Consider the following 60,343-nt stretch of genomic DNA (forward strand, 5'->3'; position numbering starts at 1 on the left):
TTTTTAAACAAAAAGTGGGACCCATTATTGATGTATTCAAGGATGCTTTGGTAATTTTCCTATGATGAATTCGTTTTGTTTGTTGTTTATTTTTTAAAAAATAATTGTATAAAATATTATAAATCACAATAATTATTTACTTAAATATTCAAAAGACATAAAAATATGTAAAAAATCTGATTAACTCTTCAAATTTTATCGGTGACACATAAATTGGACAAATGAAATAATATATATTATTTGAAAATTACTTAGAAAGTACAATAATTTACAGTAATTAACAATAGAATATTTTAAAGACAAAAAAAAATTGATTGAATCTCAAAATTTTATTAGTACCACATAAATTGAGAAAGAAGAAACAACCTTTATTATTTCAAAATTGAGTAAAAGATATTACCAATCATACAACAATAATTAGCAATTTAGAATGTTAAAAGACATAAAAAAATTTTTACCATAGTTAATAATAATTAAAAATTTAAACTATTTTAAATTATATTAAAGTTTGATTAACTCTTTAATTTTGTCTTTGTCACATAAATTGAAACAAAAAAAATGATACGTATTGGACCCGTGCTAGCACGGGCTCCGATGTCTAGTTTCTATTATATAGAAATGTGATGAGGAGGACGACCAAGGGCAAAACGGTAATTTTAGCTTGAAAAAAATTTAAAAAATGCACTCTCTCCGTAATTCTAGAACCATCCAACGCATGATATTTTAACCCAGACGAAATCACCGGTATACAGTCTTTCTTCCCTTCTCTTTCCAACTAAAGCTAAACATATGGATTCTTCACAACTCTTCCAGGTATATTTTCTTTTAGATTTTAGACTTTGCTACAAAATTCTTTCAATTTTTACAGGTTTGAATTTACGACTTGATTTTCGGGCTGATGTCTTCATGATTCTGTCTAATTGTCTTTCCAAATTTTATGGCTGAAATTCATGGGTGATGTGAAGGTTTATACTAGAAAATGACTGATTACTGGCTGGTAACTTCTAAAGATTATCCAACATTATAGTCTCTGTACTATTGCTCTTCCTTCTCTTTGTGTCACTCCTCTGTATTTATGATATCTAAATTCTCTCCGGGAGGTTTATACTGATTTGACCTTTCAACATAGATTGAAATCGAATTGAGGGCTCCTCTTCTACTCGCTCTGTGGAGATATAATGCGCTAAAACCTAACAACAATGAACAAAAGAAGGGAGGATAGAGTGTACCGGATCTTACCTCTAAATTGTTAGATAGAGAGATTGTTTCTGATAAACCCTCAACTTAATGAAAGCAAAATCACAACATTAAGCTCACGCACTAAAATCTAGCTAAAAAAAAAAAATACTGATGTGAACTCACAAATTTATTTTTGATATTCTCCTTTACAGTAAGAAAATTATTGTGGTTAGTTCTCTTCATTACTTTTTGCTATTAATTGCTTAAAACAAGAATGTTAAAGTTGAAATTTACATTCATTTACAATTTTACATTAAGTAACAATACTGATGATCAAATTTTCCATTTTTGTATCATTTGACATTGGCAGATAGTGATAAATTGTTGATAGCATAACATTCCAAGTCAACATTTTGTCAGACTTTTCTTTAAGAGAACAGTGTTACTGAGTACATTGCCCTTTTTTCTCTGTCAAATAACCCCAACTCTTAATCATTAAGGGAGTTTGATAGTGCGGGAACTGATATACTCTCTTAATAATAGGATTTAGTTATTTGTAATTTCAACGCTTAATATCCAAAAATCAGTGTATGTATTTAGTTAAATCAGTGTTTGTATTTAGTTGTATTTTCTGCAATTGAATTTATATTGGATGCAACAAAGATGTTTCATCAGCTGCTTAAAAAGTTCTGAATACTTTTTTTCCTTTTTTCTTGTAGGTCTTTAACATCAACATAATCATCTACCATTGGATAATAACAAAGGACCACTGTCATTTGTCAACAGAGAGCAAGTTGCAGTTGCGGTGAAAACGATGGAAAGGTGACAAAAGCAGTGGAAAATGTGGACAAGGGCACAAGGCATTCTATTCTTCTCTTCGTTCTTCACTCGCTCAAACTGGCTCAGTTCTGGTAATTTTTTATTTCACTTCGTTATTGGTAACTAGAATTTGAGTATTTGACAATCTTAACTGTTACAAACTTTCTCCATTTTTATTCTATTCGAGTATTTGTGTCTGGTGTGAGCCTTTTATTTTGACAAGTTATTTGGTGTAATCTTTATTTTTTTCATTGCACTCTTTGTTGGCGATCGATCGCCTCTCTAACTGCTGAAAAAGTGTATTTTATCATGTACAACTTATATTTTGGGATTGAATTTGGTTAAGTTCATCAACTTAAGTCAATTTTGTCATGTTTTTATGGAGCATGTACCCAATTTTATTTTCCCTTTGGTAAGTTACCTCAATAATCATGATTAATGAAACCGCACAATAGAGATACCTAGAATATTTTTCGTTTTGATTAGTACCACGAAGATGCCTAGGCGTTTTTTGTTCTGATAACTACGTTCAATAGAACAAGTGTAAGATCATCAATGTTATGTTGAAGTGACCATCAATATTGTATGTGAGTGAATATTTTGGCCATTGAAGTCCAACACATATACAAGATCTGAGTGTCAAGAAATGCAAATGCAAATGCAAAGATGGACGTGTGGTCATGAAAGATTAGACAAATAAAGAATGACGACATTCAGCAATAGGTGTAATTACCTCATGATAGAAGGTTGCTTGAGATAGTTTGGTCATATATTCCATTGACGTCTGGATGCACCAATTTATTGGTGTGAGACCATGGTGAGTGAAGATGTCAAAAGAGGACGAGGTATACTTAAAATTACATCAAAAAAATTGTCCTGAAAGACTTTCAATTTCTTGGAATCCATGCGAACTTACGAAAGATAGGGCACACGGGGAAGAAAAAGATCTCTATAAGTGATACAAATTAGTTTGGTATATGTTTTGATTGTGTTAGTACATTTATTTCAGGTGTTATGCTTTCTAGGGAATCTTGTAGCCCTATGTCAGATTTTTAGACTATGAAAAAATATGGATACTTTTACTTCATCAAAAATATAAAATAAAAATAAAAATAAAAATAAAAATATGGAGATTTTGCAGTGCTTTTTCTGTGTGTATAATGTTGGCCTGAAATAAATTTAAACAAAAAAAACATGATCAATGATGATTCATATAATATAAGTTGACACAACTTGTTTGGGACTGAGGTGTAGTAGTTGTTGATCAATACCACAAAGATGCCTAAAATGGTTTTTCTTGTACGGATAGTTACTACTATGTTAAAAAATTGAATGGTATGGTTTGATTGGCATAACATTGATTGAGAGACCTTTTTATTTCTTTTGGGACAAAATGTTTAGAAGGTGGTCTCATACGTCTTTCCAATTTTATACTACAGAATCATTAAACAGTAATTTATAAATGACAAAAATAGTTAAATCCTTTTCGGGACAATGGCTGATGCTTTTTAGGGACATCACACAAAGTATAACCAGGACAATGCAGTTAGGATAAACAACCATTTTTCTATCTCTCACTCCCAGAGAGAGAGAGAGAGAGGAGAAAGTTATGTACTTGTCATACTCGGATTAGCCAATTAAGCATCCTTAATACATCGAACACTTATTTTCCTTCCAAGCCTGAAATGAGACTGATCTGGATGAGATGAGTGATGAGTTCAATATGTTCTGTTGAAGCCTTCTGATATTTGATGTGATGAGAGAGTAGCAAACACATAATGATGAAGTATTAGCCATGAAACAACTTTTGGATTTTGTTGGTTTTGTTTTTTATGGTTACTTTTATTGATCGTTTTATTTTTTTAAGTATGCAGAGGAGGAATAAGTTCCCATGTGAATTCTCTTCATAAGAAAGCCAAAATGCACTTGGGTACTTGAGTACAAGATTGGAGAGACCGTATTTCTGATATAATAACAACATTTGTGCGTCCAACATTCTGGTATTCAACTCTATACCATCCTACAACAAAGTGACAATTGCTTCATATCTACATATCTATCCAAATAGAGGTGTCACAACAAGTGGTGTGGTAGTTAGAATCCCTTAGAAGTAATTTCATATTTATAGTAGATTGAAGCGACAACTCTGCTACCAACAATAGCATAGCAAAATAATCTAGATTTGCAATATATATGGTCAGATCTAGAAATAGACCTGCACCAAGGGGTAGAGAAATTAACGTAACCATGAAGATAGAGGGAGAAAAACTAAGATTCCAATAGATTAAAAGTAAATGGAACCGCTAAAGGATGACATTGTCATTCTTTGATTGTGCTGGTTGGGAAACATCGATGAAAGTTGTGAATAGGTTTTGAACTCTTGCATATAAACTAATACTAACCTAAGCGACATAATTACTATTTGAAATGTGTGATTGAACATATGTTGGTCCTCTACATATTGCCAAAATTTGATGATGATAAAATGAAGTTGTAGCAAGGATTAACTTTTCTACTTAGATATTGCTATCTTCTTCTAACTTATGTGCACATTATTAATTAGGAATTGCATTTGTATTTGAACTGCAGTTAGCTTCGAAGCTCAATAAGAACTTCATTAAGCTAAGTACCAGGGCAGCAAAGTCAGGATTTCTAGGTTGGCATTAAGCCAAAGGGAGAGTTGTGATTATGCATCGATCATTCTAAAATATGTACGTGTCACCTCAAAAAAACATATCTTGACACTGGAGAGAAGAGTACTATAAGAGGGAATTGATGGAGAGCTAGATAACCAAGACCATTAGTAAGTTTTGATTCAATTAGTAGGTTAATGAGTTGGATATTGGATCTTTTCACGTTAATGCATTCACCACGTTCAAGGTTTGCTTCAACTACCTTTTTTCTTATGTTTTGGTGTTCGATTCTTCTACTTTGATAATTACATGATCTATCTTTCACATTATGACATTGAGTTTCGAAGAATGAAAAAGTAACAAAAATTGTGTTAATCGGATGGCAGTTGGACTGGTTATTATTGCCCTTTTAGTTGTTTGTTTGCAATCTTACTCTTACCTCATGCTCAACTACCGAAGCACTCTTAATAAGTTGCAAAAACCCAAGAAAATTTATCTTGATAGTGTATCCTTATATTGTACGTGTGACGGTAAGACCCAAAATTTTCAAATTATATCATATACATTAGAATTATTCTCTTAGTAAGTTGCAAACACCTGAGAAACGTTATCTTGATACTGAATCTTGATATTGGCAATTTGTGGTATAGCTAAATATTCAATGCCACTATCCTGATAGCTAATTTATGTCCTTTTTCCTCATATTGCTTGCCTTGGGACTTTCTGATGCGTTCAAAGATCAAAAAATGATTAAAATTCACATTGTGGTCCCCGTCTAAATCTAAATAGTTTGCAAGAGTTGCAACACCAAAAGAAACCTACATATCGTGTTGTTGTGGTTAAAGAGCTATGACTTGTGATTTTACCTGTTGAAAATTGTATCTTGATTAATGTGTGTTTTACATTATTAATATCCTGTTTGTTCAAGAGGTTGTGATATATTTAGACGAAAAGTTTCGAATTTTTTTCAGCTCTCAAAAGGAGGCCTCTGTCATTCTTTAATGTGGAGAAACGGAAGTTGTCTGAAAGCTAAACCACGTAAAAGAGTTACCAAGATGGAATTAGGCTCTCAGGACATGAGAAGCTTCAATAACTTGCTATGAAGCGGTAGCTTAAATTCAAGTTTCACATATATTGCTTAATATAAATAAAATGTATAGTTTAGATCCAAAGTATATGTGAATTTAAACATCTATTTTTTTTTCTTTTCTATTATATAGAAATGTGTATGCATTAATATATTTGTCGTATCAGCAATAAAGTTGCCCAAGTTGTAGTGAAAAAAATTAGGGGGTTGTCTGGTAATCTGCAAAATCACTTGATGTATGGTGTTTTTGGGCGACTTTAATCAAGTTGAGGTGCAAAATGCTTTTCATCTTTATAGTTGAATTGGATCTTGTTGGATTAAATTAGTTTGATTTCCTTTTGGTAAATAACATAAATATGTTATATTAAAAAAATATTTACCATCTATGACAATATAATTTTTCTAACTAAATACTTCGCAGCTATTACCACAATTGTGTAAGTGTAAGTTGCAGTGTTGTGTTGGGCCCGTGCTAAGCACAGGCATATGACTAGCTAGTATATATATATATACCAATATGGATCCCGGAGACCTAGACTTGGTTTAATTCTCTCGAAAGTGGGCCGGTTTTGCTAAGCTGTCATGGGCCCAAGTATCAAACGCTTGTTGTTGGGCCATAACTATTATGTTATAAGTAGGAAAAACTAGAGAATATGGCAAACATCAATATATATTTAAAATAAATAGCTATAGTTTATTTTTTTTATGTTATATGGATATAACTACACAATAAATAGCAAAGTTAATTATATACAAATAATATGAAAGTTATTAAATATTAGATAGGAAAATTATTATTACAAGGATAATTAATTATGTCTAGGCACATTTTATGTGATCAGATTTTCATTTTTATCCTCATTAATATATACTTTCTCTTTCATCAATATTATTATATCACATATTCTCAAATTTTCCTACCATATTAATTTCTTCTAATTTATGATCTTTTTGATGATTCTAGGAACAATTTTTGTGATTTGAATTCATCAAGTATCTTTGAATTGATTTTGCTTTCTCTTTTTATGAAGATTATATTTGTATCCATCTATATTATCATCTATTTTTATAGGGGTTCGATTGAAGAATTATTTTGTTTTCTTCATTGCAATGGTTATAGTTATAAAAAAAAAGTAGTGAAGGAAGAACATGAGCAAAAAGAGATTGAGTTTTGTGTGATTGTGATTTGAATTCATCAAGTATCTTTTACGTAATTGATTTTTTCTCTTTTTTATGAAGATTATATTTGTATCCATCTACATTTTCATCTATTTTTATAGGGGTTCGGTTGAAAAATTGTTTTGTTTTCTCCATTACAATGGTTATAGTTATACAAAAAAAAAGTAGTAAAGGAAGAACATGAGCAAAAAGAGATTGAGGTTTGTGTGATTGTCAAATTTGTATATAGTAGAATACTTATATATATAGATACTTGTATTGTAATATTAACACAAGTTGAAATGGTGATTTGTGCATACAAGTATATATGGATACATAAGTAATCTATCCAATTTAAAAGATTGATTAGGCAATACAAGTATAATTGAATACAGTAATACTATATTTTTATAAACAAATACATGAGTTAACACCAAACCTCAAATATTACAGAAAAAACTTGACCAAAAAGAGATTGACGTTTGTTGTATTTATCAATTTTTATACAAGCGAATACTTACACACTTTTAGATACCTACACATTCTATTATTTTCCATTTTTCTTGTTTCTATGTTGTCCAATGTATCCATCTTTTGTTTAACAACAATGTATTCATATATATATATATATATATATATATATATATATATATATATATATATATATATATATTGTATTCATTTTTTGAATAACAACAATGTATTCATTTTTCAAATTATCGTGTTCATATGTTAATTGTCATACTTTACCTTGTTTGATATATTAATACATTACGTTTTTATAAATACTTGTATTCTTGATATATATTAATACTTTAAGTCTTATAAATAGATATATCAATTTGAATTCAATGTATTCATATGCTACACAATTAATACATGTTCCTTATTTAGTTCATTGTAATTAAAATTGTATTAGTGTATAAATAGAAAAATAAAAACATATAAAGAAATACATCTAGAAAAAAGATATAAATTGTAGTTATTTTTTATAAATAACATACTTATAGCTATTGAACTTCAATAACCCTATAAATATAGTCATTTTTGTAAGTTGCTCTTATAAGTATGATTATATTGGTAGACGAGTCAAAAGATTATTAAATTTGTATGTATATCAAAATATACAAATAAGTATACTATTTGTTGAATTGAATACTAAATTTATTATGATATGTATGGGGACAAATATACAACCAGGTTAACTGATTTGAACTTTTTTATTTTTTTAACTGATTTGAACTTATATATTGTATAAGTATAATTTTGTTGGTTGACTTTTGTACTTATATATTTTGTATAAGTATAATTTTGTTGATCGACTTTTGTACTTATATATTTGTATAAGTATAACTTTATTGGTAGACTTTTGTATTTATATATTTTGTATAAATAAAATATAAAATTATACAATTACGGATTTATACAAATATGTGTGCAATTGCAAATCTAAAATTGGATCTACTTTTTGGAGTAATACAAAATTTGAAATTATATAAATATGATAAAACTCAAAAATTTGTTAGAATCTATACAAACACAAACATCTGAACTTTGAAAAGCTATACAAATTGCTTTATACAAAAGTCATACAAATTGTATCTTACGATAAAACTGAAAATCCACAAGAAATCACAATCATATACAAATACAAATCAAAACAATAAAAATGAAACTGTCAAAATAAAAAATAAATTAAGTAATTGAAACCGCATAAGATTTACCCTGAAAATCTGGGAGCACGATTTGAGAGGAAAGGAATGAAAATTTCAAATTTCAAATTTTGAAATCAATTTGTGTTGAGTGATTTAAGGAGAAAATAAGGTAAAAGGATTATAGAGAGAAAGAAAGTAACATTTGTATAAAGGCTGCAACCGAAAACTACACACAAACTATAACATGGGACTCATAATTATAACTAGAAGTAAGTTGTGAATGATAGTTAATGCAAATTATAGCTATGTTAATTAATTAACTAATATATATTTGTTTATCCGCGTAATTTCTCCTTATATATATAAAGATGGATCCTAGACTTGGTTTAATTCTCTCGAAAGTGGGCCGGTTCAGCTGACCTTTCATGGGCCTAGTATCAAAAGCTTGTTGATGGGCCACTCCTCTGATTAATTAGGTTGTCTAGACTGGGTTTTGATCCACTCGAAGGTGGCATGACTGAACCTAGTTTACAAAAGTAGCCAAACTGATTAGGGTGATTACCTTTGCAAACATAACCATCAAATGTATACTCGCTGAACTATGTTTGCACAAATAACCAAATAGATTAGATTTGCTAACACAAGTACACAATCATTTGTCCTTCGGACTAGTGTTAAAGGAGTTAAAAATATTAAGATTAAACACATGAAGTCTATTAAAGATGTCAAAGAATTCAAACATATACTATATATTCATAAAAATAATTTTAAACTTATATATAAAAAATATAATTTTCTGTCGAAAGGTCTCATACATCCACTTGATTCCGCCTTTGATTACTAGTGGTAAAACATTTTCTTCTACTACTAAGTTAACTTTTTTCTTTATTTAAATTGTTTCGATTAACATGTAGACATTATATTATCATCAACTTTTCCTATCAAAATTCTTACTTAATCACAAGTCATGCACCATCCTCGCACCCATCGATCGTTAGTAAAAGCTGTCTATCCATGAATACTGTTTACATCCCTACTCTATTCAAATAGGGCGAAACGTCGCGGTGACTCTAAAAATAATCAATTGATTCAATTTTAAAAGAATTTAAAGAAAATAAGAATTTTAAAAAAAGTCGCCACCTAATTTTAGGAAAACTAGGAAACCATTAAGTGATCTACGAAACCATTAGATTCCAAGTAAGGGGTTCAAGTTATTTCAAAGGGAAGGTATTAAGCATCCTTCGAAATCCACAAATGTGGTTCCCGACTGAATTCAATTTTTCAAATTTGAGGAGGATATAAAAACAAATATAAAAATATAATAAACAAATAAAATAATAATAAGAAAAAAGCTAGATTTGCTTAACGTCAATAATATGCACAATAATAAATCAAAAATATTGTTCGAACTTTGTTATAATAGTTTCAATAGAAAGCAACTCCGAGTACCTGTAAAGACACTTAGTAAAAGTGTTAGTGGTAGATAAATACTTATAAAAATAAATGAATTAAATAATAAATTCAAAATAAAAAATCCGTCTTATTGACATGAGAGGCCTTGGAAATCGACGGTAATTTCTTTATCGGCCAATTTTGACATATAAAAAATATAAACATTAACTAAATTTCCGTCTTTAAAAATGGAAAGGCCTCTAAAACCGACGGAGGAATTTTTTCATTGGCTATTTTAACTTATAACCACAAAATTAACATAAAACTCACAAAAGATAATATTAAAGTAATATGTAATAACTTGCAAAACAGTGACCAAATAATAAAATTTTAACAAAACCATAATAACAATCAAGTAATATAAACTTAACAAAATAATCACAATAACCAAATGAGTGATCCCGTAGCAACTATATTCACATGTGAAAAATACCTAATATAAGCTTGTAAAATTTAAACAACTTAAATTATATCTCATTAAATTTTCAAATAAATATAAACATAGAAAGCAACTAAAATATAAAGCTAAACGGTAGTAACCAAAATTTATTACCCATTAATGAAACCTTATGAGTTGTACACAATATATTTAACAAAATAAAATAAAATAAAAATCACATGCCTAACAATAGAAAGCTGAAAATAAAAACACAAACACCAAACAATATTATATACTAACTATTTGACAGTCAAAACGTTGATAACAAAATGGATAAAATTAAGACTTTAGGCAGAAACAAATAAAAGCAAATTCAAGGCAAAATAGCCCAAACAAAATTAGAGAATATGAAGATATGAAACTATGAAACACCAACAGATAGTTCGACAGCAACATTGAAAACAGAGGAAGGGAACATAAAATGAAAATAATAGTGGTCGGAGTTTGAAACCCTTCGGCCAGATTTATACGAGTAACATGTAAAATCAAACAAAAATCCAGTTCAGCGGAGATGAACAAAACAAAATAGATGGAGGAAAATCTAGTGAAACGGAAAAGGAGGAGGGGTTCTTTGTTTACTACCTGAGCTCGCGTGGGGTCTGGAGTTGGACTCGAAGTTCGTCGGAGATAGGTCGCGTCTGGTTCAGAGTTACGCCGGAGCTTGGAGTTCATTTGAATAGCAGCAGGTTACCTGTAAAATAAGAGAAAAAATCGTGAAAGGGGAGAGGGGAAGGGACTGGTTCGTTTAGCTCCGGTTCATCGGAGCTTTGAGCTCCTCACCGGAGCTGCTGTCCGGAAAATGAGAAAAAACGAAGGGGGGTTTTGGAGGTAGTTATTTGATGGTCGTTTTCGTCGATAATGGAATGTTGTTGGACTGTTTTCAGGCGGTGGTTGTTGGTTGTGTTTGGAGTTGAATCTTGGAGAAGAAGAGTGTGGTGGCTGCTCTATTTTGAGGTGGTTGTTCCGAGCTAATTTCACCGGAAAAGAGGAGGAAAAATGAGGAGGGTTTTGGTGGCGGCTGTATAGAGAGTCAGAGTAAAAAAAATTCTTAGGGTTTTTACCCTATTTTGAAAAATATTTCCACCACCCCCTATTTTTTAACCTAACCAAAACCTATATAGGGAATAATTATTAAATGGGCTCAATTTTTGGGTTTCTGATTGTGGCTCAAAATTATCGATTAAGTAAAATATCTGTGTATGAAATATTATTTGTATTTGAATAAATTTCTAGGTTGTGCAAAATATCAAAATGAATATTAACGAATGTAACAAATAAAATGAATATATTTAAAAAATATAATGAACGTAACTAATGACATGTAAAAAATGCAATTTTAAAATTAATTGATAAAAAATCTTAAATTTTGATAAATAAGGATAGTTATCAATAAACTTATTTAAAATTATAAAAAATCTTAAAAGTTACGAATTTTGAAAATACAAGGCCAAAATTGGGTGTCAACAAATACCTAATCAAACACCGAAAAATAATGATCCCAAAATATCTACATATACAGAAAATATTGTATTTCACAACAAATTAAACACTTCTTTAAAAAAAATATGCATTATAAAAAACAAACAATAATAAGAGTTTAAGTTTTGTATACTAAATATTTTACACAAATTTATCTTCTATGTTAATTTAATTGACCTTAAAGTACGTACGGGCAAAATATCTTACCAACTTTGGTCATATTGTGTGTGCAGACTCCAAGCAAATATACAAAATTGGTGACGCTATACCTATGGACTAGAAATTTTCATATCTTTTTAATTTAATGTGACATATATATCCAAAGTATGGTTGTTATAGTGGAGCAGGAAAATAAGTTTGTAACTTATAACTAACGTCACTCACCACCTCATTCTTTTAACCACTCCTACATATTTGATGTATTAATATGTGATAAATTTGGAGAAACATACTTTGATCTCAAATATACCTTTCTATTTTTGTCTAAGTACCTGATGACATATATATATATATATATATATATATTTATTTATACGAGTTATATATGCAAGTTGTTTGAAATGTAATCAGATATATACTTATTTTTGGGTATAAACATTACAACAGAAAAGGCAGCAATAGTTTTTTTTAGCGATAATATTTATTGCCACAAAAACATTTAGTGGTAATTTAGTAAATGTCATTACATTCAAAGTTGCTAAAGCCTTTAATGACATTTATATGGAGTATTAGTAATAAATAAATATTTATTATCGTCAAAAAGTATAATTTATATGAAGACAATTATATTATTATCGCTATTTATTTTTTTGTCATTGTGAAATAGGACGTGATCAGTACGCTAAAGGAAATCGCACAACTTATCCAGATGTTCGGAACTCTATGAAATTTTTTGCTATAAAATATGATGATAGTTGAAATTATTTGTATGATTAATTTAGATTTATATATATCATATAGCTCTTTAAAATTGAGGAGGCGCTCTCAATTAGAAATAAATAATTATTTTCATAATTCGAACCTAGGTGGATTGAATCCTCCAACTATATTATCAATTTCTAATTAAGAAACTGGATTATTATGGTTTGTCATAAAAAAAAGTGTGTTATATGCATGTATACATACACCATTATTTTATTATTAAAGACATAACCCGGGATTCCTTCATGGAAAAGGTGCACGGGGGGAGTTTTTTTATTTTTTATTTTTATAAAGGAAAACAATAAGAAGAAGATATTTCATGGAGTAAGTAAAAAATATGATGCAATAATTTCCTCAACTTGCCAACTTGAGAATGTGAAATTAAAGCCTCTCAAACTAAACTATCAATAAAAAGTGTGATTAGTAACTAAAGGAAAAAGATAAATATATGCAATATAACATATTAAAATATAATGTGATGTAACTTATTTATATCATTGACATGTGTAAATTCTTGCATCGAAATGATTAAAAAAATTCACAAGGCATGCATAAGTTTAGTGACACAAAGCCCCAGTGCATAAGTTCAGTGATAGTGGTTATGATATAGCAAGGAATAAGTTTAGTAACACAAATTATGTCATGGGATATAAATTCAGCAAAGTTATATCACATGATATAAAATTAGTTGCATAAATTATGTCACAGACCATAAGTTCAGTGACAGAAATTATGGCAAAGACTAAAATTTCTAAAAAGTTTGATCTTGCAAATAAGCTAAGATACTACAGAAGTTATGTCCCAAGACAAACATTCTCTAAAAAATTATCTTGTGAAATTAATTTTTCCTAGCAAAATTAGGTCATAATCAAGGGGATTTTAATCCACAAACTTTTTCATTAAATGAACTATAGAAGTAAAAGTTAAAGACCATGAATTTGAGAGATAAAAATTAACAATTACATTATAGTACAAGTGAATGATCCTTAAGTCGAGCCATTTTAAGAGATGAATAATCTTTTTATATGATTTGGACAATTCTTATCATTCAAATTAGCTTTTGATGCTGAGTTAGTTTCGATATGCATTTTATGTGTGAAAACAAATTGCACCTTATAGTGTCTTGCATACGTTTCATTTTTCTTTTTTCCATTCAACTTAATTTCCAAACTACCAATTAGCTTTTACATATATTTTCACACCATAAAGTATACAAGTATTTCTATTTGATTTAACCAATTAAAGTCAAGTCGGCATAATTGAAGTGCCATTTATTCCAAATTCTTTATTACAAAAAAAAAATAACACCTTTTTTTGCATGAAGACAAGTACGTTAGTTGACAAATCAAGCAGCAAAATTAATCCCACAAAAAAATAATTAGAACAAAAACACCCTATTTAGTAGAGTGGTTGGAGCAGTTACACAAAGAATGTCCTTACCTCATTGTGGATAATAATCAATAAATTTAAATTAAAAAAATAAACCTCAATTATTTAACCCTAATTAATTAATTAAATTACCTTTATCTAATCCACATATCCCTTCTTATATTTCCCATCAACTTCTCCATCTTTTTTTCATCAAACCAAATCATGACTAAAGACTCAAAATCTTGGAGACCTTTTACAGCTAACTGTTGTTCAGCTGATGATCAAACAATATTTGGTAATTTTAGTAGGTGCAAAACCTCGAAATCCGATTTTTCGAAGAATATAGGTCCATTACCATCATTTCGTAGGTTGTCATTTTCGGATTTGAGCAGATCCTCGTCAACTCGGATTAACGAGGATCTTGCTCAAACATTTGGACCTGACTTGTTTGATTTCCAGGTGAGTGAATTACGCGCGATAACGCAGAATTTTTCGACAAATTATTTGCTTGGAGAAGGTGGATTTGGGACAGTACATAAAGGGTACGTTGATGAGAATTTGAGGAGTAGTTTGAAATCTCAAGCTGTTGCTGTTAAGCTTCTTAATATCGAAGGACTTCAAGGGCATAGGGAATGGCTGGTAATTATTATTAACATCTATTATATTTCCTTTTAGTAACTTTTGTTGTTATCCGGAGCACGATAAAATTTGTTCATAAAAATATAATTTGTTTAAGTTCGAGTGAGTTAATGACTCCCTCTATTTTGACTTGCCAAGTTAAATTAATCTAAGAATTGAGCTGATATATTATCCATATTGATACTTGAGAAATCTAATTATCAAATTATGTTTAAGAAGATTTTTTTTGCCGGATATATTATATATTATTATAATTAAAAAAAAAAAATTTGTTAGGTAATTAAAACATTATAAAAGAACAAAGAAAGAAACTAAATTTTAGTAAAAGAATGAGTAGATTATTTAAGATATGACCCGCTTTTAGCCTAGTCCATTTCGGTCTAACTAATTTTTGGGCCAAATTATCATATTAACCTATTTTGACCCGCTTATTTTGACATCTCTAGTTATGAGCATCAAGGGATATGACTGTGAAAAATGAGATTCCTTCCCTATAACCAAAAGTTTTGGGTCGAGCGGGTTCAAGAGCCCTAAAAGTGGAAGAATTATTGGTAGGAAGTGTATACTCTTTCATAAATCTTACGGGACGTGAATTTGAATTGGTTAATTCCATGGGTATGAGATGTTATATGATTATAGTTGATGAAATTCCTTTACAAATTATATTTTTAAATTTTGTTTTTCTATACAAGGAAAACTCTGTTTTATTGATGTCAATTGTATTTTTTGAGCTATGAAGAGACAGGATATCAATTGTTTTATGAGCTATATGAAGAGACAAGAGCTCCTTCAAAAATAAATAAATAACTTAAATCCTTGACTTACAGAGCATAAGCTTGGACTTGAAAAAATAAAATAATAAAATAGGACTTGGCAGTTCTATTGTGGCCCCACGTTATTTTAATTTTTTTGGTGTTTTTTTGTTTTTTCCCCTTTTTGTGTTTAAATATTTTTTCTTCATGAAGATTTTCATAATTGTTGGGTCCCAAAACTTAATATGGCTGAATAACAATATAGAAATCTCGTTAATCATCAACAAGTTAAAGCTAAAAAGTCAAAGCCCAATATACAAAGAAATCTTTTGTTTATTTCGTGTTTTTTTATGTCTGCCTTTATTTGTCCAGTATTATTCATTCTTGATGAGTGAGATGATCTTAATTAAGTGAAACATGGACGGAGTGAGTAATATGTATATTTTGAATTATTTAACAAGTTATTTTTGGTTGATATATAGGCGGAAGTAATATTTCTAGGGCAGCTAAGGCACAAAAATTTGGTAAGATTGATTGGTTATTGTTGCGAGGATGAAGAGCGCCTTCTTGTTTATGAATTCATGCCCAAAGGCAGCCTTGAGAATCATCTCTTTAAAAGTAAGTCTGTTTTTATAAGATTAAAGTAATTGAAGTATGTGTAATTTTCTCGAAAGATACAAATGAACGGAAGGTCAAATTTAAACGAATTACAAAAAAAATTGAAATAAAATAACTTGCATAAAAAATTCAGGGTTATCGATGTCATTGCCATGGGGTACAAGATTGAAGATAGCAATAGGAGCAGCCAAAGGCCTTGCTTTCTTGCATGGTGCTGAAAAACCTGTTATTTATCGTGATTTCAAAACCTCCAACATATTGCTTGATTCTGTATGTATTCTTAAATATTATTTATTTTTATAATTTTTTTTCTATTTCAAATTTTTAGTCAATATAATTAATGTATAATATATGTGTATAATAGATATATGTTTTTATTTTCAGGACTTTACTGCAAAATTGTCAGATTTTGGGCTTGCACATATGGGCCCAGAAGGATCAAACACTCATGTTACTACTAGAGTAATGGGCACTTATGGATATGCAGCCCCTGAATATGTTAGCACAGGTATAATAGAAATAGTCTTTGACACTTATGCCCTTATTTTGCGTTGGTCTTTAGCTTATTCCCCTCATAACGACGTTGGTCTTTAACTTATACCCCTCATAACAAAAAAACAATCGCATGTGACACAAGTTTTCAAATTAAAATATCCCTAAGTTATGACCTATGCCCTATATGAATTTCAGTTTTTAAAGAACTTGTGTCCCACTAGACAGTACTTTAGCTGCTAAAGGTGGGAAAATGCAATACACTAAATATGAGGGGGGAAAGTTAAAAATGAAGCTCATATTGTCTCCTATGGAGATGGATTGATATGGGACTTTTTACTTCTTACCTATTCACTTCTACTTGAACCGTTCAACGAGCGTTGTAACGATCCAAAGGAAAATCTCCATTATAAGGGAAAGTCATACAAATTATATATTCTAGTCGAAACCAACTTCTACATAGGTCTAAATTTATTTTCTATGTTATTGGTCTTCAACATTAGAGAAAAATACTAGTCATCGCTGAAGTTTACACTTCACACCAAACCAAAAAAAATTGTCCACGTCTAAGAGTTGCTACAAATTAATGTCAGATTGCATTGGTCCTTATCTCAACCATAATTAAGTAATTAACATAGTTTATACATTGCATTTATTTGTTTGGTGTAAACACGAAGCGCGAACAATTTGTTCATGTTCCACTTGTGATGTAGGACATCTTACTACAAGAAGTGACATATATAGCTTTGGAGTAGTTTTACTAGAACTACTAACAGGAAGAAGAGCAATGGACAAAACAAGGCCCAAAAATGAGCAAAACTTAGTGGATTGGACCAGGCCTTACTTGTCAAGTAGTAGAAGATTGCGTTGTATAATGGACCCAAGATTTGGTGGACAATATTCAGTAAAAGGTTCAAAAGAAATAGCCCATTTAGCTTCACTATGCACAAGTTTGAACCCAAAAGATAGGCCCAAAATGCCAGCCATTATTGAAACATTAGAAGCAATTCAACCACTAAGGGACATGGCTGTGGCTTGTGGACAATGGCCACCTTCACCAAAATCAAGCAATAAGTATGTTGTTTATGCACCAAAAGGAAACAAGGATAGCAAAATTGTGGTGATTAAGAATTCAAGAATGGGTGTTAATAGTAAGAGCAAGTAAATGTATGTATGTATGATGGAAGATTGTGCTTGAAATAATTATATAATGTCTATATCTATATATATGAATATTGTATTTAAAGTATGGAGTTGAGGTGAGATCTAACTGTTTGTAAATAAATGAAAGTTACCACCATAAGGTTTTATAAAACATTATAACTTCCTTTTAGCAATGTGATAGTTTTGGAGGCATTTTGATTCACTCATTTCTATTTTTGACATGAATTTAACATTATGTTACAATGTTTACATCTTAGGATAATAATTTATCCTGATTCAGTAGTAAAAATACATATTATGCATGTATTCATCGACACATGGAGACTAAATTAAAATAGTAAATTTCTCTTCATAGAAACATAGAAAGTGGCCTAGAAGATTATTCAATTGTGTTATATACTACAAATTTCTTGTCTAGATCTTCCTAACATAAGTTTTTCAAGTCTGATATGAAAAAATCTTTGAAAGAGAGTATTTCCCCCGAATGGAGCTCTACGCAGTGCAAATCCATAATAGTTGGGCTGATCGAAAACCCAAAAATAAATAAATTCATGCCTATGTAGACCATTTTGCTTTTAAAGCTCATGTGGACCAAACCAAGATTAAGGACATCCCAATATTAAAGGTTCAACAAAGACATGTGTCAACATATATAGCTCCATTATTTCCTCTTCTTTCTTTTTTTACTTTGCGTAAAAAGTTAAAATTTTCAATTTATATTAAATATATTCATATCATCAAACTATATTAGGACCAAGTCTAATTAGACTTTTTGAAAACTTGCGCTAATTTTAGGCTGCTTATAGCTTAAATTGACCAATATATACAAAAATATTTTAAAGCATTAGAAAAATAATGTTTGTGTATTTGGTTTATTTTAGCATAATAATGATTTCAATAAAAAAAAACTTTTACCAGTTTGTTTTGGTATAAAGTATAAAAGAACAAATAAAGAATAATTTTTTAGTTAGAATTATGATCCGTTATTAGTCCAAGTAATTCTGTCCATTTGATTCAGGCTAAAATCATGCTAGCTATAACAAAATTAATTTATCGATTTAATTCATTTTAATCTGCTCAAATATAATTGAACAACTTTCACATATAGCAAACATAAAAATTGTATTTGTATGTTATAGCTATAGTTTGCATAATTGCGCTCCATAACAAATTTTATGTTTTCTATGGAGCTTTTGATTGTATAGCAAATTTTATGTTTGCTATGGAGCTTTTGATTTGTATAATTCTCTAGATACATCCAATTTTATACAAATTGTCAGTTTTGTATAAATTCATTTATACATTGTAATTTGTATAATAAGATATGTATTTGTATTTGTATTTGTATATACATTTTTCTCTCGTTTTATACAAACACAAACACATTTTATACTGAAATGTATAAAATGACTAATTGTATACCGAATCAGATGGCAAAAAAAGGGAATGTTTGCTGCGAATTACAAATATTAAAATAAACTATGACTATATTATTGAATTTGAATTAATAGTTTGTAATTTCATACAATTTTCCCATAATTTTCATCCACCTATATAACACCTTTTATCCCTTAAATATATATTATCTCTCTTATTTGTGCTTCTACTCAATACATTTCGTCCAATAAAAGATAAAGCTATTTTTTCGACCACGTAATTAATATATTACTGAAAATTTAAGCATGAAAATGGTGCTTATAAAAGTAGCAAAGGCATTCTATTGCTTAATGCTTAATTAGAGATCAAGAAATAAAAGCCATCAATTAAACTTAAAAGAAGAAAGTCAACCAAAAAAAATAAAAATTGTCTTAAAAACTATACATGTAAATGTATTTCAACAAAATACGTACATCACAAAATACTTTCTACAAGATAGACTCTAAATTAAAAACGTCAAAATTCAATGTCCAAATGCGTCTAATTTGCAAGTTTGCTTAAGTTGAATGGTTGACTTTTATAAATAAAAAAAACTTATACATCACTCTCTCTTTATGTTAGATATTTCCACAAAGTAAAGCATTTTATAAAGCAATATCCTTTCAATTTGAAAGCATTTGTGCCTTTAGTAAGTCAAATTAGTTAGGAACTACATATATGAATTACATTTGTGGAATGATTTCCCATTATTAGTACTGCCAAAAATGATTATTATAATTTTTTTTAAAAATAATTCATGCTACATATTTTTCTTATCATTATTAAAAAAAAACAAATTCTTTTATCGAACAGTGTGCCTACATTTAAACGAACTTTATAATCCCCTTCTATAAGTAATAATAATAGAAATATAAATTAAATGGAGGGAGTACGATATGCAAGTTAAGTGTAGATTAATTAGCTTAAGTACAAAATGCTTACTAAAAAGAATCTCGCAGCTCACATGTGCCAAGAAAGCAACAACATCGTTACTCTTGGTCATTTCACAAATGTTTAATTACGTAAACAAATATTTATTTAACCATTCAGATTAAATAAAGAAAAGTTTATTCTCTTTAATAGCTTAAGTTTTAGACAAGATGATCACACAATTTAACATGATATCCAAGCAAGCCGAGGGTCTTGAGTCTTAGGATTGTAGAATCAAATTTCAATTTGTTTGCTTACTTTATGACATTTTTGCACGATTAAATTAATGTTGAAATATATAATTATTTTATCTAAACATATTTTTATTTTTTAATCTCATCACTCCCCTCACATGCGATTCTGTTTTTTTTTTTTCTCATGGGCATCACATGAAAAGTCTTTTTGATTATTAGGGTGACGGCCACCTAAAATTCATTCATCAGTTAGAATAATTTTAGGCCCTTTCACATTAAACTTCACTTATATATTATGACCCAACTTTTTAATTTTCTTGCATTATGCGTGAGGAACGCACTAAAAAGCAAGCAAAAGGCCAACTCAACAATCCAATGCGCTTTTGCTTAAGTGCGTGCATATGTGCCAAACTTTCCCACTTTCCTTAGCATATCAACTTTGAAAAAGTCCCCTTTATTATACAAATTAAAGTTATATCTATATTTCTATACACCCCCTTTTATTTTTTCAAACCTCAAACATAATGGCATTCAACAAGCCTAAAAAGCCTCTTTTTTCTCTTAATTCTAGCCTTTGTACCACCCTCTTTTTCATTGTTCTTTTCACCATTCCAATTCTTCTACTCCTCCATACCCCTACTAACTCCATTTGCACCACCACTTCTTCCAAAATCAAGTCATGGTCCGGCGATCTACGCGATGCTGAGTTTTCATGGAATCGTTTGAAGTTCAACGATAAAAAATCCCCATTGAAAACTCTAAAAATCGCGGTCTTTTCAAGGAAATGGCCTATGAGTGCTACCCCCGGTGGCATGGAACGTCATGCCTATACATTGCATATGGCTATGGCAAGTCGTGGTCATCAAGTACATGTCTTTACTTCACCTCCTATGGAACATGTTACTCCTACTACATCACATATGATCGATGATTCTTCACAAAGTTCACCAATTATTCATTGGCATGAAGGCGAGGCAGGGAGATGGCGTTACAATAAGGCATGGGAACAATATCAAGAGGAAAATGAGAGAGAGCCTTTCGATGTAATTCACTCAGAAAGTGTGGCATTGCCTCATCATGTAGCTCTTAGCCTTCCGAATCTCGTGGTATCATGGCATGGAATAGCTCTAGAGAGTGTACAATCAAGCATATTCCAAGATTTAGCTAGAAACCCTAACGAGCCTATGTCCTCGAGTTTCAACCAAGGACTACAAGGCATGATACCTAAGGTGCTAAATGAAATTAGATTTTTTCATAACTATGCACATCATGTAGCTATAAGTGATAGTTGTGGAGAAATGCTTAGAGATGTGTACCAAATTCCAAGAAAAAGAGTCCATGTAATTGTCAATGGTGTAGATGAAAAAGATTTTTGTGAAGATTCAAGATTAGGTCATGATTTTGGGTCCAAAATAGGTTTACCACAAAATGCAACCATAGTACTTGGTGTAGCTGGAAGATTAGTAAAAGATAAAGGACACCCTTTACTTCATGAAGCATTTTCACAACTCAAAGAAAAATACCCTAATGTTTATTTAATAGTAGCTGGCTCTGGACCTTGGTTACAAAGGTACAAAGATTTAGGACCTCAAGTTATAGTATTAGGTTCAATGAATCCATCTGAATTAAAAGCATTTTATAACTCAATAGACATATTTGTAAATCCAACACTTAGACCACAAGGACTTGATCTTACATTAATGGAAGCAATGATGAGTGGGAAACCAATTATGGCTTCAAGGTTTCCAAGTATAAAAGGAACAATTGTTGTGAATGATGAATATGGATTTATGTTTACACCAAATGTAGAGTCCTTGGTTGAAGCACTTGAAAGAGTAGTTGAAGAAGGAAGAGAGAAATTAGCAAGAAGAGGAAAGGCTTGTAGGGAATATGCATCTTCTATGTTCACTGCAAAGAAAATGGCTTTGGCTTATGAAAGATTGTTTCTTTGCATTAAGAATGAAACATTTTGTACCTACCATTAATATATTAGTAGTATTATTTTGTGTGGAAATATTTGATGTTATTTGTTAGTACTTTGGGGAGATTAGATTCTTGATAGGTATATATGAAAAGTGTTCAAGCTGTATGTACTGATGTTATTGAAATCTACACAATCATGATACTTGTGAGGTTATTAGTGGTAAATCTTTTGATTATTAGTCTAGTAAAAAATAGTTGGTTGGTCGGTCAAAATTATTGCACTACCAAGTCAAATATACAAAAGATATATACACTATTTTGAATTTAAAATGTATATAATATGTAATTAAACAATAATATATATATATAAAAAAATTATCGGCTATCATTTTGATGGGCAGCTATTCAATGTATTTTTTCCAAATAAGTATACTAACTTTGTCACGATCCAATTTAGGACAATGACCAACTTAGGAGCTAGTGCTCCAAGAACACCTTTTCAATTTGAATGAGTTGTGAACTTTTTGATGGATTGTGACTTTTTCAAAGGGTTGTAACTATTCTAACAAGGCGTACTAAGCACTTCTTCATACTATACTTAGTTGGCTAGAAATAGAGGAGTTTCCTCTCTATTTTTCAACTACGAATTTTCTAAGTTTTCTACTCTTTTTGATCTTCTTAAAAACTTAAGTGTCATTTGCCGTCATTGAGTGAGTACAAAATTCAGCTAAATTTGAGGCACCCCACTATTTTGCTAAAGTAAATCATTCTATCATAGAAGGATATATTCCAGAACCTCATATATTTGAGGAAAATAACTTTCTTAAGGACATGCTGTAAATTCACTAAGCTCGATTTATCATTCCTACATCTAGAATAGTGTTACTATTCTATATATTTCATTGAATACAAAATTTAGCAGATAACAAACTTCAAGATGATCATTCCAACAAACTTAGCTTATCCTACGATTTTGCTCGAATCGCTCATAAGCAGGTCGAGTTCTTAAGAACAACAACACACTTGAAACAAGTCCTAATATGGCAAGACAACCCCACCAAATAAAAGTTGAAAAGTAACATTTTCTCCCCATACAAACTACTGAATCATTAACCATCTGTATTGAAAAAGTAGCAAAACCAGCAGCAGCATTATTGTCATAAATAAGAGCAGCAAGGAAACCATAGACAAGTGATCCAATTGGGATATTTGTGATGAGAATGTTGTGGTTCACTCCAACACTATTTGGTCCAAAGAGTTCTGATGTTATTGACACTGCTGCAGCAAAGATGAATCCTGAACTCAAGCCAATTAGAGCTGTTCCTGCTTGAAGTGCTGCCTCATTTCCACTTGCTGCTACTAAGAAGAATGCTATTGGTGTTGGAACTAATGCTATTGCTAGCCATCCTGTTCTTGCAAAATAAAACTTCCTGCCAAAGAAATTCCTTCATTTTCAATTGCAACTCTAATTATAACGAATTCATGATCTAGAGTCAGTTGGTTCAGAATGTGCGTGATTTTATTACATGTATACATTTTTTAATTTGTTTTTTTTCACAAATGTATATATAGACCTTGTCCTAAATCCACCTTTGCGCCTAATGCAACAACTAAAGTCAGTATACAGAGTGTCATGATCCATTTCCTCAATGGGGGAAGTCAGGAATATCGCCTAAGTTTTAATATTTTAAAGTAATTTCTGGCCTATATATACAGTATAATATTGGTAAAACTTTGAAAATACACATCTAGACACATTAATTCATCCTCATTGTGTCTCGCGGACAACTAACACATAAATTTTGGAGGTATCTAGATGCTCATCTTGAAAGTTGGAAGTTCCGTTATCATTTGAAGCCAAGTTAAGTTTAACGGGCAACCTTTCACTCTATCTATGTGACTACACCACTGCATTCCCTCCTTCCCAACCCTTTGATACAAAATATGAAAACAGAGTAAAAGTGAGGTTTTAATTACTTACAATCTGATGAAATCTGGAGCTGCAGAGAGCAAACGACCAAAGAAGGAGAAGGACGAGTACAAGGTAATAAGAGTAGAAGTCATTGAAGTATGTCCAAGTGATTGTGCAATTTGTCCAAGATTGTTACTATACACAAGCCCAATTGTTCCTCCACAAAAGTAAGCAAAATAATATAACCAAAAATCCACTCTTTTAACCAACATTTCCGCCTTATGTTCTTCTCCAAGCATAAACAATTGATCCTCCCCAATCATTTTCCCACAACATGATCCTTCATCACCATCTCCACTACTCCCAATAAACCTCGTTAGGCTTAATGTAAGAGTCGGTCCATCGCCATTTACACCATAAGACGTTACACTAATCTGGCTATTCTCGCGACTAAGAAACTCTCTATGAAATTCAAGATCATCATCATCCACTAGAAGGAAGCCGGAACCTTGAAGAGTAAAACTAGAGAACACCTTACGTTGAAACCAATCGCGTGCATAAATAATCCCAGGAATGCCTAATGGAAGGACTAGTAATAAAATGGCACCACCAAAAATGACACGAGCAGTTGATAAATCATTTGAATGTACAAAGAGAAGATAGAAGCCAGTAATAATAGCAAGGAAATTTAGCAGGACGAAAATGAGTTGTTCGTGTTTGATGGAATCAGAAGGCAGGGGATCGACAGGGGGTTGTCGAAGAATTGGGATAAGTGATACAATTGAAGTTAATAGAGGAATGAAAGCATTAAGAAGAAGGTAAATGTGAGTTGAAGAAGGATTTAATGAAATTGCAGCAAGGTTGTATAAGGCTGCACTAACTCCATTAAAACTTACAGTAAGTGCAAGTGCTAATGGTCTGTTAGAAGGGAAATTTTTTATGCAGAGAACAAAACAAACTGTGTTGAACCATGTGATGCTGCTTCCAGCTAACAAGCATAAGAAAAATACCTGCAATGATTAGTCAATAGTCGTGAATTCAGAATTCAGAGTTCATCTAATATTATAAACATTGTTTTGACATATGTAATATATAATTCCAGTCAAAAACATTAGGTTTGTTTGAACTCACAAATATCGCGCTAATTAGTCCAGGGAGATGAATGATTTACAAGAAGTAAAGAAATAATACAGGATAAAACCAAGAATTAGTATACTTCTTTTTTTTCATTAATTTAAATGATTTATTTAATTTTTCCTTGAGGAAAAATGATTTTGGTTATTAGTATTTTTAAATGCTAACGGTTTGAAATGGACATATAACTGATGTAACATATGGAAAATTCTGGAGTTCATGGAGCCAGAATTTTCATTAAAAAGTTCAAATATAGATTAGTAACCATATCAAGAAGTCGGAATTCAACATTTAATATACGTACATAAATTTTTTTTAACTACAATACTCTTTTTGTTCCACTTTATGTGAGTTACTTTTCTTTTTAATCGGTCTAAAATAAATGATACATTTCTATATTCAATAACAATTTTAACTTTAAAATACTTATTTTACTCTTAATCTAATGATTTTTAACTATATAAATATCTATCACTTATTTTTTATCATAATTTATTTATTTTTAAAAAACTATTTAAATTTTATATTGAGCCAAACTAACTCATATAAAATTAAACGAAAAGAGTATATTTTTTGTCGAGAGGAACTCGTACACACAAGATATAACCCATGTAGTAAAAGGACAAGTGTCTCTTTTCTCCTGTCACTAACAAAACGTTGGGATTTTTTTTTAACGTAGAACAGTAGTTTGGACAACTGTGAATGAAGTGTCTGGTGTATAATATACCAGACTTATTCAGAGACACTACACCACGGCCACTGATATTTATGTGGTCTTAAATATCTGTAATTTATGATTTATAACACATAATTTTTACTTTTTGATAGACAGCTTAAAGTGAATTCAAACGACTAAAAATAAGCTTACTAGTATATAACCTTTGTTTTGTCATGATAAGTAAAGGGATAGAGAATAATTAATGCTTTAACACTAGTAGTAAAAAAAAGGATAAAAGAAAAAAGAGGCAGCCATAAAGATATACTAGCATGTAATTCTATATACTTCTGGTATTTATTTATTTATTTATTTTAAAAAGGGTTTGGCTATTCAATGATTTATATTTCGACCTTTTACGGACTAAAATAAATATCTAATTGATGAAGTTGACACTACATTAACTATTTATTTAAATAAAATAATAAGCCCAACACAACGAATTCATTTGAAAACAATTACTACTAACATTAGTATAGATAATTATATTATGAATTAGAAATAAAACGTGATTAGTTAGACAGCTAATTAAAGCCTAAAAATATCATTATAAAAAACAATCTCACTACTACTGCAAAATGAAAAAGAAAAAAATAATCTTAATTTTACACAAGTACACACTAATACTATATTTAATATATAGGCATCATATATATACGCCCTTTTTTAACTTGGTTAAACAAGTAAATCATGAGTAATATATGACATAACACACGTAGGACTCAAATTGTCATGTACTTCATTCATCTCATTTTATGTAAGGTAGTTTGATTCGGCACACAATTTAAGAAAGAAAGGAAAACTCTTAAAATTTGTGGTCTAAAATGAATGAGAGAAATTTGTGTGACTATAAACCATTTCATTAAGGATAAAATTGACATTTAAAAGTTAAATTGTTACTTAATATAGAAATGTATCATTTTTTTGGGACTTACTAAAAAAGAAAGTAAGTCACATAAATTGGACAGAGGGAGTAGAATGTTATATAGGATGCATGTATTTATTGGTTCAATTTTGTACCAGTTTAAATGTCTACTTGAGCTTACACCCAAAATTAAAGAATATAAATGCCTAATTGAAACCCGTAGCAAAAAAGATGGAAAGAATAATACTAACCACAAAATAAGGCAATGAAACGAAGTCAAGAATGATAAGCCATTGAATTCCATAACCAAACAACCCCATAAAAGCAGCTACAAACATGACGGACCACAACGGCATATACATCAGCGCTAATCCCGATGACCATCCCAACGCTTTTCCGAGATCGGACGCCGTCGCCAGGTAGTTCAACTGAACCTGTGAAATTCCCAAAACAGCCTTCAACTCCGACGAGTAAGCTGAGAAGTCGAAATTCGTTCCGGTGAATGCTTGAATCCAGATAGTCGCTACCAAAATCATCCATTTTCGCGATTCATATTCTGTCATATTAATCACAAATGCCTACCTAGCTCGATAAATCTAAGTTTTTTAGCAAAATAACTTAATTCAAATTTGTGTTCTGTCCGGAGTTTACGTGGCCTAATTTATATGCGCTTGCTAAAACTATTTAAAATAGAGAAATACAATAAGTAGTCCCCTATGGCTTTTTTTGACCGTGATAGAAAATGAAAGACATGCGACCTTGGTTATTTGTGTTTTTTTATTGATATTCATGAGTCATGAAATACAATTCTAGAATTAATCCTGGTTGACGTTATGGTGATGTAATTAGAGAGTAACACCCCTAATTATTTGTAGAGTTGTTTAATCTGGGATTTCGGGTTCGAGTTTTTTGAAATAGAAAATAGTTGTATTAAATGACAGTGTAAAAGCGCGTATAATATAAGGTTAATATAGCATGTATAAAATATAAGTGTTTAAATTGTAAAATGTTGTATATCGTATATATTTTTAGCTAAACTATCACTTCGATGATTAGTGAAATACGAAACGTACGGTCTAAAAAGGCTGTCTACAAAATAAATAAAAATAAGGAATTCAAGTCTAATTAGAATTAGCTAAAGTCAAGTTCAAAGTTAGTTGATTAATTTTACATATTGTTTACACGAGGAGTAGGGTAAGTTTTAGCTGTGTGCCTCCTTGTGTTTAGGGGTGTACATGGTCGGGTTGGTTCGGGTTTTTTAATTATCAAATCAAATTATTTGTGTCGGATTTTTAAATCTATAAATCAAACCAAATTAATAAAACTCGGGTTTTTCAACCTCGGGGTTTTTCGGATTTTTTCGGGTTTTTGAGTTTTTTCAGGTTTTTCCGCTAAAGTATTCATACAAACATATAATTTACTTGTACTTCAAATATTCTTTCAGTCCTACCAAAATACAACTATCTAAGGTGTTTCTTAAGAATACAACACAAACAATGATATGATTAATGACACTAAAATATCCAATAATAATAATAATAATAATAATAAAATCATGTAAAATAATTATTGCAAATTAACAAGTCATAATGAAAATGATCATAATTTAAAACGTATTAAATCATGCTAAAATAAGTTTAATAAGTATTAGTTACATGACTAAATATTAAGTGTCTGTTTGGACGGACACCCTGGTAATTGGATTTGGTGTAATTGGTGTAATTACATTGTTTTGTCCTGTTTGGAAGGACAGGTAATTACTTGGTCAGTAGGTAATTGGTGTAATTGGCAGGGGGTAATTACACTCTACAATTCACAGACAGAGGTTGTGAATTGCTGGTAATTACATGGTGTAATTACCACCTGATTACTTTTTCATTTTTTTTTAATTTCTATTTTTATTTTTTTTGTTTTAATTTTTTTTACTTCTATTATTTTAATTTATTTTTATTTTTATTTTTATTTTTATTATTCCAAAAATTTGTAAAAGTCTATTTTATATTTTATATTATTATATTTCATTTTATTCTTGTTCTCAACCTTACTTTACGTGATTCTATGTAGTTTTCTCGTATTATCTATTTCTTTATGCCATGTTTATTTTTTCATTAGCATAATTTTATTAGTATTCTAATTTTTAAATTAAAATAGAATTTATTGTTAAGTAAGGTTATAGACTTACGTTTTCTTTATTATGAAGAAATAAAATAAATCATATTTATTGCTATGTTGAAATTTGTTATAAGAGTATTATGTTAAATTTTTTGTTTTGAATTTATTACTTATGTTATATTTTCAGTTTCATTTGTTTTAGTAATATTGAATTTACATTGCACGCCATTTTTTAATTAGACTTGATAGATTATATTTTTGTCAAACATTTAATAATTTATGATATTTTATTTATATATTACTATTCTTTTTTATCAAACATGCATTTCACAATGTCCGTAGAAACTTCATACTTTTAGTTGTTACGATCAATTCAATTGAAATATATTAATTTGAAAAAATATAAATCAATTACTTTTTCATAATATTAGTTACAGTAAATATGTTTATTAATTAATATATTTCAAAAAAGAATATATATCTTAAATATTTAATTTAATGTCATTTATACAAAAAATTATTTGTCTAGTATAAATTTAAAATGATTAATTTTTATTTTTAAAATTTATTATAATTTTATGTTTGCAATTGTGCATCCAAACAGAATATGTGTAATTACACTGTGACATCCAAACAGGACATGTGTAATTACACTGTGGCAACCAAACAGGTCAGTGTAAATACTAGACTATGTAATTACTAGGCTGATAATTACTACCCTAGTAATTACACCAATTCCAATTACCTGGTGGCTTTCCAAACAGACCCTAAAGGAAATTAAAATTAGATTATGTACTTTAATTGTCTAAACCAATGTAAAACCAAAGAACAAATATTCAATATTATTGTCATTCTTAGTGTTAAATTGATTTTCTTTTTGCATTAGTATTAATTTGATTTTGATTTAAATTTTATTATAATTACCAACATCTATGAACTATAATTTTTATGGAACCATTCAAAATTCTAAGTTTCAACCTTGAAATAATATATTAAAAGATAAAAACTATGAAAAAGTATAAGAAATATTTAAAAATTATAGCAAAGTAAATAATTTTATGTATAAAATAAAAAATTAAAATTATATATATAATGTCGGGTTGGTTTTTTGTAGTTAAAACCAAAACAACCCAAATATAGTTGGGTTTTTTTTCAACACCAAACCAAGTCAAACTAACCACTAGTCGGGTTTTTTTTTTCCGATTCGACTCGGTTTGCGGTTTGGTTCGATTTTCGGTTCGATTTTGTACACCCCTACTTGTGTTGTTTATGGTGATTGCATCACCGTTGTTGTATTTGAGGTTTGGTTTTATGTCAATGGGTTTGGGTTCTTGTTTTAATTTTTAATTAAATGACATGGTTTTAAATTGGTGACATGTAATGGTTTTTGGAAATTTGGAAATGGGTCCGTTAATGAAAAAAAGTGATATGAATGGACCTTTCTATAACGGTAATGGCATAAATGAGTTAAACTTTTAACGGACGACATAAATGAACCTTTTCTAATAATTTAATGGCATATTTGAGTCTTTCCCCTAGATAAAATGTGTAGCGATCTTTTATTAAAATTAAAAATTATCAATAGGAATAAATATAAATTAGACCAGTGAAGCAATAGCTTTGGACCCCCATTTCCTCTCAAAGATGTATATAAATGTAAATATATTGTTAAAAAATCTCATGTATTGATGAATTTGAAAAGAATTTTTTGGATACAAAATAGAATATTTTTTCACCTCATTTAATATAAAGATCATTGTAATATGAGAAATGAATTTAGTTAATTTTAGTATCCTTTCTTATGTGACTATTTATGTTGTTGCTCATTTATATTCTAACGATTATCACGAATCAATATTATTATTCTTATATTTACTTTTTTAATTCCCCTTTCATTATTGTATTTCTAAAGTCTCTCAAAGTTCAAACCTTCTACATTATGCAAAATCTATTGTTGTATTTATAAAAAGATCAAATTTTTTTTTGTCTTCTTCAAATTTCAAGCAGTAAAACTAATCAAACTATTTTAATATCATTATATCAACTTATCAAATTCAGCGCAACACTATTTTGATATTATTTTAGAGAAAAAGGACAAATATACCTACAGACTATCGTAAATGGTATGCAGATATCCTCAATCATACTTTTGGGACATTGGTGCCCCCGTCGCCCAAAAACTAGACCATATGTACACTTTATACTAACAGATATACACATGTCATAATCTTATCCACTGACCCTACATTTATTAAATATCGGATCGGCGGATAAGATTGTGTCACGTGTCCCTATTTAGTCTTCTGTTAGAGTGAAGGGTATATATATGCTCTAGTTTTTGGACGGCAGAGGCACCGATGTCCCAAAAGTATGACAGAGGTATCTACACAGCATTTACAATAGTTCGGGGGGTATATTTGTCCCTTTTTTCCATTATTTTATAAACTTTTCAATTTTTTGAGTCAGATTTTATTATTCTAACTTGATAATATCTATTTTTCATTGAAAATTTACATTATTTGTATTCTTACTTCATAATATCCGTGTATATCCTACCTCTCTAGACCTCATTTGTAGAATTACATTGAACATGTTATAATTATTCAATTTATATATGTCAACTAAGAAAATAAGACCTCTTTATGAAGTTTAACTTTAGGCCGCCAAACTTATTAAAACGATCAAGTGATGAAGTTCAAACTATTTAAAACTCGCATGTTCTAAAGCAATTACTTTGAAGTAGAGCCGTCAATATGGGCTAGGCCCGTTGGGCCGGCCTGGCCTAACCCGTGATTTAATAGGGTTGGACTATGATTTTTGGATCCCATTTAAGAAAGGGAAAATTGTATATAATAGCAAACTATTAATTCAAATTAAATGCTATAAATATAGTTTGATTTAATTGTACCTCATAACAAATTGTTGTTATTTCACCTCTCTCCTGGTGAATCTCGCTCGCCACTCTCGTTCTCTCCCTCACCTCTCTCGTTTTTTATACAAACGCAAGTGTATAAAGTGTGTTTGTGTTTGTATAAAGAGAGAGAAAATTGTATATATACATATATTTTCGTTCCCCTCTCTCCCCTCTTCCAGATCTCGCTCGCCACTCTCTCAGATCTCGCTCTCTCACTTTATATAAAAATGCAAATGTATAAAATGCGTGAAAATTGTATATATACATATATTTTCGTTCCCCTCTCTCTCCTCTCCCAGATCTCGCTCGCTCACTCGCCTCTCTCACTTTATACAATTGATCTTTTTGTATATGTATACCAAAGCAAATTATACAACTGCTTTCTTTTATATATGTATAGCGAAATATACATATTTATGTTTGCTATGGAGCGCAATTATGCAAACTTTGTTATAGCATACAAATATGAATTTTGTGTTTGCTATATGTGAAAGTTGCTTTAAGAAAAAGGCTTTTTTGCCCGGCCTGAATAAGCATGCCTATCTGTGGGGCTTGAGAAATATGGATAGAGCCGGCCCGTGGGCCAAATAAAATAGAGTATTAAAAATAACAAGAGTCTAAACTCCAAATCAGTTTAAAGTTTGAAATATTACAATTTAAATACAAATTATGTTTATAAAATATGTATTACATAAAATAAAAATTCCCTAAAATTTCTAGGAATCACTACATAGGCCGTCGCCTATGGAATATTGTCATAATTTTTGTGTTTTATAATGATCATTGGAAAATAATTAGGCTAATATTTTTATTTAGCTATTTATGCTTTTACTTGAAATCAAACTTAATAAATATTAGGGATAAGGGTCTGAAAATTATCCCAACTTTGGTCGGATTTGTTGTTGCAATACTAAACTTTCATGAGGACCTATTACCTCCCTAGACTATTTAATACCATATTTTTTACCCCCTGAACTATTTAATACCGTATTTTTTACCCCCTGATTTATTTAATAGTGTATTTTTAATGTATATATGTGTCCACGTGGACACATTACTATTTATAAATTTTGCATTATTTTTTATGTCCACGTGGGCAAATATATATGTTTAAAATACGGTATTAAATATTCTAGGGAGCTAAACGGTCCTCATGAAAGTTTGGTATCTTAACAGCAAATCCGACCAAAGTTGGGGTATTTTTCAGACCCTTATCCCTAAATATTATAAAGATAATTTTATTTGTGGATTTGATCAATAAGTAGTAACACTAACATCATATAATATTATCTTGTCGATATTTATGATAATATTTTTAATTATAATTTAATTTAAAAAAATTATAAAAATATACTTTAACGAAAAGAGGGCTGACCCGGCAAGCCCGTAGCCCACGTACTTGTGGGCTGGGCCGACCATTTTTTGGGTCACACAAAAAATGGGCTAGCTCGGCCTGATCCGTCAAATTTCAAAGTCTGTATGGATTATCCCGGATGGGGTGGGCCGGCCCATATTGACAGCTCTACTTTGAAGATTGTTTACATATTATGTTAAAACAAAGAGTAACTTTCACATATAGCAAACAAAAAAATCATATTTGTATGCTATAACAAAGTTTGCATAATTGCGCTCCATAGCAAACATATATATGTATAATTCGCTATACATATACAATTGAAAGCTATGTCTATTTCGCTATACATATATACAAAAAGAAGCAATTGTATAATTCGTTGGCTCCTCTTCAGATTTGTATAATTTCGCTGGCAAGCCATTTGTATAAATTGTTGTTAGTCTCTCGTTTGTATAAATCGTTGACAAAAATATTTGTATATCAAAAATCGCTCTCTCTTTCACTTTATACAAACACAAATTATACATTATACAAACATAAAACTGGGCAGGGGTATATTTTTATTGTATAATTATAAGTGTATAGGACGAATATATATGTATTTGCATGTGTATATACAATTTTCTCGCGCTTTATACAAACAGAAACGCAATTTATCAATTATGTTGTATAAAATGAGAAAGAGAAAGACAAAAGAGAATTGGGCAGGGGAATATTTTTATTTGTATAAAGCTTTAATTTATGTATATAATCTTTTATATAAGTGTATATTGGGAATATGTATATAAATGAAAAATAGAATTCGATGTAGTTTATATAGTGTTATTGTGAGTTGTATAAGTATATGAAATTGTTGACTATTTTTTCAAATTTGTATATTTATATAGAGCAAGTTCGTCCTTGTATTTTGTATATAATAGGTATATGTATATGTCTATTATTTTAGGTTTGTCAATTGTATATTTGTATAAAGCTTTAATTTGTATACAAGTATATATTAGGAATATGTATACCAATATTGATTCACAACGACATGGGTGTTAGAGTGTATATCTAATCCGATTTTGATAAAAAAGATCGCGACTTTTTCCTTCAGAAATGAACCGGCAAGCTATATTTCCAGAAATCTCCGCGAGAATCATAGCGGCAGCTCCGCAATACCGAAGGGCTTGAAATCAGAGAAGAAGCAATTTAGCTAGTAGAGACTTGTACTGAGATCGGGTGAAGGAGAAAAACCTATTAATAGCAAACTGACCGAGAGATTTGCTCCTCAATGGAAATAAATGAAACTTTAGCTATTTTTTTATTTTAAATTAATAGTTTGCCATTATGTACAATTTCCCTAAAACAAAACCGACAGCTCATTCCCTTTTTCTAATTTTTAAAAAAAAAATATTTTGTGCCTATTTTATTTTAAGATATTTCTCGTCATTTTTTGTATTTGTCTTTTCGTTCCTTCTATTTTCATGGACAGTGACATTATAGTGAATATACATGGAAAGAAATTCAAAACACCCAAAATTTGAAAATTTGGCATTTAAAGTTTTAAACTAAATTTGTGAAATTTCTATTATCCCATATTATTTTCGTCCAAAACGCAAAATATAACTTTAATAATAAAAATCTAATTTGTAAAGATATGAGTTTGTTCATTTTATTGGAAAAAAAAATGTTGTGTATTACATCTCCCTCGTAATTGTATTCACCTTTTGAATTTTAATTTACAACCTTGGGTTCAGGAAAAAAAAAATAAACAAAAAGAATTAAGTTTGTGAATGTTCTATTATTCCGTATTATAGGAAGAGGTCTATTTTCGTCCAAAAGAGCAAAATATAACTTAAGCAATAAAGATCAAATTCGTAAAAAAAAAAAAAAAAGTTAGGTATTATATTCCCCTCCTAAATATACTCACTTTTTGGATATTAATTTACGACGTTTGGATCCAGGAAAAAAAACCAAGTTTGTGAATGTTCTAGTACTCCATATTACAAGGAGCCAACGAGGTCTATTTTCGTCCAAAAAAAGTAAAACATAATTTTAGCAAGAAATATCCAATTTGTAAAGATATGAGTTTGTCCATATTTATTAAAAATAAAATAAAAATTAGTTTAGGTTTGGTATTATATTCCCTCCTAAATATATTCACCTTTTGCATTTTAATTTACAACATAAGGATCCAGGAAAAAAAAACCAAGTTTGTGAATGTCCTAGTTACGTTTCATTAAGGAACTTAAAGAAAAATCAGAAGGTTTGTGTCTATTATTTAAAAAATTAAGAAATTTGACTCTTCATTAATAGCATAAGTTTCTTACTATTAATTTCTTTTTCAAGATTCTTATTTATCTATTTTTATATTTATCTTAGTGAATTTTTAATTTAATTTTATAACAATATTTTCAATTGAAAATTTTGTTTTAACTTAAATAAATTTATAGTAAAAACTACATAAATGGGCCATAAAACTCAAAATAATAAGGGTAAATTACATAAATCACATAGTTTTAATATGAAATTACAATCTATCCCTAATAAGTTTCTAATTACATTAATCCCTTAAAAATTAAATATTGTCTCGGATACATTAATATGTAGCTTGGATACATTAAAAACTAGCTCGGATACATAATATGTTAGCTCGGATACATTAATATGTAGCTCGGATACATTAAAAACTAACTCGGATACATAATATGTAGCTCGGATACATTAATATGCAGCTCGGATACATTAAAGAAATAAGGGATTTTAGAGATTTTTAAAAGTAATAGGGGATAATGGAAATAAGTGAAACAAAAGATGTGTATTTCTGTAATTTGTCCAAATAATTACATGTTCATAACTCCAATCCAAAGTAATTCAAGAAACACCTATTCTCTCAAAAAAAATTTTACAGCCCATACCCTCCATTCATGAAGGCTGATAATTTTCGTATAACTGATAATATCATATACTGTATTGGGATCATTAAGACTGATAATTTCGATTAAACTGATACTAAATCAATACATGCCAAGTAGGTAAAAAAAAATTCATTCTTTTTCAAACGAACTAAAAAGAAAAGTAGGTCAAACAAATTAAAAGGATCAGTATTATTTTTGCATATATGCTTATGATAATCTTTTGTTGATCCAAGGGTCTATTAAAGATAATAACTTTTCTACACCACAAAAAAGGAGTAAGGTCTTCTGTCTTCAAAAAGGCTCAGTGTTATTATACAATTTCCTATTTTTGGAATAGAATAAACTTTGTGTCCTAACCAAATGTCGTAAGATAATAAGGGAATAGGCATACATATATCTTATCCTTCTCATACCCCATTTATGGAATAGAATAAAGAGCAACTTTCACATATAACAAAAATAAAAATCATATTTGTATGTTATAGCTATAGTTTGTATAATTGACTTTATTGCTATGGAGTATCAGATTGTATAACTCACTAGCAGGAGCTTCAGATTTGTATAATTTCGCTGGCAGACCATTTGTATAAATTGTTGGCAGCCTCTCATTTGTATAAATCGTTGGCAACCTCTCAATTCAATTTTATATGTTTGTATATCTGTATAAAATTTGAATTTGTATACAATTGAATCGAAATAAAACATTTGTATATCAAATCTCTCTCTCTCGCTTTATACAACACAAATTATACATTGCAATTTGTATAATCTGTGTTTGTATAAAGTGAGAAAGAGAGAAAGGCAAAAGAGAACTAGGCAGGGAAAAATCTGTATTTGTATAATTATAAGTGTATAGGACGAAAATATATGTATTCGTATTTGTATATACAATTTTCTCTCGCTTTATACAAACACAAATACATTTTATACATTTGTGTTTGTATAAAAGCGAGAGAGGCGAGGGAGAGACTGGCGAGAGTGGCGAGTGAGAAACCTAGGGAGAGAGGCGAATGACAACTATTTGCTACAGGTTACAATTAAATCAAACTATGGTTATAACATTTAATTTGAATTAATAATTTGGTATTTTATACAATTTTCCTTAGAATAAAATGTGTATCCTAACCAAATATCGTAAAATAATAAGGGAATAGGAATACATATATCTTATCCTTCTCCTACCCCATTTATAAAATTTCGTTATCTTTCTTGTGTCATATTTTGTGTGTAATAAAATTACTCCATGTTATATATTGAATTGGACAAATGTGCCCCTCATAATTACGAAGCTCTTCCTCCTCTTGGAAACGTCCAAAGAATTTATGTAAGCAAATGACATTTTTCAAACTTTAGGAAGCTTCACATTTTAAAGTTTTTCAACAGCACAACCACTCCAAGTCTTTTAATTTCCTTTTTCTTTTACTTGAGAAAACTTTGAAAGCTTTAAATATTTAAAATTCTCATGCAATATTTTGAGAACCCGTGATATACTCATTACTCACCATAATTTATCATGTTTGTACTAAAAAAAATATTGACAAGAAAGAAAAAAAATTGTGAAGTTATTTGGATCGAATTTAATTTCGCCAAATATAATATAGGGGAACTTACATAATCCCATCAGTTTAGTAGCTATTTACTCAGATATATTTTAATTTGTAATATTACTTATCTTATAAGATTTTGTTGCCTCCAGATAAGTATACATGTATCCGGATACATAATTGGTTAATTTTAGGTGTAATTTGTTCTAGATATATTGTATCCAAGTGGATTCACATGCATCTGGGATACATATTAGCAATTCTTGCTCGCCTCCCTCGTCTTTCTCCGATCTCATGCGCCACTCTTCCATGTATCTGATATCCCAGATACATGCGAATCACTTCAGATACATACATATACATGTATCTAGTGTGTATCTAGTGCGATTCACTGATATGTGGGATACATACAAATAAGAAACAAAATGCACGGAGGTAATTTTTTCCTTAGACGCTACATTATCTGTTGATATTCATTACATAAATTTCTCCTTTAAGTTTTGGTCTTTCCTTATTTTTAGGGATGACAATGGAGTGGGCGAGACTGATTTTGCTCTATGCAAAGCGAATGCGGGTTCAAGGTTATGTGCGATGGAGAAGGACGGGTTGAATTAATTAATTCAAAAACTAATACGGAACGGGGAAGGTTGTGGCCTGTGGGTCTATGGAGATTTAAACAAAACAAAAGCTAAAAAAAATATGACTAATTATATAATGGTATAATCTTCCAAATATTATATTCATCAAAGTACAATATAATATAATAAAATTTGATATGATACGTTATGAAATATAACAACCATCTCAACAGAGTATTAAAATACATCTTTATGTATTATAATAGGGAAAATTACGCGGTTAAACAAACTTATACTACTTAATTACTAATCATAGCTATAGTTTGCTATAATTACTACTCGCAACTAATATTATACATTAATTATGTGGGCTGACTTTGAGTTTGTATAATTAGCCACATTTGTATATGTATAATTCGCCAGAATATACAAATACATATGTATAATTTACAATTATCCAACCGATATACATATATAATTCACCTCTCTCCCACTCTCTACCCTCTCTCGCTCGCCTCTCTCCTCCCTCTCCCAATCTCGCTCGCCTCTCTCCTCCCTCTCCCAATCTTGCTCGTCTCTGTCCTCTCTCTCCCAATCTCGCTTGCCATAAATACAAATACATATGTATAATATACAATTATCTAACCAATATACATATACATTTCACCTCTCTCCCACTCTCTCCCAATCTTGCTCGCCTCTCTCCCAATCTCGCTCGCCTCCCTCTCCCAATCTCGCTCGCCTCTTTCCTCCCTCTCCCAATCTCACTTGCCATATATACAAATACATATGTATAGTATACAATTATCTAACCGATATACACATACAATTCAACTCTCTCCACTATTTACCCTCTCTCGCTCGCCTCTCTCCTCTCTGTCTCCCAGCCTCGCTCGCCTCTCTCCTCTCTCTCTCCCAGCCTCGCTCGCCTCTCTCCTCCCTATAACATGTAGCTACGAATTGTAATTATCAAACTATAGCTATGGAGAGTAATTAGGCTATTTTTGAGTGGCTATATGTGAAGGTTCCTCATTATAATATATGGTCTTAAATATTTATGTGATGTCATTTTTCCAATATTTTTGGACTGCAATAATATACACAAATAGCAGCCCATCAAGCCCATTTATAAAAGAAAAAAAGGCACATTCATTGTAAACTATCCAAAATGCACATCTAGGTTCATATTTTGAGAAAATTACAGTAATGCTTTTTGGGCATTTAATTTTACAAAATATGTATATATTGTATAGGTAGAATATACATTTTATAGTAATATACATATATTCAGGTGATCCATAAAGTTAACAAAGTAAGAAACTCATAGATTGGGATCATGGTCCAACCATTGTTGAAAATGTAATTAATCTAAAGAAAAAGGAATATATCACATAACTGCAGAAACTTAAAAGACACATTACAAATATTTATTGTTTTCTTAAATTTACCCATAGCATATTTTTTTAAAATGAGATTTTCTACTCTTTTACCATATATATAATTTATTTTTACTTTTTTGTAAAAGACTAGAAAACAATTTCAATTAAAAGAGAAATTGGCATTTATAAATCAAAATTAGTGAAAGATTGGCATATAATAGACTAATTTTGCCTTATTGGTACATTCAACCTAATATGTCTTCAAATTTCAGCTTAAGCAAATCAACCAAACTCCAGAGGCATTGTAACCATGGCTGTGAAATCTGGAACTTAAAAATGTGAATGTAACATTGAATAAATTGTGTGAGGTTGAGAAGGACATGAAATTTTTTCAATATGCGTAATTGTGATTTATCTTGATTGGATTTTATCATAAACACCTTAAGGAGCTTGAATATAAATTTTGAAGTTGTTTTTTAGGCGGATTTGAGTTGATTTTCATATTAGAAAGGTTGAAAATGACGTTGTCCGTGTATATTCGTGTATATGTCACCTTGTATCTCCTAATATATCATGTATATCGGTTAATTAAATATCCATGAAACTGTGTCAGATATACAATGATATACATACATGATATACATTGTTGAGGTGATAATGTCTTGTTCAGTTTTAGATATGAAATTTAACTCTAAACTAGTCGAAATCACCTCCAACATCCCTTCAATTTTGTGTATAGTTTTGTCTAGGTGTTTCCAGTGAATCTCAACCACATCAACTAAAAAGACTATTAAAAAGTTCATGGTCAAAATTTAGTTTTACGATTTCAAGATTGAGATTTTGATAGCAACATTTTTTCATATATTGATAAATTGAGAGAATTTCGTGCTAGTAGTGAAAAAATATCAACGATTTCATAGGTTCACATGTCATGTCATAATCTTTTGTAATATATGGTGGATCCTTATTTCAGTGTGACGTCTATATACCGAGCCAAAGAGATGGATTACGTGGTTTTGGGACTATGTCATAAATGGATTTTTCACTCAAATTTATTTTTAAAAAATTAAAATGGGAATAGAGAAAAACATCAATACAAAAGCAAATTCTTCCATAATAACCAAAAATTTGAAGTACAATTTTGGTATATTATACACATCTTTAATTTAATAACACAAGTTCTTTATGATTTTACTACATTGTTTCTTAAGGTCAAGGTAGTTATAATTAATCTATGGTATCGACATTATGCCTATATATTTCCTCTAAACTTTCATGTTATCGATAAGAATTTCATTCCCGACTTATAAGGGTAATACATTTTCCATTATAAAATTAAACATAGACTTTTTACATATACGCGACTTCACAATAATTTTTTTTTTGTGGAGAAGTTGATGTAATTCACAATATATCATTTCACAGAAAAATCGTTGAAATATGTATTGTTTTCTCTTAAAGTAAAAGTAAATATAGCACATGTCATGTAGCAGTAATTCTGTAATTCACACATGTAATATTCTTTAAAATGTACATTTAGTTATGTTCACATGTCATGTCAATGTAATTTATGGATATGTCAATAAAAAAAAACCAATTATTAATCTAAACTAGGTGCAATTTTAGAATGTCAATTATGAAGAGAGGCTCATGAAAAAAATAATTCCATTTTTGTAGAATATAGTAGATATATAGGTTATGGACTTATAGTTGTGCATTATGTAACACCTTTAATGGATTTTTTTCTTTTTATAAGACATGTTATTACTACTAATTAAAAACACACGAGAATTAGCTACGAACTTCATCGTTGGTCCATCACTATTTTACTCGTAGCTAACAAAAAAATCTGTCGCTAATTCGTTGCTAAATAAGAATTTTTCTGTTTGGCTATACAATTTGTCCGTCATTAATTAAATCTGATTTTTTTAAAGTAGTGATCTGCTCTTTAAGAGAGGGATAGACTAGGTGATAGACCCATGTAACCTGTAGGAGTAGATAAAAAGAAGTCATTATTATTTTAGTTTAATATAAACATTATAAGGATATTTGCTTATAAAAAGAGAGATGAACTACTCAATATAGTCTCATACCACTTCTTAAGTCTAATCATAAGCATTTTCTATAAAGTACTCTCCTTTCATTCTCAACACTTTAAAGAAGAACAAGTTCTTGCTCATAACATGTACTAAAACTTCAAAACCTAACTGTTTTTTTTTTTTTTGTTATTTATAATAACATACTAGTTATTGTTTCTCTTCTTCTCGTTTTAAATTTACACTTGTTTTTGTTTGTTGTAGGACGAAAATATTTCTGTTGGTTTTGCTAGCAGTAGTTTGTACAAGTCATGTTCTTGGCGCTGAAGATGATTTGTACGTTAATATAACAATTCTTGAAAGCGCAACTGCCCAAGGCGGGGGTACGTTAATACATAAATATACTCTTAATTAATTCCTTAAAAGAAAATCAGATACTCATTTGTTTTGTGTACAGTATGCCTTAATGAAAGTCCACCAGCATATCATCTTCACAGAGGACATGGTACCGGACTTCGCAGCTGGATTATCCATTTGGATGTTAGTTACTTACTGCTTAATTAAATTTGTTTACTTCCTTTTAATGAATTTTCAAACATCAAATTAACTCCAGAGAAATATATAATTCATATTTATAGGGAGGTGGTTGGTGCAACAGTATCTCAGATTGCCTGAATCGTTCAGCCACGTTCTTAGGTTCCACCAAAATGATGTATCAACAAGGCTTTTTCGCCGGGATTCTTCATAATACTTCTAAACACAATCCAGGTAATACACACTATTTTATTTATATGAACATATCTTGCTATGTTCTTTTTTTTGTGTGTGCATATCTATATATATTTAAATTTTTAACTCCTTAATTCTAACATCAAGCAAACATTGGTAGAGTTTCACAATTGGAACAGGGTGAGGGTGAAGTATTGTGATGGTTCATCCTTCATTGGTGATGTTGAACAAGTTCATCCTGTAAGAAATATACTAATACTATATGTATATGTGTGTGTGTGTTATTTTTTAATTTTGTAATATTTTTCTGATTAAATTTGCCAAATAATGTACATTAGGAGAACAAGTTATATTTTAGAGGGGCTAGAATATTTACGGCTATTATGGAAGATTTACGGAGCAAAGGAATGAAAAATGCTGAAAATGTAAGAATATTATCTTATTCAATGAATTCACTCTCTACGTTATTTTTATTATTTTTTCAAAAAGCTAATCTAGATTATCAAAACATTTTCAGGCAATTCTAACAGGAATATCCGCAGGAGGGTTGGCAACAATTTTGAACTGCAACAAGTTCAAATGCTAGAGTTAAGTGTGTTGCAGATGCTGGTTTCTTCATCAATGGGTCAGTTCTTTGTTATGTGATCTTAAGAAAACGATACTCTACATTTTCTATTAGCGATTTATAAACGTTTCAACATTTATGCAGGAAAACAATTTATGGTACTTCAGATATTCAAGAGATGTATCGGAAAATTGTTAACCTACATGTGAGTCACATCTTCTTCTTTTCTTTTAGAAATATGGTTAAGAAGTAGATGCAAGTCAATTTTTTCCTCTTTCATTCTTAGGGATCGGCTAAGAATTTACCATCAGCTTGCACATCTGCAATGGAACCAAGTTTGGTAATTATATATTTTAAGCTTTCAAAATAAAAAACAATTTCTTTAATTATATGTAGTAGTAACTTTAATTTTATATGGTGCAGTGTTTTTTCCCTCAGAATGTAGTTCCGTATGTGCAAACTCCACTTTTCATAATCAACTCAGTTTATGATTACTGGCAGGTTAACAAGACAAATGCTAATTTCCCTCAATTTTAAGAATTTGATTTGTTTCTTCTTTAGCTTTTATATATAATTCTAATTATTTAACACTCTTAACTCTAGATTAATAACACTGTGGTTCCTGCATACCTTGATCCTCAACACGTCTGGAAGGATTGTGTCAAGAGCATAAATAACTGCACATATAGTCAGCGTATAATTATTCAAGGTTAACATTTCTCTAATGATTAACTAATGTATAATTAATGATTTCTTCTCCTTTAATTCTTTTTATTATGTTTTATTTTAATTTAGCTTTTGGAGTGAAGTTCTTGAAGACATTCAAGGGACTACCCTCTTGTTCTACAAGGGGTTATTTCCTCACGTCTTGCTATTCTCATGGTGGAATTCTTTCATCGAAATACTGGTACAGTGCTACCTCTCCGAGGTTACTTAATAAGGTAATGTTTGTTTATTTTTCGATTTTATCATATGCATGTCATAAATAGTTTTGTTGAGTTCATAACAATTTTTAATTTCTCTGTGTAGACAATTGCGGAAGCTATTGCGGATTGGTACTTTGAGAGAACAAGATTTCAATATATAGACCCTTACCCTTGTGCTAAATATTGCAAGTCATTAAATGCTGAATAGAATTGCAGATATTGTACCTGTTGCATATTTGGTGGTACGTAGTTGTTAAGGAGTAGCTAACTTGTAGTTAAAGAAAGTTTTTATTATGTGTTACATCAGATTTTAGTATCTAAGTTTCTAATTGTTCAGAGTAATTACCTGAGTTAACTTCAATTAGTCCATTATTCGAGTAAGTTAGAGATTATGGAACACAATGAACTGACTTCTTTAATTATTCGTGTAAGTTAGAGTCCATTATTACATTTTTTATTTAAATGAAAACTTATGACTAGAATTTCTTTCTTTCTTAAAAAACTATGTTTATGATATGAATTTGTCTCATCTCTTATGTATATGTTACGAGTAATATTATTTGTTTGCTTGACATATTATGAGCAATAATTCAAATATTTCGTCTGAAATCTTAAAATATTGGATATAATATTATGTTTATGTACGACAACAAAATGGAGTACCATGTTATATGGAACATACAAGCAGTAGTGAATTCTATTTTTCCAGATTACAAATTTTCAAGCAATTGGCCTTCTACCTGCTGGGAGATTGAAAGATTAAAACCAAAGGTGAATATTCAGCTTGTAACTTGGAACAAACCAGATGTTGGAAAATTTAAAATCAATATTGATGGAAGCTATAGAGATGATGGAATGGCTGGCATAGGTGGAATAATTAGAGATAGTCATGGTGACTTTATCATGGCATTTTCTTGGAAGATTAATTGTACTAGTAGTAACCAAGCAGAAGCAATTGCTGCAAAATTTGGTGCTCAACTGTGCAAAGATAATGGCTTGGACAACTATGACATGGAGATGGACTCTTTGTGGCAAACATGCTTATCAATGTTGGGTTTTAGCAAGGTGTGAATGAGAAATAAGAAGAGAAAATGAAAAAAGTGAGGGAACCAATTTGGAGGGAAAATGAAAAGTCATTTCAAATGAAAAGTCTTTGAAGATGAAAAGTCATTTCTCCCATATTGGTAGAAGAAAGAAAATTGTTGTCCTTATATTAGGAAACACTTCCTTTAGTTCTTAAAGGGTTAAGAAGAAGGTGTCCCTCGTGCCGTCGTCGCTCGGCTTCAGCTTCGGCAAATGATTGATTGATAATATTTTTGAACAAAATTTATTTAGTCAGCTGCAAGTGGCTATAAATAGAGAGTACCTTTTTCCATTTTTCAATTCCTCTCTGCATACATTTTCTTACAAAAATAAAATTATCGATCGACTGAGGAATTAATCTGTAACCTCGGGTACTTGAGGGGATTAAATTTCTTAAGGAAACACAGTGGGTTCTGTGGACTCGAATTTTTATTTTCTGTTCGTTTCATCTTTTTTATGTTTTTGTTTTTTCCTAACCTGAATGTAGGAGTTACCTCAGTTGTGGAAGGACTTCAAAAACTACTTGAAACATAAACGCAAGGAGATGAATGTTGAAGATCTCATGGTAAGGTTGAGAATCGAAGAGGATAACAAGGCCGCAGAAAAGAGGTCAAGTGATAATTCAGTAATATCTGGAGTAAATATTATTGAAGAAGACCCCTCAAAATCAAAGAAAAGAAAGAAAACATCTGGTCCAAAGAGCAATCTTCCTAAGAAGAAATTCAATGAAAACTGCTTCAATTGTGGCAAATGTGGCTATAGGGCTACTGAATGTCGGGGTCCTAAGAAGGACAAAAAAAAAGATCAAGCAAATTTGGCTGAATCCAAAGAAGAGATGGACGATCTTTGTGCAATGCTTTCAGAATGCAACTTGGTTGGAAATCCAAGAGAATGGAGGATAGATTTTGGTGCCTCATGCCATGTTTGTGCCAACAAAGAATTATTTGCATCATATACTTTAGCACCAGCAGACGAGAAGTTATTTATGGCGAACTCCGCTGCTGCAAGGTTGAAGGAACTGGCAAGGTCCACTTAAAGATGACCTCGGGCAAGGTGGTGACTTTGAACATGGTCTTGTATGTTCCGAAATTGCGAAAGAACTTAGTTTCTATACCAGTTCTTACCAAGAATGGATTCAAATGTGTATTTATTTCTGATAAAGTTGTAGTAAGTAAGAATGAGATGTATGTAGGAAAAGGTTACCTCACTGAGGGCCTCTTCAAACTCAATGTAATTGCAGTTGATATGAATAAAGATATTTTGCTTCTTCGTACTTGTTTGAGTCTAAATGTTTATGGCATGAACGTTTGGGACACATCAATAACAAAACCTTGCGAAAACTGATTAACTTAAATGTTTTGCCTAAATTTGAGTGCAATAAATTTAAATGTCAAGTTTGCGTTGAATCAAACTACGCTAAGCATCCTTATAAATCTGTTGAAAGGAATTCATACCCCTTAGAGTTGATTCACACTGACATTTGTGACATGAAGTCAACACCATCACGTGGTGGAAAAAAGTATTTCATAACTTTTATTGACGATTACACTAGATACTGTTATGTCTATTTGCTAAATGGTAAGGATGAAGTAATAGATGCATTTAAGCAATATAAAACTGAAGTTGAAAATCAGTTGGATAAAAAGATCAGAAGTGATAGAGGTGATGTTATGCCGTAATTTTACTATCTTTAGAAAAATCACTTTTTGAAATGTTCTAGGTATAAAATAATTTGAAAAAATACTTAGAAAAGAGTCGTCACTTAACTTTTTAAAGAAATTAAGAAAACTTATAATTTAAAAAGAGTCTAACAGATTAAGTCTTTAAAAATTTAGAGAAAATGGGTAAGAAGTTCTTATTTACGCTTCAAGAAGGTTTTTAAGGTATTTGAAGTGTCCGCTTACATGCGGTTATCCTACGACTTAGATTAAATATTTGACTATTTTTTAGAAAAATAATTTAACATAAAAAATAATAATTTACAATATTTGATTAACTTTGAGAAATAGTTAAATAAATGACACATTTTATTTTATTTTTTAGAGAAAAGGACCTAAAATGAAACATTAAAATGCAAGTGAATAGAATTTTAACAAAACTAGATTAATTGGAATTTTTTCTGAATCATATTATTAAAAAATATAATTTTAACCAATTTGGTCAATTAAAATATGAAAACTATTTAAAATTAATTGAAGAATAAGTAAAAAGTTTTGACTAAATATATTCAATAAGAGTATAAGAGTTGATAAAAAATGAATTATATTAAAATAACCTAACATAAAGAATATGGTTCGTGTTTTGGAGAATTAAGTTAATTAAAATATTTCAAGTTGGAGCAAAATAAAATTAGTCAAAACATAATCAAAACAAATAGTAGAGCAAAAGAGATAACGAAATTGGGCCCCTTCTTGGTCCAATTTCGCTGCAAATTTTGGGCTTTAACCCAATTCCCATTTTTGTATACATCAACTATATATCGGTGTATATCAGCATGTATATCAGCTCTTTCCATGTATTTCTTGCTTCCGAACACCTGTATTTCACCTCCGTTTCCAAATAAGGTTGGGGCTGACTCGCTAGAGATGTTGGGTTTCAACCCAACAAAATGCAAAGAGGGTGACGATGAAAGTCCAAATTGAACTCCGCCAATTTCACATGTAAAGAGAGTAAGGGGACAAAATTAGCATAAGGGAAAGATGTATTTTTGACAAGCAATATATTAATACCCATAATTATAACAATTCAAATGTAAGCTTATCAACTCTTATTTTTTACAGAAATAGTAGCAACATATGAATAGGGATGTTAATTGAACTATTCAATATTACTACAATAAGGCATCAAAAATTGAGTACTTTAGTAGGAAAAGTTAAAAACACTACAAATTAAATAACATGTTAAAACAAGTATTCATCTCCGTGTATTAGACCTCAAGAAACACCCCAATTATTTTTCAAAGCATTTTTAGCTTGCGGAGCAAATACAAGGTAACTATTAGATTCAAAATAAAATAAAATTTAGTCAATAAGCAGAGACGCACATGAATGATTAAAGCAGGAACTAAACACTTAAAACAAATCATTTGTTGTTGTCAACTGAAAGGGAATTAAACAAAAAAAAATAACATGTTACCAATCTCTAATGTATTATACACAAACCAATCATATCATTGTATGTTCTAAGGGGGAGTTGAACAATCTCTAATGTAATTTTTTTTTTTACCCATTCCAATAAATTCTCTAAGCATAAATATGTTACAAAAAAATATAAATTCAATAGAGTATAATAGACTAACAAGTATGTGTATATATATATATATATATATTCACAACAGTCAACAAGATGCATAAAGGAAAAGAAAACCAACTTAACACACATTTGCTATTTGCTAGGCCTTAAATATCTAAACTACATATCACTTATAAGGATAACTTGTAGGGATTCATTCAGACAAATATTTAGGCAAGACTTCATCTTCAAAGGAACTCATAATAAATATGACAATCAACATATAACTTGAGTAAAAAAAATCTAGGCAAATGACTCATACTAAAGATGCACAAGAAACAAATTATCATTTCAGCAACAAAATTCCTGCTTTGGTCATATCTGGAGAAAACAACAATCACATAGAACTAGCATGGATTTTAATCAAACAAAAATGAAATCTTTAGACGCCATAAGCAAAATATTGAATTAATTTTAAACTATGCATTATACACAAACCAAGCAAACATAAAGGTCCAATTACAATATACAAATACTCTAAGCCTCACTTGATCATATAAATAACATAAGAAATTAGAGAAGCGGAATATTACCTTTTTCTGGGCAGCGAGACTAAGATGACGGGTTCAAAGCGATTCCACCACCACCAATGAATTCCGATGGTTTCAAAAGGAAAACTTATAACTCAAAAATCAAAACTTCTTTGACTATATAGTAACCAATTTTATGAAGCTATGTTTATGTCTTTTTCTCCCCTTTGTTACAGTGAAAAGAACAGGGGTATATATAGGGGAGATTCGAATTGAAATGGGGGGGGGGGGGGGGAGGGGGGGAGAAGATGTATAAGAATGAAATTCAAAATTCAAAATCTTAAAGAGATAAGAAATAAAGCTGCCCATTGTACCAATTTTCAACGGAAAATAAGGGAGAGGGGAAGAGGAGAACGCGATTTGCTGCGGGATTTCCCGTTTGAGCGACTGTCGATGTTGACGTTTACTAGCTTTCTGGGTTTCGTATGAAGAAGAAGAAGAAAAGAAGTAGGGTCGGGTCGGATTGTTTCTGGGTTCTCGCGATGAAGGAGAAGATATTGGGGCAGTGGGGTCGCGTATGATGTTGGATGCGACTTCTGGTTTCCTTTTGGTCGTTGTTCTCACGTGGAGAAGAAGAAGAAGCGAAGTGGGGTCGTTGTACGTTACTGCTAATTGTTGTTATACTGGAAAGGGTTTGGGCCGGGTAAACTGGAAATTGGAATTGGGATGAGAATATGTTGGTTTGGGCTACTGGGTTGGAGAGTGTTGGGCTGAAAAATGGCCCAAATCTAGTCTCAAAATTGAGTTAAGTTGGAGGTCAAAAATGGGTTAGATCTTGGAATTTAAGAAATAGCCAAGTTCAGTTTAATTTAGAGAGTTTGACTAAAATTTAAACAAGACAAATTAATGTTAATTAATTAACAAACTTCTTAATCTTAACGAAATAAAATAATTAATTTAATTGTAAACTAATTAACTCAAAAATAAAAACTATAAATTAGCTAAACTAATTAACCAAATATTTAAGTAAAACTAAAATCTTTTTGAGACAATTTTCAAATATTGATATAATAAATATATACAAAATTGTATAGAATATATAGATTATTTTAATTTTTGTTTAAAATTATAAAAATGACAAAATTACTTAAAATGACTTGAAAAGATTTAAAATTTTATAAAGTCAATTATTTCAAATCGTTTGGAATTTAAGAAGCTCGATGATTAATTTATATTATGGAGGTCCAAAATTGGGTGTCAACAACTGTCCCTCGTTTGACTTGGATTGATGAAAGCAATTAGAGGCAAATGAAATCGACGAATCCAATTTTGACCAACCACATCTTCATCCTTAGGAAAGGGATTTTGGTACGGACTTTAGGAATTATGGCCAAACCGCATTGGGTTTCCTACATATCTCAGGCTATATGAGAATTCAGGTCACTTGTAGTTCGATACGCTTGATTTGACGCACGATTATGAAAGAATTCAAAAGCTATCCCGATATCGAATTATGAAGAGACCGAAATGCTTGAGAGTAAGATTTGAGAGAGAATGTTGGAATACAACCGAGTTTTCAGCATTGAGCCTGTTGACACCTAATTTTGGACCTCCACAATATAAATTAATCATTTCAAGTTTCTTCAATTTTGAACGATTTTAAAATAATTAGTTTTATAAAATTTCAAAAAAAAATAAATATAGTTTGCAAGTTATTTTAACTAGTTTTGTCACTTTTTATAATTTTTAGATAATATATATGTTTTACATAATTATGGATATAATTAGTATATTTTATGATTTTTTGAAAATCATTTAAAAAAGATTTTAGTTTTACTCAAATATTTTATTAAATTAATTTTGCCTAAATTAGTAATTTATATTTTGAGTCATTAGTTTATTAAGTTAATTATTTTATTTCGTTAAGATTAAGAAGCTACTTAATTAATTTATGAAAATTCATCTTGTTTAAGTATTGATCAAATCCACCGACTAAATTCTAATTGAAATTCAATTGGCTATTATGGCAATTTTAGCCAATTTCTTCAACCATTTGCTTCAATTCAATACATTCAGCAATTCCCAATCGGCCCATTTCTTTTCAACCCAATTTTTTTTTTTAATTTTCCAGTCAAAACAGCCCACCAACAGAAACCTAGCCCAAACCCAACACTTCTATCAATTCCAACAATGCAATACATACGCATACAACAACAAAAACCGATCGACCTCTGTTACTCTTTTTTTTCGCGAGAACCAGACGTGAAACCCAGAACAGTCCAGCAGTGCAGATGCGACCCGACAACCCACCAAATCGATCCAGTCCCGCGTTTCTCGTCCTCGTCCTTATCCTTTCGTACAGAACCGTTGGAGATTCGTCCAACGTATCGCCATCTGATGAGTTCTTCGTCCTTGCTCGAAATCATAGGGCTCTTATTTTCAATCCGTTGAAGAATTGTACTATTCAACAGCTGGCCGACCTTATCTCTTAAAGGAATTCGAATTTTGAATTTGAAATTCACCCTAAATTCCTCACTCGTTTTCCCCCATTTCAGCTCTTTTCTTCTCTATAAAAGCCATTTTCTTCTTCATTAAAGGGGATGGCGAAATTTTTTACAATGTAGGGGAGAAAATATAAGAAAGGAGTTAAAATTTACAAAACATAGACATCTTATATTAGAGCTAGATGATAAGGAAATAAAATCGATATACACAAGGCGTTTTGAGATAGGTTGCGAGATTGGGAGTATTTGGAGCCATACTTCCTCGATTTTACCTCTTGCGAATATGTTGTAGTCTATTTGTGGTCGTGGAAAGCTCTTTAGCTCGTTTTGTCTTAGTTCGCTGCCACAAATAAGGTAACATTCCTTCCCATTTTCTCTTTTGCTACAGTTCTATTTTTCATATGATAAGAAATGCCTATTTCAGTGATTTTCATTTTCGTTTTCTTATGTGTATTTAGCCTATCTCTCGTTTCTTTAGCTTCTGAGTTTTAAAGTTATTCTCAGGTTTCTGTATGTTTAAATTTTACTCCAATCACAAATCTTTAGTATAGTTTAGTATAAATCAACCTTCTACTGTTTATTCCGTTCTAAATAAATTGTTATCGCTTTAGTGGTTTGTTTTAAACTCTGTTGTTGATAAGATAGCCTCATGTTGCTTGTTTCAAACTTGTTGTACCTTGACTCTAGTATAATTTCTGATTTCTTATATTATGATTATTGGTGCCTAACTGCTGGATTCATTCTGGAATACTCATAGATGTAGTCTTATGTTCAAGTTTTGATGTTCAACCTATCTAATTGAGCTCATAATGTTGTTGCTTGTTTGAATGACTTGTGATGTATGCTGATTTCCTCTCTTGTTTAATGTATATTTGGCTTAATCTGAAATTCCCTCATGTCCATTTAATTCAACCCCCTATTTACTGTAGCATCGTCTCTTCATTGGCTAAAATCTGGTTGCGAATTGTTGTGATATAAGTTTAAATTTCAAGTTCTAGTTTGTTTAAAGTTCATGAATGTTTTAAGTCTCGTGTCTACCTTAGTTTCTACTCGTCTACCCACTTATTCTGTTTTGATTCGTACCACCATGTTCTGAATTTATTTGGTATTCCCTTAGTCTAGTTTAGCTTCGAATTTTGTCATCTAGATCAAGTCCTGCCTTGCTGTTCATTTGGAGCTTTATTTTCTTACATTAAGCCCATGTAAGCATGGCTAATTGTTAAGCATATGTCCAACATGTTTCCTTTTTTTTTCTTCTCCTGGTTTAATTTCAATTCCTTTTGGCCTGATTTGGTGGTCTTTCCTAATATGGTGTAGTAGCATTGGTTCATTGATATAAAATTATATTCATTGTTAAAGTGACTAGGTTGGTGTAGCTTCAAATTCATTTGGTTATGTGAGATTAGAATATTTCATTTAATATCATTCGGAATAGATGAATTATAGGATAGCAACTTTGATATTAATATTGGTATATTATATTGTGCAGTATCTTATAGCATCGCTCTTTTTATTTATCATTTTGAACTTTTATTAACTTACTTTCGTCCATTTCTTTTGCATGTGAAATCTGCCCGAGTTCTACATGAGCTCCTATGTTCTCCCTTGCATCTCGAAATAGGCCAAGAATGCCCAATTCTCCTTTATCGAGTCAGCCAGCCTTGAAAGATCGAAGTACAGGTCCTTAACATTGACGTACATGTGTTCGGAGCGCATCAAAGTGCTGGATACACACAATATACCGTTGTATACACTGTATATTGCATTGAAAATGGGCTAAAAGAGTCCTAAATTTTCAGCTTTGTATTTGGTCCTAAATGTAGCTTCAAATTCATTTGGTTATGTGAGATTAGAATGTTTCATTTAATATCATTCAGAATAGATGAATTATAGGATAGCAACTTTGATATTAATAGTGGTATATTATATTGTGCAGTATCTTATAGCATCGTTCTTTTTATTTATCATTTTGAACTTTTATTAACTTACTTACGTCCATTTCTTTTGCATGTGAAATCTGCCCGGGTTCTACATGAGCTCCTATGTTCTCCCTTGCATCTCGAAATAGGCCAAGAATGCCCAATTCTCCTTTATCGAGTCAGCCAGCCTTGAAAGATCGAAGTACAGGTCCTTAACATTGACGTACATGTGTTCGGAGCGCATCAAAGTGCTGGATACACACAATATACCGTTGTATACACTGTATATTGCATTGAAAATGGGCTAAAAGAGTCCTAAATTTTTAGCTTTGTATTTGGTTATTATTGGGCCTAAGCCCTTTTATTTTTTAGTGTTACTATCCTGTTAGATTTTAGGACAGGTGAAATTGGGCCTAAAGCCCAAAATGAAATTAAGCCCAAGTATTGGTCCAGGAGGACAGAAAATCATACTTGGGCCCAAAACACACTCTCTCTCTCTCTTATTTTATTTCGTATTTGTTTAATTGCTCATTTGCTAGTCAATTTTAAGATTTTTCCTAATTCGATTTCCCAAAAGATAGTCATTTCTAGATTTTCTAAAGACAAAATCATACTTATTTTACTACTTAAATTACTTTGAAAATAAATATTTTTAAGTAAATCCCTTATACCATTTCCCTTTCTCCTAAAAAATAATTTGAAGTCTAAGTTTGTTTACTTCTAAACCAATCAAGCATGTTTACACATTAGCCAAATATTTTAATTACTGGATAATCGCGTGTTAGCGGGAGTTTTGGGTGTTATCAAGCCCTTCCCGAAATGTTAATGTGAACCCTGAACCCCTTTAAAATATTTTCATTAGATTTACTATTTTAATCTTTTGAAAAAATAGTTTTCTTGATTTTTCTTTAAAAATTAAGTGGCGACTCTTAAACCATTTAGTTTTTTAAATAAAATAGAGCCCGCTTACATATCCTTAGACCTTAGGAATCAGGATATTTGTAGTTCAACACGATCGGTTGAAAAGAAAATCTATCATTCAAGATAATCTTTGGTTCTAGAGGAATGACAAGTAAGTCGAGCATGAAAAGAGGATTGCAACCTCTTAGCCATGAATGTGATGCACTTCACACCCATAATTAAGATATTACACGGACATACTTTCCAAATTTCTTGGTGTATTGTCACTCAGATTGGAAAGTCGCCTCCGATGAGAGTGAAACATTTTTCGAATGCTTATTGAAATCGATAAACCCAAAGAAAAACCCACATGTCTTCTAATAGGGGTGTGGTTTGATTGTGGTGGAAGTCATTCCTCAACTTACATTCTAAGAGTTTGATACTCCTCTTCAGACTATGTCCAGTTTGTTTCTAAGAAAAAGTCTCACGTTGTGCTACATCATTTTTTATGTCGTCCGCACTTGTGGTTTGATTTGAGAATTCATCCTCTTGGATGTTCTCGGCAAAGACTGAAACAAACTTGTTAGTAGAAACTATAATTCAGATAGAGAAGTGATATGTTTTACTATATTCGACACTTTTTTTTTACATGTTCTGACGTCAGCCTCCGTCGGTTTTGACGCAGTAGATGATGAATTGATATGATGCGACACGATGATGACTTTCTCGATAATACAATATTGTTGATGACGATACTTCATTGATAGGATGATGATGATGCTCGATTGATAAGAAGATGTTGCTACATTGATGATCCATTGGCAGGATGATGTTGATCTAATGTTAGGATGATGTTATCGAAGTTTGATTGGTAAGATGACGAATGTCTATCGGCAGGATAATGTTGATCCATTCAGCAATGATATTATCACCTTTGATAATCTAATATGGATGACCCTCTTGGTGGTTTGAATATGCAATGGCCCTTAGGACATTTGAAGATGATGGCCCTCTCGACGTTTGAAAATGCAATGGCCTTCTCGGTGGTTGTAGATGATGGCCCTCTCAGTGTTTGAAGATGTAATGGCCCTCTTGGCATTTGAAAATGTAATGGCCCTCTCGGTGGTTTGAATATGTAATGGCCCTCTTGGCATTTGAAGACGATGGTCGTCCCGGCGGTTTGAATTATGTAATGGCCCTCTTGGCATTTGAAGATGATGGCTATCTCGGTGTTTGAAGATGAAACAACCTTCTTGGCATTTGAAGATGTAATGGCGCTCTCGGCGGTTTGAATATGTAATGGCCCTCTTGGCATTTGAAGATGATGGCCCTTCCGGCGATTTGAATATGTAATGGCCCTCTTTGGCATTTGAAGATGATGGCCCTCTCGGTTGAATATGTAATTGCCCTTTTGTCATTTGAAGATGTAATGGCCCTCTCGGCGGTTTGAATATGTAATGGACCTCTTGGTGTTTGAATATGCAATAGCCTTCTCGACGGTTGTAGATGATGACCCTCTCGACATTGGAAGATGCAATGTCCCTCTTGTCATTTTGAATGCATAGCGGCTCTTCTGGTGGTTTGAATATGTAATGGCCCTCTTGGCAACAAAAAATGAAATGGCCTCTTGGCATTTGAAGATGTAATGGCTCTCTCGACGGTTTGAATATATAATGACCCTTTTGGTATTTGAAGATGATGGACCTTTCGGTGGTTGAATATGTAATGGCCCTCTTGGAATTTGAATAAGTAATGCCTTCTTGGTAGTTTGAATATACAATGACCCTCTTGGCATTCACATATATGATGGCCCTTTCAGCATTTGTAGATGATGTCCATCTGAGTGGTTCACATTACCGTGTCTGATATCGACAGGATTTGTGAATATTCTTCAAATGTTTTTTATGCTTAAAATGTAATTTGATGTCTTTGTAGATGCTTGTACATGTTGAGAGTGATGCCTTCGTTCGCTCATATTTTGAACACTTAGTGTTCATTGTGACTTGTGCTTTGTTGGAATTGAGCGAGGTGTTGTTGCTCGTATTCTGAACTGCTTCTTTTCTTCTAAAGAACTTCAATGACTTTTCTGCCGATTTTTGGGGAGCTACTCGCCCTCTTGAATTCTCCATATTCGTTGAATGGAAGAATATGATGATTTTGAGGCAATCTTGTAGACCTGCATCCACAGAAATATTGTTAGTTTTTTAGAACAAACTGATCTGTGTTGATTTCTTTAATTGCTTGCGCCTTGTCTTGCTATCTTCAGTTGATTACTCTGATCTCTTGCTTCTCGATAGACATAAGATGAAATTATACAAAACATTTGACATATTAAAAAATCTTTAAGGAAAAACAATGTCATGCATAACTTAAATGAACGTCTTTGGTTCAAACTCTTGATGTGTCTGATATCTAGTTCTGGAGAATTCAAAAGATCCTTGAAGCTTGAGAAATTTCTAACATGGTCCTCTCGAAATCTACTATGATTAGGAAGTTTTGCAGTTGACTCTAAAATCGAATGGTGTCGAAGATTGCTGAAGTTAACTATGAACTTTAAGGATGCCAGAGATCATTTGAAGTCAGCTTTACACTTCTAATCATGCTCGAAATGTTCAAAATTAACTACAAACTTCTAGTGATGCTTGAAGAAATTTTTGAGGTCATCCTCAAAAAAAAATTGTCCCAGTTAGATGTCTTGGAATATCTTAAGCTGGCGATAGTTGACTCATGAAATTTTTGAGATTTTCTTAAAAATTCTACAAGTCATATAATATATCCTAGCTGCAACTCACAATGTATCTTAAGTCTTGACTTGTTGGAGAGAACCTCTTCTTGAGAATTTTTGAGTCCCTCTCAAAAATCATCTCCCGGTTTTTATTATAAAGGAAAATAAAAATCTTATGGGAGATATGACCGAACCGTTGTGGCGCCTGCATATCCCGTTGAGGCAGGAATCATGTCAAATGTAGTTCGCCTCTCGAGGATTAACAAAGATAGGAAATTTTTACAAGGAATCGACTGAGACCGACATAGGCTGCCTATGTATCTCATTCTTCAGAATTCAAGTCAAACGTAGTTCAAGTACAAAAGGATAATTTTATATTATAAAACATAAGATGATTACATGCAAATGATGTGATTACAAAGAAAGAAATAAAGAAACTTTGAGCCTCCAAACATAGTATCTTGATAGCACCTGAGTCGATTGGCCACTTGAGATGAACGTCTATGCTCTCCTACGACATGTCATCAAACAATTGTACTGATGTATTGCCTAAGTAAGCTGTTGGGTTCTTTTTTTCTGAACTTCTGTCAGATGGACCCTGATTATGGCCTCTTTGACACAATCATCCTTTCTAGATTCAGTTTTTGTGTCATGCAGATTTGACTTATCTTGATTCTCGAACAATTTTAGTTCTTTGGCAATGTATTCAAATATCATGATATTCTCATCATACTCTTAGAACACATTGTCGTCTACCTCATCTGTTCATTCAGCTTGTGCCATGACACGATATTGACAGATTTAAAATTATTTTTACTAAAACAAACCAAAAGATTGTTAGATAGAAAATTAAATTAGGTGGAATAAATTTTTTATAATAGAAGAGGCTTTCATTGAAAATAAGAAAATTTGAGTGTTGGCCCTGACCATGGGCAATTTTGCTTTTTCCAGAACAGTCAGAGGGAAATTAAAACGTAATTAGGTAAAATGACAGAAAAAGTGGGTCCCAAGCCTCATTCGGACTACCACCAATTTTAGGAATGGCATAAAATTCATCTTTGTCTATCGCGATGAGCGAGGAATCAAGAGCGGAGTGGAAGTTCAATTAAGCACTTGATCCATTGGCTCGGTGTCTCGTATGTCTGGTGTCTCGATCAATTCCTCCTACACGAAGTCACATTTTGCAAGAAGATCCCTAGTTCCTTCTTTGAGACTGTTATCATTGGCATATTCGTCTACCAAAAGACACTGATACAAATGAGGCAAAGGCTTTGACGATACATGGTTGACCTCCTTCTTATTTTGATCATCTTTTGGCACTAAAGCAAATGCTTGATGTGGTGTCATGACCACAAATTTGGATTTTTCAATTATGCTCAGTGAAGCTACAACTTTCCCAAGGCTATCCGGGTTGATTGGGAATCCAACTTTATCCACACACCAATATTCTTCGACCTCGACTATGTTAATGGTAAACTTTCCACGATTCGACAGTCAATAAGTATTGGCATTGGGTATGATAGTTTGAAGAGTTACAATCTTTTGATAGAACAAGTCTTGAATTTTATACATCTTCAGTGGTATGTCCAACACCTCCTGAATGGTAAGCACAATGAAGATCGCCCCTCTAATGTGTTGAATTGACATTTTTTGGATCAATTGTTTGTATTAGACCAACTGATTTCATTCTCTCAAAAAGTTTAGTCCGATTTTTAACCAAATGAGTAAAGACTCGAGGTGGTTTCTTCTCAAATTTTGGACGAGGAAGATTGTAATTATTTCGTAGAGGTGGAGGTACTTGATGATAAAGTGGAGGGTTTTGGTGAGTAGGTATCGGTGTTTGAAAATTTGGATATTGTGGAGTTTGGTAGATATGAGGAGCATTTGGGTAATTTGGCAATATAACTTGGTAACTTGATTGAACATTATAATTTGGCAATGGATCCTGGTAATTTGGATAATTTTGTGGTGGAGCTTGGTAATTTGGATAACTTGATGGTGAAGCTTGGTAATTTGGATGATTTGATGATGGATTTTGCTGAGATAAATGGTAGGTTTTGGATGGTAAAAACTTTTGAACATTGAGACCGGCATGTCTCTTTGATTTTTTCCTTGATTCAAATTAGATAGAGGAAACATCTTCCCTTTTCCTCCCCAATCATCAAGGGGATTCAACTTGGGTAGTCATTAAGATGATTTTTCCGATCTTGAGACCGTCTTCAATAGCCTCACTAATTTCGACTATCTCACTGAACTTCCTTCCTAAAATGACAAACATCTTATTGTAGTACTTCGACTCAAGAATGCAAACGAAGATTTCAATAATTTCTTTCTCGGTGAAGGGAGGCCTAACCCTTGCAACCACTCTTCTCCAACGATAGGAATATTCTTGATAGCTTTCACAACACTTTTGTTTGATTCTCTCCAAAGAGTATCGATCAGGAATGAAGTCTATATTGTAACCAAACATTTCAATTAAGTCTTTAGCCAAAGCATTCCAACTTGGCCATTGTTTCATTTCTTGAGAAATATACCATTCAAAAGCTTCTCCTTTCAGACTTCGACTAAAGAGCCGCATCAACAAAGTTTCATCTTTTCCAACTCCCACAAATTGGTCGCAATAAGCCCTTAAATGAGTAAAAGGATTTTCCGCTCCACTAAAAGTGTCAAATTTTGGCACTTTAAAACCTTCTGGAGGACCAAATGGGGATGAATGCACAAATCTTCATAGTTCAACCCCATAACACTTGGGGTGTATTGAAAGTCCTTCATTGCATTCAAAACTTCCTCTCTGATGCATTGCACAGTCTTTCCTTCTAGACCTTCCACTCATTCTCCTTCATTTCATAATGATCGGGTGGAGGGTATGATTCTAGTGATATTGGAATATGAAAAACGGTTTTTAGAGGTGTGGGTTTAGTGGTAGGTAGGTTTTGGACAATTTGGGTAGGAATTGGAATAATGAGAGGAAAATTCTGGAGATTGGCGGTATTTGGATTTTGAGGATTATGTAGCTTTTGGTGTGAGGAGCTATCATGATGCGGGTTAGAAATGGTTAAGTCGATGATGGGAGGTTTTGGAGTCGTAGCGGTGGTTGAGTTGTTTGGAAGATATTCGAATGTTGAATTTGAAGTAGGAAACTAGAGTGGAGGTCTTCCATTATATGGAGTAGGAATGTTGGCAATGATTGCCAGATTTATCAAATCTCGGGTCTTATTCATTTCAGCCTTTATCTCAGCAATTTGTTGGAACAATTGTGCAATCAACTTGTTATGTTCGGTCATTCATAGTGATTTTGGTCAAATCAGTGTTCTCAATATTTTCAACCACTTTTTCTTTGCCTTTTGACGAACTTTGGTCAGGGAAGGAATCTTTAGGCCTTGTGAAGTATGGATGTTCTGCCATTTTCTCAACACATATCAGTTTTAAGTACCTGAAAAGGAAAATAACTCAAAAGATAAACATGT

At 31.2% G+C, this 60,343-nt stretch overlaps 3 protein-coding genes and 1 pseudogene across 3 annotated transcripts; 3 read left to right on the plus strand and 1 right to left on the minus strand.

Annotated features, from left to right (window-relative positions):
• Nucleotides 1–14,329: 14,329 nt before the first annotated feature.
• On the plus strand, nucleotides 14,330–18,028 carry LOC125827011 (probable serine/threonine-protein kinase PBL15). The gene is made up of 5 exons (XM_049506369.1): nucleotides 14,330–14,832; nucleotides 16,067–16,202; nucleotides 16,336–16,472; nucleotides 16,587–16,710; nucleotides 17,408–18,028. The coding sequence occupies exons 1-5, from the start codon at nucleotides 14,416–14,418 to the stop codon at nucleotides 17,857–17,859; spliced, it is 1,266 nt and encodes a 421-aa protein (XP_049362326.1). The 5' UTR covers nucleotides 14,330–14,415; the 3' UTR covers nucleotides 17,860–18,028.
• Nucleotides 18,029–20,910: 2,882 nt separating this feature from the next.
• On the plus strand, nucleotides 20,911–22,406 carry LOC125827008 (uncharacterized). Its single transcript, XM_049506365.1, has one exon. It carries the CDS (start codon nucleotides 20,923–20,925, stop codon nucleotides 22,381–22,383), a length of 1,461 nt encoding a protein of 486 aa, XP_049362322.1. The 5' UTR covers nucleotides 20,911–20,922; the 3' UTR covers nucleotides 22,384–22,406.
• An 870-nt stretch (nucleotides 22,407–23,276) lies between these two features.
• LOC125827007 (protein NUCLEAR FUSION DEFECTIVE 4-like) lies at nucleotides 23,277–27,519 on the minus strand. The gene is made up of 3 exons (XM_049506364.1): nucleotides 27,199–27,519; nucleotides 24,303–25,243; nucleotides 23,277–23,751 (listed from the first exon to the last, which is right to left on the minus strand). The coding sequence occupies exons 1-3, from the start codon at nucleotides 27,508–27,510 to the stop codon at nucleotides 23,277–23,279; spliced, it is 1,728 nt and encodes a 575-aa protein (XP_049362321.1). The 5' UTR covers nucleotides 27,511–27,519.
• Nucleotides 27,520–40,246: 12,727 nt separating this feature from the next.
• Nucleotides 40,247–44,192, plus strand: LOC125826319 (pectin acetylesterase 8-like; annotated as a pseudogene).
• Nucleotides 44,193–60,343: the final 16,151 nt, after the last annotated feature.

This window comes from Solanum verrucosum, unplaced genomic scaffold (genome assembly GCF_900185275.1).
Source record: "Solanum verrucosum unplaced genomic scaffold, falcon-dt-bn FXZP01000060.1, whole genome shotgun sequence".
Taxonomy (NCBI): domain Eukaryota; kingdom Viridiplantae; phylum Streptophyta; class Magnoliopsida; order Solanales; family Solanaceae; genus Solanum; species Solanum verrucosum.

Coding starts and splice junctions, on each gene's coding strand:
- LOC125827011 (XM_049506369.1), top strand. CDS start 14,416: ATGACTAAAGACTCAAAATCTTGGAGACCTTTTACAGCTAACTGTTGT. Junction 16,203..16,335: donor TGAGAATCATCTCTTTAAAA/GTAAGTCTGTTT, acceptor TAAAAAATTCAG/GGTTATCGATGTCATTGCCA. Junction 16,711..17,407: donor CCCTGAATATGTTAGCACAG/GTATAATAGAAA, acceptor CTTGTGATGTAG/GACATCTTACTACAAGAAGT.
- LOC125827008 (XM_049506365.1), top strand. CDS start 20,923: ATGGCATTCAACAAGCCTAAAAAGCCTCTTTTTTCTCTTAATTCTAGC.
- LOC125827007 (XM_049506364.1), bottom strand. CDS start 27,510: ATGACAGAATATGAATCGCGAAAATGGATGATTTTGGTAGCGACTATC. Junction 25,244..27,198: donor TTTCATTGCCTTATTTTGTG/GTTAGTATTATT, acceptor TAATCATTGCAG/GTATTTTTCTTATGCTTGTT. Junction 23,752..24,302: donor GCTCCAGATTTCATCAGATT/GTAAGTAATTAA, acceptor TTTCTTTGGCAG/GAAGTTTTATTTTGCAAGAA.